General features: G+C 37.9%; 1 protein-coding gene and 1 long non-coding RNA gene across 11 annotated transcripts in view; one reads left to right on the top strand and one right to left on the bottom strand.

Annotated features, from left to right (window-relative positions):
- Window positions 1–5,462: 5,462 nt before the first annotated feature.
- N6AMT1 (N-6 adenine-specific DNA methyltransferase 1) lies at window positions 5,463–44,152 on the bottom strand. 10 transcript variants are annotated; one of them, XR_005382232.1, is made up of 9 exons: window positions 43,993–44,152; window positions 41,540–41,626; window positions 40,282–40,372; window positions 34,659–34,742; window positions 31,179–31,320; window positions 20,451–20,611; window positions 12,859–13,007; window positions 11,973–12,138; window positions 5,463–7,414 (listed from the first exon to the last, which is right to left on the bottom strand). XR_005382232.1 is itself a non-coding variant. In XM_038581286.1 (7 exons), the coding sequence occupies exons 1-7, from the start codon at window positions 44,124–44,126 to the stop codon at window positions 7,373–7,375; spliced, it is 741 nt and encodes a 246-aa protein (XP_038437214.1). In that variant the 5' UTR covers window positions 44,127–44,152; the 3' UTR covers window positions 5,463–7,372. The 10 variants fall into 10 exon arrangements, 3 of the variants coding, with proteins under 3 accessions (XP_038437214.1, XP_038437213.1, XP_038437215.1); XR_005382231.1 differs by lacking the exon at window positions 5,463–7,414 and adding an exon at window positions 8,499–8,749; XR_005382234.1 differs by lacking the exon at window positions 5,463–7,414 and adding an exon at window positions 8,499–8,749 and having other exon boundaries at window positions 12,859–12,997.
- Window positions 44,153–59,036: 14,884 nt separating this feature from the next.
- Window positions 59,037–65,802, top strand: part of LOC111093483 — a 6,885-nt gene continuing 119 nt past the window's right edge. Inside the window, exons 1-6 of the long non-coding RNA XR_005381992.1 lie at window positions 59,037–59,168; window positions 60,582–60,612; window positions 62,415–62,445; window positions 62,567–62,654; window positions 64,841–64,931; window positions 65,788–65,802. The exon at window positions 65,788–65,802 is cut by the window's right edge and continues 119 nt beyond it. This is a non-coding gene — a long non-coding RNA (uncharacterized LOC111093483). The remainder of the gene's footprint in view (window positions 59,169–60,581; window positions 60,613–62,414; window positions 62,446–62,566; window positions 62,655–64,840; window positions 64,932–65,787) is intronic.

The raw sequence follows: 65,802 nt of genomic DNA, 5'->3' as shown, positions 1-65,802 counted from the left end.
GCACTATTGAAGAGAAATATAATGTGAGCCACATATGTTATTTTAAATTTTGCTAGTAGCCACATTAAAATATATAAGAAGAAATAACAAAGTAAGGTGAAATATAAGGGAACAATGTAATGTGAAATAATAATGTAAGGTGAAATTAATTTTAACACATTTTAACTCAGTATCCAAAATGCTATTTCAATGTGTAATCTGAGAATCAGAGATTTTACATTTTCTATTTTAAGTTTCTGAGATCCAGTGTTATTTTAAAATTATAGAAGATTTCAGTTCATGTAGGAAATTTTCATCAGAAATACTTGATCTGTATTTAGTTTTCAGAAAATTTACAATTAAGAAAGTAAATTCACATACCTAAGTTTTTCTAAACATACTTTGAAAGTTTTCCAATAGCTGGATCACATGTCCATTTTGAAATTTTAATTAAAATTAAGTAAATTTAAATTTAGTTCCTTTGTCACATTTGGTGTATTTCAAGGCTCATTAGCCACATGTGGCTAGTGACTGTTGCATGGGACAGTTGTAGTCCAGGCCTAACTTTACATGTACAGACAAAAAGAAAGGTAGAAGACTCAGTCTAGACTGTTAATTTCAGCTCGAAATACTTTATCTGTGTCTTGAGAGTCTTTTGCCTGAATTCTTCTGGGCTCATAGCTTATCATTTGGTTATTTCTGTAATCGCATACATAGTGTAGTTATATGTCCAAATCAGCCATACTTTAATCATAGATAGAAATTTCCGCAGCTTTAAAAATAATCCTGCAGTAAATGTTACCTGGCAGTTCCATTTATTAAGTAGAACCTTACCTATTAAATGGTTGTGTCATGAAGAAAGTACTATATCCTCATATTAGTCCCAGAATAACAGTTAATAGATGTAGACATTTCTACCATTTGAGTGGTTTTAGTGCTCTGAGGGATCTGGTGCTCTGTGGTAGTGGAATTATTAGTGGGTAAAGTGACCCATATCTGTATTTTGTTGTCCATCTATATTTGTAAACCTGTCTCCCTAGTTTAGAAGGTAAGGAATTTTTTAAAGTACTATTGTGTACTGGAGTGGAATTACTAAAGAGACTTTAGATAGTTGTCCGGTTTTTAGCCATTATAGGACATTAATTTTTCCTATGGACCTTTTGCTCTTATTTTTGATACCAGGTGTTTTATCTTGAGGGTCAGAAATTTTTGATTTCTAGCTTTTTGAAATGTTAAGTGATAATTTCTAAATTGGCATTTTTGAGTCCCATTTTCATTAAAAAAAAAAAAAAAATGACAAGCCCATCTGCCATTACAAAATAGTTCTTGAGGGCTTGAGGATACCCCAGAACATTGTTTGAAATTTTTCCTGGGTCAGTTTTTAGAGTCTTCCACCTACCTATCTTATTTGTTTATAATTTTGAGTTTTTGTCCAACCTACTCATGAGAGAAAGACTTCTGGCCTTATGTAGTACATTTCCTATTTGCGTCCCCTTGTAGGGCCATACCTTGAAATAGGAAGAACTGGGTTATTTAAACCATCTCCTAGTTTTGGGATCTTTGTTGTTACTGATTTTGCTGTTTTTAACTATTTTGTTCTCATCTGAGGGGCTAACAATTAAGTGAACTGGTTTGTACAGACTCCAGGACAATAAGTATCTAACAAAATTCTGAATTCTACAGCAAATTTGTCTTCCAAAGGTTAAGAAAATCCTTGATTATAGCTCTCTGCTTGACTCCAGACAAGTTTCAAATATCAGTTTCTTTATATCTGCATCCTGCCCTAATGGTTTTGAAGGGATATGATATGATGTAATCATTCTGTCCTAAGAAAAACTTTAAGCAAAAGATCACTTTTTTTGGAAGTAAAAGAAAGTGCAGAAAGATGGAAGGAGTTTGGTAAAGATCGAGCCGCTGGGTAGAGGGAGAGGTGTGAGGAAGTGGATTTTAGAAGATTTGAACGGTAGTGAGTCACTATTTTAGTTTGACGTCTCAGCATACCAATCAAAAACTGACTGTTGAGTACTTCAGACTTTTTTCCCCTGATTTTTCTAGAGCTCCTTTGTTTATATTTGGCATATCAGAAGTTCCTTATGATGGCTATAAGTAATTCTAAGTCATTCTTTAGCAAAATTTTGCCACTCACCAAGTTAAGCACAAAAGATAGGATTATAATGAAAACTTCGGGACACCTAGGTGGCTCAGTGGTTGAGTGTCTGCCTTCAGCTCAGGGTGTGATCCCAGGGTCTTGGGATGAGTCCCACATTGGGCTCCCAGCAGGGAGCCTGCTTCTCCCTCTGCCTCTCTGTGTGTGTCTCATGAATAAATAAACTCTTTAAAAAAAAAAAAAAACTGTCAGGAGAAGGTTGTGCCTTTGAGATAGACAAATCAATGACAAGATAAAGGCACTGTATTTGTTCAAAGTGTGTTCGTTTATGGTAGATGAGCATCCCCAGCCAAGCAGAGAAGAGAAAGGAGCTGGTGATCAGTGCCCCCAGTCATTGATGATCCTAAAATAAGGACTAAACAAAGTGAATTTCTTTTACAAATCTTCAAGCCTTGAGGAGTACTCATGAAGATTTAATAGAGGACCCAAAGCAAAATTTGACCAATCATTTTAGCAACCAGTTGTCATCAGTCTAATGGGCTATTAGTCTTTAGGGCCAATTTATATTGATTTGGAGGCTTAGCCTGTGCCTCTGTGTGTTCCCTATGAAGCACTTCCTTAGACATTCAGTACGTGCAAGACAATAAGGGACAAAGCAGGAGTATGTAAAACAAGATTTGTATAAATAGATGAACAAAAATGTGAAAACCAAGCAGTGGGAAAATAGGATAATGGCAAAAATATTTACCAAATGGTTCCCCTTTAAATCAGAAGGTCTGATTATCATACAGACAAGACAAAGTACAATAAATAACCTTAGATGGAGATCTATTTGTTTAGAAGTCTTAGATAAAATAAATTCAGCAATAAGAACTCAGTGAAACTGGTCAGAAGTTCAGATTGTTTTTGAGAAACTCACCTGGCAACAGATCTGAGACCTTTGGGAGTGTGGGGCTTGAGAAGCCACTGATCTTTCCTTGTTGGTCCAAGGACCCACTGGAATACTGTCAAGTGAGGTATTATAAATAATCTTGTGAGAATTGTCCAAGGAAGAGATCAAGATTACCACTTGATAACTGAAACAAGAGCTGGGAAAGAGGGAATTATGCTAATGGCCCATCATTTTGAGTAAACCCAACTGCAAATTTTATATAACTTTTTTGACTCAGGGATTGTTTTGGTGGTGTGTTGGTTGCAGAGGTGAAGTAGATTGATGTCAGCCTTACAAACATGGTTATTCTGGCAAGACGTGGGGCCAGCCGGTTCTCAGCAGACTTACTGATAAGTTTTTTGTTGATTGGTTGACCTTAGAAGTATGAGACTGTCACTGAATGATTGGCTTCAAGAGGCAAGTTGTCATTGGTCAATTAAGATTAAACTGAGGCAAGTTATGATTGATCACATAGGTTCGAAACTGGTTCAGGGATGCCTGGGTGGCTCAGGGGCTGAGCACATGCCTTTGGCCCAGGGTGTGATACTGGAGACCTGGGATCAAGTCCCACATCGGGCTCCCTGCATGGAGCCTGCTTCTCCCTCTGCCTGTGTCTCTGCCTCTCTCTCTGTGTCTCTCATGAATAAATAAGTAAAATCTTTAAAAAAATAAAAAATAAAACTGGTTCAGATTTACTTGTTACTGGCTATAGAACAGTATTTTATTAGGACTTTTACTAGGGTCTTTTATTCAGGTTTTATTATAAAACTGTTTCTGATAGCTTTCTTGGTGCTATAATTTTGGGCCAGATTTCCTTTCTGAAAAATGAAGTGAAATTCACATAACATAATCATTTTTAAATGGACAGCTTAGTGGCATTTAGTACATTTAACAGTTATACCTCCAAATCTCCCACCCTACCCCTGGTAACCACCAATCTCTATGGATTTACCTTATTCCAGATATTTCATATAAATAGAATTATACAACACATGACCTTCTGTGTCTTTTACTTGGCATTTAAAATATATATATATATGTATATTTTTTTATTGAAGTTCGATTTGCCAACACATAGCATAACACCCAGTGCTCATCTTGTCAAGTGCCCTCCTCAGTGCCTGTCACCCTGTCACCCATCCCCCCAGCCCGCCTCCCCTTTCACTACCTCTTGTTCCTTTCCCAGAGTTAGAGGTATCTTATATTTCGTCACCCTCTCTAATTTTTCCCACTCATTTTCTCTCCTTTCCCCTATATCACTTTCACTATTTTTTATATTTCCCCGTATGAGTGAAACCATATAATGATTGTCCTTCTTCGATTGACACTTCACTCAGCAGATGCAATGACTTACTTCACTCAGTTGAAGCAAATGGTGGGTATTCGTCATTTCTAATGGCTGAGCAATATTCCATTGTATACATAAACCACAGCTTCTTTATCCATTCACCTGTTGATGGATACCAAGACTCCCTCCACAGTTTGGCTATTGTGGACATTGCTGCTAGAAACATCGGGGTGCAGGTGTCCTGGCGTTTCTCTCCATCTGTATCTTTGGGGTAAACACCCAGTAGTGCAATTGTTGGGTTGTAGGGAAGATCTATTTTTAACTCTTTGGGGAACCTCCACACAGTTTTCCAGAGTGGCTGCACCAGTTCACATTCCCACCAACAGTGCAGGAGGGTTCCCCGTTCTCCGCATCCTCTCCAACATTTGTGGTTTCCTGCCTTGTCAATTTTCCCCATTCTCACTGGTGTGAGGTGGGATCTCATTGTGGTTTTGATTTGTATTTCCCTGATGGCCAGTGATGCGGAGCATTTTCTCATGTGCTTGTTGGCCATGTCTGTGTCTTCCTCTGTGAGATTTCTCTTCATGTCTTGCTCATTTCATGATTGGATTGTTTGTTTCTTCGGTGTTGAGTTTGATAAGTTCTTTATGGATCTTGGATACTAGCCCTTTATCTGATATGTCATTTGCAAATACCTTCTCCCATTCTGTAGGTTGTCTTTTAGTTTTGTTGACTGTTCCTTTTTGCTGTGCAGAAGCTTTTTATCTTAAGCCCTAATAATTCATTTTTGCTTTTGTTTCCCTTGCTTTCATAGATGTATCTTGCAAGAAGTTGCCGTGGCCAAGTTCAAAAAGGGTGTTGCCTGTGTTCTTCTCTAGGATTTTGATGGATTCTTGTCTCACATTTAGATCTTTAATCCATTTTTAGTTTATCTTTGTGTATGGTGTAGGAGAATGGTCTAGTTTCATTCTTCTGCACATGGCTGTCGAATTTTCCCCGCACCGTTAATTGAAGGGACTGTCCTTTTTCCGGTGGATAGTCTTTCTTCCTTTGTCGAATATTAGTTGACCATAGAGTTGAGGGTCCACTTCTGGATTCTCTATTCTGTTCCATTGATCTATGTGTCTGTTTTTGTGCCAGTACCACACTTTTTTTTTTTTTTTTTTAGTACCACACTGTCTTGATGATCACAGCTTTGTAGTACAACCTGAAATCTGGCATTGTGATGCCCCTGGCTTTGGTTTTCTTTTTTGGTATTCCCCTGGCTATTTGGGGTACGTGGCATGTTTTAAAGGCTCATCCACATTGTAGCAGGTATCAGTACATCATTCCCTTTTATAGCTGGATAATATTCTATAGCACGTGTATACCACAGTTTGTTTATCCATTCATCCTTTGATGGACATTTGAATTGTTTCTTTTTGCTTCTGTGAATAATGTGTCTGTGAACATTCATGTACAAGTATTTTTATGAGTACATGTTTTCATTTCTTCAGGGTATAGACATAGGAAAAGAATTGCTGGTAGTTCTTTTTTTAGCTTTTTGGGGAAACACCAAACTGTTATCCGTAGCAGCTGCCACATTTTATATTCCCAGAGTGTACAGGGGTTCCAAGATCCTCAGATCCTCACCAACGCTTATAATTTTGTTTTTTTTTTTCCCCCAATTGTACCCATTCCAATGATGTGAAGCGGTATCTCATTCTGGTTTTGATTTGAATTTCTAATGACTAAGGATGTTGAGCATCTTTTCATGTGTCCATTGACCATTTGTGTCTTCTTTGGAAAAATAGCTGCATAAATTCTTTGTTTTTAAATTGTTGTTGTTTAGTTGTAAGGCTTAAAAAATATATATATTCTGGATACTAGACCAAGATCTACTTTTTAGAGGGATGTTAATGCTCTTTAATTTAGGAGGCAGTTCTTAAGAATTCAGTATTAATTAGGTTCCTCTAAATGACAAAAAATCCAAAGCAAATATGGTTTAAACCAGAAATTTCTCTCCTTCGGAAATGAAGTCCAGATGTAAGCACATCAGGTCTGGTATAAAAGCTCCATAATCATAACAGACTGAGGTGTCTTATGTATATACATGGACCTGGGTTTCTTAGTTGTCTCACTATTCTCAGATTGTGATTCCATCTCATGGTCCACGTTGACAGCTCAAGTTACAGTTATTTTATGCACTTTACAGTCAGCACAAAGGAAAAAAGATGAACTTGCTTGCCGCTATAAGGATACTTTTCACAAATCACACACGACGTGCACTTATATCCTCATTTCAATATATTTATTCTCATTTCAATCCTAGCTTTCAAGAGAAGAAAAGCTAGAAAATATAGTCTTATTCCTACTAGCTATAAGACCAGCTAAAAATGAAGAGTTCTATGGCTGAGGAAAGTAAGGAGAACAGATAAAGAAGGACAACTAACAGTGTCTCTTAGAACTGTTCTGATATTTGTGTAAGTGCTGTGGTCTTTCCCAATAGTAGTCATTATTTGCAAACGTGGATGACCATCATTCTCTAGAGTTGCGTATGCCTATAAAATGTCAATTGTTTTCTATTCAGTCTAACAATCTTTGTTTTTTAAGGGTAATATTAAGTTCATTTACGTAATAATAGGTAAGTGTTATAGCTTTCTAACTGTCTCATTGCTTTTGTGTTCTTTTTGTCTTCTTTTAGACTTGGGAGGCGCCCATAGTTTGTTTTCCAGGCACCCATAGTTTTCATGAGTATTTTTATTCTCATACTCTTCTGTTATCTTTACATCATAAAAATATGTATGGTTTATTATTCAAGGTTATCCTAGAGTTTATAACAATTTGTACTTAATGTCTTGTGTAAATTAAAACTTTAACCACTTCCTGGAGGACAATTCAAGGACCTTAGAATAACTTCAATACTATTTTTTTTGTACTGTTGCTTTCAAGTGTTTCTTTATATTTTAAAACCCACAAGACATTATTGCTTTATTAGTCTGTGTATTAGTTTGTATTTGTCATATGTACTCTCTATTGTGTATTGATCTTCACTCTTCCCTGTGTCTTTGGCAGTTCTGGTCGTTAGTCACCTGGGCAGTGTCATGTGTCTTTTGGAATTCCACTGTTCCTGTTGGAAAGAATTAGAGTTTTATTATTCCTTGTAAGAAATGTATTCCTCACCCAACCCTCCCCCAGCTGTTTTGATTTTCTCTTTGTTTTTGGTTTTAAACAGTTTTACTGTGGTGTCTCCAGGTGTGGATTTTGTTTGTTTGGGATTGTAAAATTACTTGAATCTGTGATTTGCTGTCCTTAGTCATTTTTGGAAAATTCTGAGGCATGAACTCTTCAAATAGCACTTTTGCTTCATTCTTTCTCTCCTGTTCTATTCATTTTTCACTATAAACCATGTGTCTTAGGTTCTTTTCCGTGTTGCTATTATATTTTTTCTCTTCATGTTTTTATCATTTGTGTTCTAGTAGTTATTTAATAATTTAGAAAATGTATTTTTAATACCTATAATCTCGTCACAGGAAATTTTTTAAAATTTCAACTTATATTCATATTTCGTTACTGAACAGTATTATAGGGGGCAAATAAAAATAAGCACTAAAATATGCTATAATTCTGTGACGAAAGTGGAATAAAAGTATTGACCCAGTGAATGATGTTAAATGTCTGACGAAGAGTTTGTTCTTGTATTATTATATTGATGATGGTGGGAATCAGATGAGATGGTGCACGTTGAGGGTGGTATGACCATAGACAATACAATGATGGTGGGAATCAAATTGCTATTGTATTTAGATTCTATTAGATACATTTAAAATAATGATACAACAGTTCTTAAAAATGCAAGTATGTTATGCCACTGGAAATTATCTTATTTAAACTTATTTAAATTTATGGTGGTAAATGTCAGTTATCAATTTAAAAATAATGTGAAGTGGCATATGTTTTCCCAAAATGTGTTCAGAGGTATGCAAGCAATAAAGTTTGAAGATACTGCCCTGGCAGATGTGAAGTGGAAGGTGGGCTGTCAGGTTCTGATACCAGACCCACACAGAGAGATCTTTATTGATAGTTTTATAGAGATTTTTTTAAAGATTGATTTATTTATTCATGAGAGACTGAGGCAGAGACATAGGCAGAGGGAGAAGCAGGCTCCCCACAGGGAGCCCGATCCAGGACTCGATCCCAGGACCCCGGGATCACACCCTGAACCTGAAGGCAGATGCTCAACCACTGAACCACCCACAGTTTTATAGTTTTAAAAATATTTCTTAACTTGAGTTTTAAAAATATTTCTTAACTTGAAATTTGGTGCTAGAGAATCTGACATGAATAGCATGTCACACTGTTTCTTCTCGGTGAGCCAAATTATGGTGCTAGAAATGTTGAAGAAACTGCTTTACTACTTGGGTCAGATCTTCTGAAAGCTCTGTTGCTGGGATTCTGGCCATTGCTGGAAAAGAGAGAGAAATCAAACAGAACTCTACGTTGTCAGAATTTAATTCTTACCTAATAACAAAAACTGACAGCCTTTAGAAAGTGAAAAGGTCACATTTTCTATCAACAAAAAGCATGCATTTTGACATGTCTTACTAGAAATGGTTTTATAGTTAATTTTCACAAGATGAAAATTAATTATATTTTTGGGAAAGCACTTTCCTTAATTTAACACCTCCTCAATCCTCTATATAACTTGGAGCTTTGTCGTCAACTTGCCAGTAGTTCTGAGGACTGTGCGTATAGAATGTCACATCTTTTTTTCTCATCTTACTGTGCTGTACCTCTTAGTAAACAGTCTTCCTTGTTTCTTGATCAACTTTAAGGTGGAATATTTTAAGTACTAAATGTGATACACATACCGGTTTGGGGCACATATTCTGTATTAGGAAGTTTCTTTCTGTTCTTTCCTTATATTTTAAAGTCCTGAATGGTTGATGAGTTCTATCAAATGCTTTTTCCACATCTATTTAAATGACAAGTTTTTTTTTTCCTTCCTCTATCCTTGAGGTGGATTACATAAATAGATTTTCTAATGTTGAACCATTTTTACAGTCTTGGGATAAACCCTACTTGGTCATGATCAATGCTATTATTACCAGTAATATATTTGTGAGTTTAAAAAATAGTTTTTTCAAATTTTGCATCTTTGTTCACAAATAAAGTCAATCTATGATCTTTCTTGTACTGTATATTTATAAGTGAGATTAACCTATGGTTTTTTGTGTTGTTTCCATTTGGTTTTGCTATCAATGATATACTAGTATCATAAAATGAGTTCGGGTTCTTGAGTGTTTGGTAAAACTCACCTAAAAATCACCTGGTGCTTTTATTTTATGGGGTGAGGGTGGAATGGGCAGATACTCAACTAATTCAGTGGCTTTAAATGTCAGAGACTTTTAAAGTGTTCTGTTTTTCACAAGTTAGTAAGTTTTATTTTTTATGGAAATTATCCATTTCATCTATTTTCAAATCTATTGCTATAAAGTTATTCATGGTATTTTCTTATAATTTTTAACACTTATACTCTATTTGTAAATATGATACTTTCATCCCTAATATTTATTTGTACCTCACTTCTCTTTTTCTTGGTCTACTTTATTAGATACATTTATCTAGTTAATCTTTCCAGAGAAACGTGTTTTTTTTTTTTTAAACACCCCCCCCCCCAGATTCTCTTATGTTTTATTAACTTATTTTATTTATTTTCCTGTCTTTTGGGATAAATTCCTCTCTCTTGGCTTATTACTTCTAATATTTCTTTATACTTTCTGATAGTTTATTCTTAGCATTTTTGTAATTTGTTGAGTTGAATGTTTACTTATTTTGCCTATTTTTTGTTTTCTGATAGGTGCATTTGAGGGGTGTATTTCTCTATACTTCTTGAACTCTATTTCACAAAAGTTGGCATGTGCTTTTTCATCTCATAATTTTCAATATGATTGTTAATTTGACCCAGTTATCTAAAAGTCAGCGTTTTTAAATTGTTTGTTAATACAGGAAGCATATTGGATATCCCCTTTACTTTCACTTTTTGAAATAAATTTCTACATGTACTTCATTGTGGCTATGATCTCTACTTCATTGTGGTTACTGATTTCCCTCTGGCATGCATGTGGTCATCTCTAGATGGGAATCACTAAGCACAGCTCACACTCGGGGCTACAGAAGTGGGCTCCACCTTTTGAAGGGACAAGTGTCAAAGAATTTGGGGACATAACTTTAAAATCCCCATGATCGGGGCAGCCCAGGTGGCTCAGTGGTTTAGCGCCGCCTTCGGCCCAGGGCCTGATCCTGGAGACCTGGGATTGAGTCCCACGTCGGGCTCCCTGCGTGGAGCCTGCTTCTCCCACTGCCTGTGTCTCTGCCTCTCTCTCTCTCTCTCTCTTTCTCTCTCTCTCTCTCTCTCTCTCTGTGTGTTTCTCATGAATAATTAAATAATTTTTAAAAATAAATAAATAAAAATAAAATCCCCATGATGGAGATAATGCACATTCAGATTTCAATGGAGCACTATTACAGCAAAAACAATGTTCTTTTTAATTTAAGAAAGCTATGAAGGAGAAATAAATTTCAAATTGGTTGAGGTAACTATATAATTTAGGATTACATCCAAACTGTGATACACTATCAAATACCCTGTGGTTAATTTGGACACATGCACTCTTTTTACTAACTGAACACTATAGATAAACATGCAAGCTAATATTAATATATTTCAGCAGAGCAATGCATTACTTTTCTCTTTGCTGCCTATTGTAAATTGGGTTTTAGATACATTGGAGATTCGAGCCCATGCTGTAATTCATATAAGTGTGCTACAACGGCATCAAGGCTATTCTAACAAGCCCTCTAAATTTTGATTACATTTGCATAAAGTCAGAAAACTAATGAAAGAAAATGACATTTAATATATACCATAGGAGCCAGGGAGACACCGGCACCTACCAAATCCATTAATAAGTGGATAATCCACTAATCCGCATCTACTTCAAGAATTCCTCACTATTTTAAGATGACTATGTTAAGACAAAGGTTTTAGCACATGCTATTGCAGAAAGCACATTGAAGCATGACTTCATTTAAGTAATTCAAGGGATTATTCTAAAATAATTTCATTTTCTGTTCTAGTTTTTCTTATTTCACATGAAAAGCAAGGCTATAATCATTGATGTGTTTCATTAGCAGAAATTAGATGCCAGTTTTATACTAATGTCATGGGGTGCATCAAAAGAAATCAGTGTAAGTCAGTGCCAAAGTTGGTTCAAAATTTTAAGAATTCAGTTAAGGAACTGAATGAACTTTTTGGAAATTCATTCTGTTGAAGATTCAACATCATGTACATTTGTTCATGTTGCAAATTAAGTTGAAAAACCTCAACACTGAATAAAAACCTGTTTATTTTGGTGGTTTTATTAGTTATCAATTGGCATGGAACAAATCACCCCTAACAGCAGTTTAAAACAGCAAACATGTATTGCCTAACATGGTTTCTGTAGGTCAAGAGTTTAAGGATGGCTTATCTGGGTGGTTCTGTCATGAGATTGAGGGCAGGATGTTGGCTGTATCTGCAGTCATGAGAAGGCTTGGTTGGGGTTGGGGTTCCCAATGATTCACTCACATGACTGTGGCAGGAGACTCCTCCCTCACCACCTGGATGTCTCCATGGGGCCACTTACTTGAGCGTCCTCACAAACATGGTGTCCGATTCCTCCAGAGTGAGTGATCCAAGATGGAAGCTGTAATGCTTTTTATGACCAACTCTCAAAGTCTATCTACATCATCACTTTTGAGTTATTAACAGCACTTGTCTCTGTGGCATGCTTCACTAATGATTACTTGCACCTGAAATCGAAGAGAATTTCTCATAGGTCTCTTGTGTTTCCTCATGTCTTGCAAGCAAGGCACAAACTGCCCTTTGCTCTTGGTTATATTTTCAAGAATATGTGTCTAGTGAACATCCTTGGGAAACAGGGAGAGTATTTCCAAAGCAAAGAGAAGACACTGGTGAAGCAAAGAGCAGGCACCCTTACTCCTCAGTCTCACAAACGTAGGGTCTCTCCACAGCAAAGGGAAGGCAAGCTTAATACCCATAATAAAAAATTACGGTTCCCTAAATTCAGGGTTTCTCTCCTCTAAGGCAACCCACTGTGTGTGCAGGTTTTTGCTGGGGCCCATCCATGTTGATGTCCTGGGGACTCGGGCCAGGAGAAATGGATGAACATATGCTGATGCTCATAGGAATTGCTATGCTGAGTAGCCAAGTTCTTTGTCTCTGACCCAGAATCTTTCTTCTGCCACCAGTGAAACTGTCAGACTAACCGGTTAGCTTCAGGTAGGGTAAAAGCTTAGATCCTTTACAGTTCCCGACAGTGCAGTGTCCTACAGTTTTCCCTCCTTAGTGCTGGAGCCAGTGGGCCTTCATGTGAAAGCCCACTCCCAGAAGGTTGGTCTGGCACAGTTGCACAACCCACCCCCCACCACCACCACCATAGCTCCCACAGCAGCCCAGTGCTATGGGTTAGAAACCAGCAAGCCTGCCTGGTGACCACAGAGGGCTCTCACCTGTATCTCACTCCTCCTCCATTCTTCAGACACGAGGTTTTCTTGCCAATTCCACTGCCTCTGCCAGTGAACTAGCCAATGTGCTTGGAGTTTAAAGATTTCTGAGGATGATGGTGAAGCTCATCCTAAGTCGTTTTCACTGTTGCCATCTCAAAGAAAAATCAAATTCAGGGCATGCTCAGGAAACCATGGCTTAAAGATGAAGCTAAAGGTATGGCTATGAAATCCTTTCCCATGACCTCAGAAGCCAAGGTGATGTCTCAGAGCACATTAAGTCAGAATAAAGGCTCTCTAAAGAGTTTGTGGATGCACCTCATGGCCTCAAAAATAGGGCCTCCAGGAAGCTTAAGGGCATTACCCCGAGACACCTCAGCACCAGCCAAGGTAATGAAGTGATCTGAAGAGATTTATGTGTATGTCATATACTAATGGAGTTAACCCCATGGATGGTCAAGAGACCCTAACATTTTAAAGAGGCCTATATCAGTGTTAATAGTTTGGACTGAAACGTACAGAACATATAAAATGAGAGATTTTGGACCTCTGGACATCTAGAAAGCAGGACCCAGCCTGAGAAAACCACTCAGAGGCAATCACATGCTACTTTAATGATGAGAGAAATTAGAGGACAAGCCAAGAGCTTAGATGAGACCAAGCGCCATGGTGAGTCAGTTCTGGGCTGCAGGAGGACCAAATCCAACATTTGCCTGGCTGATTTTCAGAATTGCTATGGACCAGTGACCCTTTTGCATCTCCCATTTTCTCTCCTTTTGGAGCAGTAATACCCACAGCATTTATTGTATGCTTGGTCCCACATTGTACACTGGGTGTGGGGGAGGCGGACAATGTATCTTTAGTGCACAGATCTACAGATGAAGAGTTACTGCACTTGCTATAGGTAAGGAATAGCACCTATGGGGTCACATCTACTCCTAGACCTGAGTTTTTAGCCCCAGTCTACACTGGGGCCTTATTAATGTGCCAGTCACTACATCTTGAGTTCTCCCCTTGGGCATATTTATGATGACTTGCACATCAGCTGTCTGCTATTTTACATAGAACAGAGCTATTAGGTAAGGCACCTGGTTGGCTCATTTCATGGAGCATGCAACTCTTGATCTTGGGGCCATGGGTTCAAGCTTCATGTTGGGTGTGGAGATTGCTTAAGAATAAAATCTTTAGGGGCACCTGGGTGGCTCAGGGATTGAGCATCTCCCTTTGGCTCAGGTCATGATTCTGGAGTCCCAGGATTGAGTCCTGCATCAGGCTCCCCTGCAGGGAGCCTGCTTCTCCCTCTGCCTATGTCTCTGGCTCTCTGTATGTGTGTCTCATGAATAAATAAGATCTTTTAAAAAAAAAAAAAAAAGAATAAAATCTTAAAAAGAAATAGAGCAGAGCCATTAGGTACTGTAGGTTAGAAACAAGATGATGAGTTCCAGATGCTGAGCTGATGTCATGGGGTGAGACTTTGCAGGGCTTCACATGGCCAACAGAATGCAACAGAGGTGATGTTATGTTACTTCTGAGATCAAATTATAGGAAAGTGCAGCTTTCATCTTTGTCTCTGGCTCTGAGATCCCTTGTTTTGGGAGAATCCATACCATGAGCAACCTTACGAAGAGTCCCATATGTCAAGGAACTAAATTCTGCTCGTGGCCATATGAATGATCTTAGAAGTGGATCATTAATCCTCATTTGAGTCCTGACATAACTATGGCCTTAGCTGACCACTTTATTGTAACCTCAGAGACCCTGAGCCTGAACCACCCAGCTAAATTCCCAAATTTCTTTCTTTTTTTTTTTAAGATTTTATTTATTTATTCATAGACACAGAGAGAGGCAGAGACACAGGCAGAGGGAGAAGCAGGCTCCATGCAGGGAGCCTGACGCGGGACTTGATCCGGGGTCTCCAGGATCACATCCCGGGATGCAGGCGGCGCCAAACCGCTGCGCCACCGGGACTGCCCCTAAATTCCCAAATTTCTAGCCCTCCAAAATAAAGGTTTTTGTTTTATGCTGCCATTTGGGGGGGGGGGTAGTACTTTGTTATGAAGGAATAGATAACTATAATAAAAACATGCACACTAATGTAGCCTCCAGTCAGCTCAAACAAAAAAACAATGGTTGAAACCTCATACCCCATGCACACATCTCTCTAATACAATCTGCTGGAGAAAGTTCTCTGCTTTCAAGGGCTCATGCAATTCATTTGAGTCCACCCAGATAACCAAAGATTGTCTCCCTAAGTTAAGGCCCATCTTTAATTACAGCCATAATGTCCCCATGTAATGTAACATATTCCACGGGTTCCAGGAGTAGGACATGGTCATCATTCTGCCCACAATATGAATGTATATATCTCTAAGCAATATATAAATGAATTTTTTACATTAAATATAGTTCCAACTTGAGTTTTCCATTCAATATTTTGTGTAATTTATTTATGTTGATGAATAATTAACTCATTTTCACTGATATATACTACTATTAATTTGTACATTCTTTGGTCAATGAATTTTAAGTTGCTTCCAGCTTTTCCTATTATGGGTAACGTTGCTGTAAAGCATTTTTGTATATACCTGTGGGTGTTCTAATATCAGTATCTATAAGTAGAGTTTCTAGATGATACAGTATAATTATCTTTCACTTTACTTGATAATGCCAGATTACTTTGCAGAGACATTGGGCCAGTTTGCCCTCTATCAGCAGGAAGAGTTGCCTTATGACATGTCTTCACTGATACTTAGAATTGTCAGACTTCCTAGTTTTTTAAAGTGGTATCTCATTTAAGTTGTGATTTGTATTTTCCCAATAATATGGAAATAATATGGTAACATATTTTTCCTCTTTGTCATTTAAGTATTTTTATATTGGATTTTGATCGTTTGCTTCTCTACTTGCTGATTTGCTAAGAATTCTTTGTTCTGGCAATGAATGTCTATCCATGTTACAAACTTCTTCATTTTCTTTATATGGTGCCTTTTGAGGAAGAAAATTATTTAATTTTAATGTAGCTGAATTGATCAATCTTTTTCTTTAATACATGTATTTTTTCATAGTTTTCTAAAGATACTTTTCTGCCCTGCTATCATTAAAGGTATTCACCTATGTATTTTCTAAAACGTAAAAAATGTCAGTGTTTCATATTTACTACTTAATCCACTTAAGTGATGAGAGAGAGAGATTGTTGGAGAAGGTCATCAAGAGAGTGTGACTGCTGCCAGGGCACCTGAGTGGCTCAGTCCTTTAAGCATCTGACTTTTTATTTCAGCTCAGGTCATGATCTCAGGTCATAATATTGAGCCCTGCATCAGGCTCTGAGTTCAGTGGAGAGTCTACTTGAGATTCTCTCTGTCTCTCTCCCTTTGCCCTTTCCCCCAGCATGTATGCACTCAATCTCTCTAAATAAATAAATAAATCTGAAGAAAGAAGAAGAAGAAGAGAAGAAAGAAGAAGAAGAAGAAGAAGAAGAAGAAGAAGAAGAAGAAGAAGAAGAAGAAGAAGAAGAAGAAGAAGAAGAAGAAAAGAGGAGGAGGAGGAGGAAGAAGAAGAAGAGGAAGAAGAAAGGAGGAGAGGAGGAGGAGAAGAGAAGGGGAAGGAGAAAAAGAAGGGGAAGAGGAAGGGGGAGGAGGAGAAGAAGAAGGAGGAGGAAGAGGAAGAGAAGGAGGAGGAGGAGAAGAAGAAGAGAAGGAGAAGAGAAGAAGGAGGAGAAAAGAAGGGAAGGAGAAAGAGAAGAGGGGGAAAGGGAAGGGAAAGAGGAAGGGGAAGGAGAAGAAGGAGAAGGGGAAGGAGGAGGAGGAGAAGGAGGAGGAGGAGGAAAAGGAGAAGAAGAAGAAGAAGAAGAAGAAGAAGAAGAAGAAGAAGAAGAAGAAGAAGAAGAAGAAGAAGAAGAAGAAGAAGAAGAAGAGGAAGGAGGAGAAGAAAGAGAAGAAGAGGAGGAGGAGAAGGAGACGAAGAGAAGGGGAAGGGGAAGGAGAAGAAGGAGGAGGAGGAAGGGGAAGGGGAAGGGGAAGGGGAAGAAGAAGAAAGAGACTGCCGGTTGACCCACTAGTTGGCCTGGGCAATGGAGGGCTCCTTCCCTGTCTCCTTTCCTTAGAATGTCTGTTCTGCCCACGGTTCCCACAGCTGGAGCCCTTCTCAGACAGCTTTGAGAGAGCACTGGGGGGCGGGGGAGAGCATCTGGATGGTGTATGTGACTGAACTTACCATCGAGGTAAGGCCTCGATGCAGACTTTTCAGATTCTGGTGGGTGGGTGGGTGCTGATATCTGTTCATCTTGCTGCTGCTCGAGACAAGCCTTGTCTGGAAATTCCCTTGCTTATTTAACCGGCCACCCACCAGTCTGGAGCAGATGGCCTCTTCCACCGCTTTCTGCCCTCCCTGTGCAGGGACCAGTTTCACGTTTTCCCCGGGGAGCTCCTGAGGTTGTGAATGGACAGTCATTTGTACCGGGACTAGTTACCCTTTCATCTGCAGTGTCCTCTCCATCCATACATAAATTTCTCTATGTGTGCACATTTCTTTATGGGTTTTCTATTCTGTTTCAACCTCTCTCTTTGGGCCAATGAAAAACCATCTTATTACTGTTGATTAATCTTTGACATCTGGGTAGTTCAAGCTCCTCCATGCTCTTATTTTAGAGTGTATTAGTAGTTCTTGGCCATTTGTTCCAGTTCCATGAAAAACCCTCTTGGGTTTTTTTGAGATTTTATTTATTTGAGAGAGAGAGAGAGAGAGAGAGTGCAGGGGAGACTTCTTGGGATTTTGACTGGAATAGCACTGTATCTACAGGAAGAATTGGTATCTTTATGTTCTTGAACATTCTTGAGTAACTCGCCATTTGTTTAGGTCTTTAAAATGTCTTTTAATCAAAGTTTTTAAATGTATGCATGCTGGTCTTCTGCATATGTGAGATTCACTTCACAGTGACTAATTGTGTTTTCATTGTAAATGGTTTTATTAAAGCACATTTTTCTTCTTTGAGGGGCCTAGTGTATAGAAATACAAATGATTCTTGGGGCACCTGGGTGGCTCAGCCATTGAGCATCTGCCTTCTGCTCAGGGCATGATCCCGGGGTTCCGGGGTCGAGTCCCACATCAGGCTCCCTGCATGGAGCCTGCTTCTCCCTCTGCCTGTGTCTTTGCTTCTCCCTTTGTCTCTGTGTCTCTCATGAATAAATAAATAAAATCTTAAAGAAAAGAAATACAAGTGATTCTTGAATATTGATCTTATAGGCAACCACTTTGCTAAGCTCTTTATTATTGCTAATATTTTCTCTGTAGCTTCTTTGGGGTTTTCTTGGTAAATGATCATATCTGTTAACCTCAATTTTATTCAAACTTTCCTCTTTTTTCATTTATTTCTCTCATTTTGCTGGCTAGAACTTCCAGTGGAAATACTGAATAGGAGTGGTGATAAGGTGGCTTCTTTATCTTGTTTATTTCTAAAGGAAATGCTGGATGTTTCCAGTTTTTCCTTAAGAATATTTGCCATAGTTTTTGGTATACAGATCATATCAGATTAAGGAACTTCTTATTCATCTTAGTTTTCTAAGTGTATTAAACCTTATTAAAACTGCTTTTCCAGGGCAGCAGTTTAGCGCAGCCTTCAGTCCACGGCCTGATCCTGGAGACCCATGATCAAGTCCCATATAGGGCTCCCTGCATGGAGCCTGCCTCTCCCTCTGCCTGTGTCTCTGCCTCTCTCTCACTCTCTCTGTCTCAAATAAATAAATAAATAAATAAATAAATCTTAAAAAAATGATTTTCCATATCTGTTGAGGTGATAATGTGGGTTCCCCTCCCCTTTAATCTATTAGACTGATAAATAGAATTTATAGATTTTTCTGTTAAACCATGCTCACACTCTTGGGATGAACTCAACTTGGCCATGGTGTATCATCTGTTTTATAGGTACTGCTAGATTTAGTTTGTTAGTTTGTTGAAGTTTTTTTTTTTTTTTTTAAGATTTTATTTATTTATTCATGAGAGACACACAGGGAGGCAGAGACACAGGCAGAGGGAGAGGCAGGCTCCCCGCAGGGAGCTCAATGTGGGACTTGATCCCAGGACCCCGGGATCATGATCTGAGCCGAAGGCAGACACCCAGCCACTAAGCCACCCAGGTGCCCTGAGTTTGTTGAAGTTTTGTTGTTTTTTTTTCCTCCTCATTGATGTGACTGGTGGTAGTTTTCCTTTTCTACACAATCCTCATCTGGTTTTGTGATTAGGCTATACTTGCCTCATACAATTAGCTGGGGAAAGAATTGTCTCTTCTCCTTACAGTTCAACTATATTGGTGACATCTGCCTGAAAACTGGCCAATGGAATGTGAAGGGACTTAGGCTATTTCCAGGACTGGTTCATAAAAATCTCCCATGCATAATCCACCATTCTTTTTTTCCCTATCCATGTAGACTTAAAAAGCTGAACATGACAGTGGTACAAAATAGAAGCACCCCGAGTCTCTGAATGATTGAAAGGAACAGAGCGCCCTCCACCCCCTAGACAAACACATTGCACTATGAAATGAACAAGCACCCCAAAACGTCTATTGTTTGTCACTTAATAAAGAACTTGGTGCACTGAAGTGGACTGAAATTTTGATAAAATCCCAAGATATGTCACATTGATTTAGTCATTTGGGGAAAGGTGAAGAAATTGCTAACAGAAACTGATTAGTTGTTTGCCAGTGTTGGTAAATTGGTAAAACTGTGATTGACAATACACAAATATGAGCTGAGCTTCAGGAGGAGAGGTTGGAAAACTGTGACCATGGTTTATGTTGATTGTTACTGACTTCATCTGGTGAAGTGTGACAGGGACAAACTGACCTGCTTCTTAGGAAATAATGGAAAGTCACAGGGACTCCAAAAACGCAAGGTATCAAATGAATGAAAACCTCACGGCCTCTAGATCCCAAAATTCTGGGTAAGAATGACTCAGTCTTATTAAGATGAATCAAGAGTACTATCTTCCCACCCAGTTCTGCCATTTAATTGAGAGAAAGGTACAGGTGTAAAGCTGTAAAGCAGGTTTAAGAACTATGTGTAGGAGCAAGTTGGACGTAAGTGACTGGCAAATGGGACTGTCTGCAAATGTACTAGAAACTTACTAAGTTTTTGAGGAAATCTGTCAAAGAAACCCAGTGCCTACCCCCCTCCCCAAAACCCCTCTATAACTCTTAAATATGCCTTAGAACAGCCCCTGGTTGGGCAGGAAGCCAATGGCAAAAGTTTCTCCCCCCCAAGACGTTAACTATTGGAATGTGAACAGAAGTCGTGTATGCTGCTTCCAGAACTGGCCCATAAAAACATGCCATGGGTGATCCTCCATTCATGGTGACTTAGAGGTTATGTGCTGTATGTGGCAGTGGCACCAGATAACAACTATGTCAAACGTGGCCACGGGGAAGAAGAGAGGACAGGAACTGACAGTTCTCCCCAGAGAGCAACAGCTGCTAGGGCTCTGCATTATCCTTTCGGCTCCTCTCCTTCCTGATGGCTGAAGTCAGGACCTTGGCAGTTGGATTGGGGTCATACATCAGCGTTCTGGCCAATGTAACTAAGGACCATGTGAGGGAAGTCACTTACAAAACCAGCCCATGAAAACCTCCTGTGGGTCATCCTCCATCCTTGGAAGCTCGTGGTGGACATGGAGGCGGCACAGGATGGGAGATTCTGGGTTCCCGCATAACTGGCTGGAATAGGGCTCCACGGTCCTTCGCCTCCCCACAACCACTGTGGACTGTGACCTGAGCAAGTAATCAAGTAATCACTTTATTTATTTAGTTAAGTCATATACATTTGGAGATTGCGACAGCAGTTATCTTACCCTCACCTCTACAGGAAGTAGGCTCTCTTTCTCGATTCTCTGGAAGAAGTTGTATAAAAGTGAAATAATCTGTTCTTTGAAAATGTTGTAAAACCCTCTGTGCCTGAACTTTCCAACTTTTCTGGGGGGTGGGGAAGTTCATAATAAGCAAATAATTATTCAGGCTTATTATTTCTCATTAGTTTTGATAAGCTTTTTTTCCTCTAAGACCAGTAAGCATCAGCATCATTCGGTATGTTAGTGTCTTGTGGCTGCTGTGACAGAGCACGCACCACGACGTTGGTGGCTTCCAACAACTGAAGTCTGTTCTCTCACAGTTCCGGAGCCTATGAGTCTGACATCGGTTTCACTGGGCCAAAACCAAGGTGACAACATGGCCAACTCTCCTCCAGAGGCTTTAGGGGAGAATCTGTTTTACCTCTTCCAGAGAAGGTGGCTGCTGGTGTTCCCTGGCTACTCCTACCTCGGCCTCCACGGTCACAGCACCTTCTCCTCCTCTATGGTGCCATCTTCCCCTTCCTCTTACATAGATACTTGCGACCCTATTTAGAGCCCACACAGATCATCCAGGATAGTCTCCCCATCTCAAGGTCTTTAACCACATCTTTTGTCTTAAAAGTAATATTCAGGGATCCCTGGGTGGCGCAGCAGTTTGGCGCCTGCCTTTGGCCCAGGGCCTGATCCTGGAGACCTGGGATCGAATCCCACGTCGGACTCCCGGTGCATGGAGCCTGCTTCTCCCTCTGCCTTGTGTCTCTGCCTCTCTCTCTCTCTCTCTGTGTGACTATCATAAATAAATAAAAATTTTTTTAAAAAAGTAATATTCACCCTTTGCCATATAGGTAATACTTACATATTCTAGGGGTTAGAACTTGCTATCTTTGGGGACAATTATTTAAACTTGTCACACCTGGGAACTTGTTAGAATGCAAATTCTCAAATCATGCTGAATAAGGAACTCCAGGGGGGTTTTAATCGCAATGTTGTGGTTTAACAAGTCCCCCCAGAGGTTTGCTGGTGAACGTTGAAGCTTGAGAACCACTGATCTGGGATGTTGTCCAGTTCATCTCCATTTAAAAATTACGGGCATCAAAGTGTTCATAGTATCATCTTTACATTTGTGCCTTTTCTATTTATCAACATAAAACAGTTTTTTTTTTCTTCAAATTTCACCTTTTGATATTTATGGTCTCACTAAAATGGACTTTTGCTCTTATGTTTATTATAGTCCTTATTTTCTACTTGAACATATTCAACTTTTCAAAGTGGACACTTAGTGTATTAATTCTGAGCCTTTCTTTTTTTTTTTTAAATAAACACATGAGGTTGTAAATTTCATTCTCAGTTTAACTTTCACTGCATTCCCCCATTCAGATAGTGAAATTTTCTTATCATTCGGTAATTTTTTTAAAATGCCAATTTTTATCCTTTGATGTATGAATTATTCAGAAGCATGTTTTGAATTTTGCAAATGTATGAGGTTTTTAATTTTACATTTTTCTTAGTGATTTGTAACTTAATTGCTTTAAAGTCAGAGAATATAGGGATGCATGGGTGGCTTAGTGGTTGAGCACCTGCCTTCGGCCCAGGGCATGATCTTGGAGTCCTAGGATCAAGTCCCACATCGGGCTCCCTGCATGGAGCCTGCTTCTCCCTCTGCCTGTGTCTCTGCCTCTCTCATGAATAAATAAATTCTTAAAAAAAAAAAAAAGAAAAAGAAGTCAGAGAATACAGACTATATGATACTGATTCTTTTAATTTTATAGGGACTTGCTCTTGGTCTAATATGTAATTAGATTTGTAAACATCCCGTGTATACTTATGTATTCTCTGTTGGTTCCAGAGTTCTATGTTGTAAATCAACCTTCATCATTTAAATTTTCCTGTATGATAGATTTGTCAATTTTTACTTGTATTTCTATTTTATAGAGTTTGAGGCTAGTTTACTAGTTGCACTCAAGGTTAGCACTGTGAATATCTGCGTGGTGAAGTGTAAATCTTTTATCATTCCTTAGTGGCCCATTTCTAACAATGCTTTTCGACCAGCTGTCAGTGTATGAGCTTCCCAGAGCTACTGTAACAAAGTACCACTGAGCAGATGGCCTAAAGCAACAGAAATGTATTCTCTCAGAGTCCTGGAGGCCAGAAGTCTTATGTCATGGTGTCAGCAGGGTCATGCTCTCAGTGAAAGTTCTAGGAAAGAGTCCTTTCTTGCCTCTTCCAGCTTCTGGTAGCTGCTGGCAATCCTTCGCATTGTTTGGTTTGTAGACTCATCATTCCAATCTCTGCCTCATCTTCACATGACATTTTCCGTATGTGTCTCTACATCCAAATCTCCCTCCTTTCACAAGGACACCAGTCATATTGGACGTAGCGCCCACTCTAATCCAGTGTGATGTCGTCTTAACTTGATTACATCTGCAGGATCCCTCTTTCCAAATAAGGTCACATTGACAGGTTCTGGTTGGACATGAATGGGGTAGGGGGAGGCACTATTCAACCCATTACAATGAGCTATTAAGGGAGTTATCTCACCTTGTTGATTTGTCTATCTTCCTTCATCCCTTTATTTCCAGTTTTTTTCTTTTTTAAAAAAATATTTTATTTATTTGAGAGAAAGAGATCATGAGCAGGGGGGAGGGGCAGAGGGAAAAGCAGACTCTCCGCTGAGTAGGGAGCCTGTCTTGGGACTTGACCCCAGAATCCTGGGATCATGACCTGAGCCTAAGGCAGATGTTTAACCCACTGAGCCACCCAGGTGCCCTCCAGTGTCCAATCACTATAACTGAAATTAAAGACAATCATAACATGTCTTCTATTTAGTTTAATTCCATTATTTGGATAACTAAGATATTCTAAATTATATCACTTTTTTTTTTTTTTTTTTTTTTTTTTAGATTTTATTTTCAAGTAATCTATATACCTACTCAAGGTGGGGCTTGAAATCACAACCCCAAGATCAGGAGTCACATGGTCTACCAACTGAGACAACCAAGTGCCCCTATCACTTTACTTTTTGATTTGCTTCCCCCTTTACTATTTGTTTTCATTGAGGCTTTTTTTTTTTTTTTTTTTTTTTTAAGATTTGAGAGACAGAGTGAGCACCAGCAGGTGTGGCAAAGAGAGGGAAAGAGAATCTCAAGCAGAGTCTGTGCTGAGCACAGAGCCCAATATGGGGCTAGATCCCATGACCCCAAGATCACAACCTGAGCTGAAAGCAGGAGTTGGAGGCTTAACCGACTGCACCACTCAGGCACCCCCAAGGCCTTCTGTTTTCTAATTTGCTGTTTACCTCTCTTGTTTCTATTTTCTAGTTACCCTTGAACTCTGGCCATACTGTATTAGTTTCGTGGGGCTGCTGGAAGAAATTACTTTTGTGGTTTAGAACAACAGAAATTTATCCTCTCACATTCTGGAGGCCACAAGTTTGAAATGGGTTTCTCCTGCCCAAGACCAAGGTGTCAGCCGTACCTGAGTCCCTCAGAAGGCTCCAGGGAAGAATAATTTCCTTGACTTTCTTAGCTTCCCAGGTGCATTCTTTGCATTCCTTGGCTCATTGTCCCTTGCTCCATCTCTAAAATCACAATACCTTCTCTTCTTTTGATTTACAATCTCCCTCTTCTTCTCTTACAAGACACTGTGATTGTACTCAGGGCCCACCTGGATAATCTAGGATAATCGCCCATGCCCAAACCCTTAATTGGGGATTAAGGATGAAGTTCCCATGAACTTACCGTATAAGGTAACATTTACAGGGCTCTTGGGATAGGACATGGGGGGGGGGACTACTATTTTGCCCACCACACATACATATTAAAATTAAGCCATTCCTTTGCCTTCTGAATACAAAGAATTTAGAACACTTTTACCCTATTGATCAAAATGCCCTACTTAATTTCCATGCAACTGTTCAGTATTTTAGTTATTTTCAAACTATATAAACCACGCTATGCTATTAGTATTTTATGTTTATTTGCATTTATGTACATGTCCATTTTATTTGCCATCAGTAATTCATTTGAGACTTGGGATGTTTTTCCTTTTCCTGCAAATACAACTTTTAGAAAAAAAGTTCCTTTACTGTAGATCTCTTGTTGGTAATTTCCCTCATTTTTATCTCAAAATGTTACTTTTAAAAACCTGGTCTGAGTTTTGTTGGAACAGGAAAGAAGGACCATCACTCCCAACACTTTGAGGACTGTTACTCCCCTGGTTTCTGGCTTTCCTTGTTGCTGTTTAAATCATTTCTTTAATTATACTTCCTTTGTAGCAGCCCTGGCAAACATATTCAAGGGTAAATGGTATTTTGTGGTTTGTGGGCCATGTGGTTCCTATGGTCTAAGTTGCAACCACTTAGCTCTGCCAGTGAAGGCCAAAGCAGCTACACACAATACATAAATGAATCATGGCTGTGTTCCAAGATTTTAGTTACAAAAATGTTTGCCAACCTCTGCCTAATGGTGAATGGTTCCTTCTCTCTGATTACCTTTTAAGATCTCTTTGCCTTTGATGTTTTGCAATGTCACCACTATATGTCTAGGTGTGGATTTCCTTTTGTGCTTCTAGAATCTATCTTCTCTATAAAAAGTCAATTCTGGAAAAACATTAGCCATTACCCTTCCAAATATTGCCTTTTTTTACATTCTTTTTGGGACTCTTGTTTTGCTAGGCCTTTTCATTCTATCCTTCATAATCATTATGGTTCCTTCATATTTTCCTTTTATTCGTTTGGGCAGCACTCTATGAATTTTTTTCATTAATTCTCTTTCCGGCTGTTCACCCTGTCCATGTGGGTTTTGATTTTAGGAACTGTTTCTTGTTCTTTTAAAGTAACTTTTGAGAAAACTTTTTAATAAACCTGAAGATAACTTGTAGGTATGTATTTATCAGAAATGTGTACATGTTGGCTGAAAGATACAAATGTGGTCATGATACAAAACTAGAAGCAACCCAAATATTCAACAGTAGAATGGAGATAATGAGAATGAATATACAAAAATGAATATTCAAAAATGAAAGTGGATAGGTCACTGCTGTATACAAGGGCATGGAAGAGTCTCATTAAAACATTACTGACCAGAATGTGTGTGTGTGTGTGTGTGTGTGTGTGTACAAGATTCATTAATACAGGTTCAAAGTAGGAAGACTTGATCTGTCATATAAGGAATATAACAAAATTTAAGATGGCCTGCAAGGTTCACTCCCACTGGTGTACATGCACTTTGTCATCCATCCTTTGATTGTGGGTTGGACTTGTGAATAACTTGGTTTCTCTCTGTGACTAGGCTACATTAAATGGCAATGGTAAAGAAATTTTGCAGTTGTAGTTAAGGTCCCTAATCAGTTGCTTTTGGATTAATTAATTAAAATGAAGATTATACTGGGTGAACTTGACCTAATCAGATGAGCTCTTTCAAAGAGATTCTAGGCCATCACTATAGATTTGAAGGTAGAGAAATTCTCCTGCTGGCCATAATGAAGCAAGTGACCATTTTGTGAACTGCCTGTAGAGGGGATCATGGTACAAAGATCCAAGAGAGGCCTCTAGGTGAGACTTATGTCTAGCCGACAGCCAGAAAACAGTGACTTTAGTCCTATGACCACATGAAAAAGGGCCTTGAGCCTCCAGATGAGATCACAGCCAAGACCAACACCTATCCTACAGCCTGGTTGTAGGAAGGAGTGAATCCAACTCACTATATCCACAGTCCTGACACAGATACTGTGAGACCATAAATTTGTGCCTAATGTCAGTCAAGTTAGAGCCGTTAGCGATGTAGAAATAAAAAACTAAGACAAAAATCCAGGTACTGGTTTCCTTTGGTGAGTGGGAGGTGATGACTGGGAAGAGAATCTGGTGGAGCTTCCGGAATGCTGGTAATGTTCTGTTTCTTGATTTGGGTGTAATATAAATGGACATTGACTTTATAAAAATCCATCAAACTAGACACTTATGACATACACAATCTATAAGGTATGTTCCACCTAAATACAAAGTTTACATAGAAAGAAAAATGAAAACAGAATGGATATAGGCATTGGTATATATTTTATATGCAAAGTAATTTTAGTGCATGTATATGAAACAAACTACACATACAATGATTTACATTTAGTCATAAGAGTTCCTCCCATGGCTATATTTCTCTTAATTTTTTCCTGAGTCTTTTCAGTCCTGTCTGAATTTTTCTTTTTTCAGTTCTATCTTAATTTGTATTCCTTTTTCTTCTCAGTATGAGGGAAAAAGAAAAAATAATAAGTAAAAGAACTACAACTAAATTTTGGAATGGAATAGTATCACTCCTGTATTTTAAAATACACTGTATTTTTTGGTAAGCACAAATTAACACATACATTTCTGTGTCTCTATTTCTCATTTTTTAGTCAACTTCAATTTGTTCTTTCTAAATAGTACCTTCCCGTGAGCCCTTTTTTTTTTTTTTTAAGATTTTATTTATTTATTATTAATGAGAGACACACAGAGAGAGGCAGAGAGATAGACAGAGGAAGGAGCAGGCTCCTTGCAGGGAGCCTGATACGGGACTCAATCCCAGGACCAGGATCACACCCTGAGCCAAGGGCAGACGCTCAACCGCTGAGCCACTCAGCCATCCCTTATTGTGAGCTTTTATGTAAATTATTTAAACACCTCAAACATTCCACAACCTGAATATGACAGCTCCACTGTTTCTATCCCTTAGGTGTCCAATTTTGTTTTCTTTCTTTCCTTCCTTCCTCTCTCTTTCTTTTCTGCTTTCATGGATCATAGCTTCTCCATGATCAATGGCTTAGGTATTTTAATGTTATTTTTTTTTTCATGTTAATGTTGCTACCTCACTTAGTATGAATTAAATTCCACAAAAGGTAGCACAATCTTATAAGAGTATTAATTGATCATTACTGTTTTCTGTTTCATTCAAGGGACAAAGTTTTTTTTTGCTGCTTCCCTTGGGCCAAATGATGTAGTTTTACAGGTCCTCTTTTTTCCTATATTTAACAACTCTTTTTGAACACGGAGAGCTGGATCTGGAACTCTCCTCCTGAAGGCTCCAGGCCACAGTTCTTACCAACCACCAGGACACAGCACCCACTTTTCACGCCAATACTTGCTTTCTCTTGTTTACAGACTGTAGGTATTTTCCTGTCTTTGATCATTGTATTAGTCTGCTAGGGGCCCTGTGACAAATACCATGGGCTGGGTGTCTTCAACAATAGGAATTTATTATAGTTCTGGAGGCTGGAAGTCCAAGAGCAAGATGTCAGCAGGTTGGGTTTCTTCTGCAGTCTCTCTCCTTGGCTTGTGGACCGCTGCCTTCTCACTGTATCTTGTGGTTTTCTTCTGTGTATGAGCATCCCCAGTGTGTCTGTGTGTCCTATCCTCTTGTAAGGAAGCCAGTCAGATTGGATCAGGGCCTACCATGATGGCCTCATTTAACTTTAATTACCTCTTTGAGGCCCATGTCCATATATGCTCACCTTCTGAGGTTCTGGGGGTTAGCACCCCAACATCTGAGTTTTCAGTGGGAAACAATCCATTACCAGCTCTGCATGTGAAGTTTTGGGGGTCGTTTATGTAAGCATTTCTATGTTTTTCATCTCCTATCTTGATAGAAGCACCTCCTCTATGCTAATTTTAAAGTGTTTCAAACATTAACTGAAAATATTCAAGACCCCATTCCCCAAAATTATAATTAAAAGCACACAATAAAGTTAGTTTTTTTAACCTTTTTTTTTTAAATTGTAAAATCTCAGATGGTTATTTCTGGGAATGGGAATATATTTATAGATACTAGATTCAAGTAAATACTAATTTTGGCATCTTTACTGCTAAAAGCAGTGTAAGCAAATAGAACAAAAGCTTTTGGGAGTCAGATCTGTCATCAGCGGGGCCATAAGGCTTTACCCTTTAACTACTGTGCTCCTTTGAACAAGCTGACCTTTCTGAACATCAAAGGAGGGTAATTCCACTCTTTCTGCATAAGAATGCAATTTAAAACAATAGTTCTAAAATTTAGTGTACTATCTTGAGGAACACTGGGAAGCACATTTTAAAAGATGCAGTTTTTAGGTCTGTTTATCAGAGGATTCCATGGGTCTAAGGTGGGGTTTGGGAATTTATAATATTAAAAAACTTCTCCAGTTGATTCTGAATGTAGCCAAATTAAAAATAAATTCTAGATTCCACTCACTCTGATCCTATACAGTCCTGCTCATTGATTTTGAAAAATATTTTTTAGGGCAGCCCTAGTGGCGCAGCGGTGTAGCGCCGCCTGCAGCCCAGGGCTTGATCCTGGAGACTCTGGATCGAGTCCCACGTCAGGCTCTCTGTATGATGCCTGCTTCTCCCTCTGCCTGTGTCTCTGCCTCTCTCTCTCTCTGTCTCTATGAATAAATAAATAAAATCTTAAAAAAAAAAAAAAGAAAAATATTTTTTAAATGGTATAGAAATTATGGAAGAAGAGGTTTTTAAACTTAGTGAAAGGTAATCTGATATTTCCTGAAAGACACACGTCAGTGTTAAAAATGTGATTAACCTAAGGGTGGTTGAGTTTATTTATAGACAACTCACCTTGATTTAAGAAAAAATGTATAGCAGTTTGCAATATATAGGCAAGAAAAAAACAGTTTGCAATATATAACAAAGGATAAAAGGTAGGAAAAATCTGACCAGTGAGAAACATGGAAGCAGAAGGCATTGTGAATAACTAAGATAGAATGTAGACAATAAGTAAGTGAAAGTAAATTAAAAAGATTTTTAAATGAAAACCTTCTTAAAATTATACAAGTAGTATGTTATTATTGTTCAAATACTACCATAAAAAGAGAAAAAGTCCCTCCCCTCCATTCCCTCCTGTCATTTATCTTCTGAAATGTCCCTATGTTCACATACACACATACCCTTTCTGCTAGGTTTCAAAATTATACATACAGGGTAATACTGTTTTGTAATTTGCTTTTTTTCACTCAGTGGTACATTACGAATACCTTCAGATCTGACTCATATTTAGTGGCTGAATGTATCACTCATGTTCAGATTTTATATGTAAAGTGCAAATAACATATATTATATATGCATTTATTAGCATTTATGCAACTATTTCCATAGGCTTGATTACCTGGGTAAAAAGGAATGTTGTACATTTCCTACCTTTTTCTATATAACCTGACAATTTTACTTGTTAACCAAGAAATGACTGCAGTTTCAAAATATGCCAAATACACTTAGCTTCTTTCTCTATATATTCATCATATGTACATATATTCAATATAATACCTATTATCAATACATATTCAGCCTAATACACAGCACAGAGCACACACTGTAAATCAGGACTTGGTGAATCTCAGGACTGACAGAATTTCTTGGCCTGCTTGCCTAGAAAGTGCAATAGTCCCTTGCAGACCTCTTGTCGTCATGGTTTTCAAAATTTCTTCTAAAATAAAAATTAAAACAAAAGGTAACATCCAATTAAAGTCATCAGGTGAAGAGTGAAGATCACTAAACAGTTTAATAAGATGATAAACACAGGCTATTTACAAATTCTACTTATCAGAGAAAACAATGTATACCAAGTCAATTTCTATTAAAATTGACTTCAGAGGAAAAAAAAAAGGACTTTGGTCAAATTGGAGCAACTTCGTATTTTTAAAGTGTTACAGAGAATTCTAATCAGACTGAATGGACTTGTTTTGCAGTGGTGGCTTACTCTGGACTCAACAGAAACATTAATTACACTTGTCATTATAGCAAGTAATTGGTTTAATTGCTTGACTCCAATCTTGGCCTTCCACACTTCCTTTGGGATGAAAAAAGTCAATGAAAGTAGGACAGACTGAACAGTGATATTAAACAGTGGAAGTCAATGAGGTAGCTTATTTCTTTCAGGCATGTTGGAAAAAGCAACACCTTCCCTTTTGCAAATAAATAATACTAAAAAGACTGAGTTAAGAAAATGGGAGTTAAAAACAAAACAAAACTTAGTAATCACGATGTGATTTGAGGGGCTGAAGATATAAGGTATAAGATAAAAATCAAACATGTATTAAAAGGGAAGAAAGATTATGGTCGATTTAGTTATGGAGTCATCTGAAAACCAAGTTCTAAAAATCCGTACCATGAACTAGTTTTCACATGAACTAAAGAGTGCACAGCAGAATTGTCAAGGGCATGAAGACAACGATGTGAAGAGAAAATTCATAATATTCAGGGTGAGGTGTTAAAAGAAGAAATTACAGAGTTTGTGTTGGAATATTAGTTTATCAATTAGGGGAAAAACTGTCCTTCCCTCTTAAATAGTACTTTCTAAAACCACAAAAAAACTACATCTTAAACATCTCTCTCTTCTTTCAATATGAATGTTACATCTGTGTGAACTATTGTCAGTGATTGTAATATTTCAGGTTACTTCATAAATTACAGACTTTAACATTATTAATTTTTGATTTCAGCAAAGTAAGTGGTTAAAAAATAAACTGGTCTGGATTACCTGGATTGTTTTCTTTAATGGTAACTAAATAGAATAATCCTCTTGGTGAAAGAAGATCTGGAGCCAGTGGGAAAAATCTGTCCATGACTTCCCGACCATTTCTGCCACCAGCCCAAGCTGCTTCTACTCCATGACTTCCTACCTGTGACCATTTAAAAGAAAGACTGTTTTGATTCAAGTTACATTTAGAATCATAAAAAGAATCTTTTGACAAGTAACATTCACCAGACAAGTATATACTTTGTATATTACTGCCTTCTAGGAGGCAGAAAATTTGAATCTGAGCCCCACCATCTTCAAGCCCTGTGACAATATGGAAGTTTGTCATTTTTGTGAATTAGTTTCCTCCCTTATCTGTAAAATCAGAAAAACAACAGCTTCAACTGTGAAAGTAGAAAAGTGATAACAAATTAATTTTTTCCATTGTTAGGAATAACTGAGGAAATATATATGAAGTTTGAAAATAATTACCTGCATATATCAAGTGCTTAGTAATAGTTGTTACTATTTTTTAACAATTTTATTTGTTTGAGAGAGAGAGCAAGCACAAGAGGGGGAGGGTCAGAGGGAGAAGCAGGCCCCCCCACTGAGTAGGCGCCCGATATGGGAGTCAATCCGGGGGGTCTGGGATCATCACCTGAGAGGAAGGCAGAGGCCTAACCCACTGAGCCACTCAGGCTCTCCTGGTTGTTACTATTTATGTGATGTTTATATTGATAGACACAGGTGATTCCTATACTTAATACTGAACAATCAAGAAGAAACTACAAGGAAGATCTTGCATTTTAAGAAATCTATCTGCAGAAAGTTCGTTTCAGCATGTCCCATTGCATTTGGGTCTCTTCTAGATTAAAGAATGAATTATAAAGAACCCATTTAATATATAAAGGCTCACTAAAGCATTAACAACTAATTCTTTTGTAGAAGCAAAAACCCATGAGAGTTCATATGGTATTAAAAATCTTTAGATTCTTATCATTGTACATTGTTTTCAGAACTAAAGAATATTTTGAAGAAATCACTCAAAAATTATTTTAATACAGGACACCTGGGTGGCTCAGTGGTTGAGCATCTGCCTTCAGCTCAAGGTGTGATCCCAGGGTCCTGGGATCAAGTCCTGTGTCGGGCTCCCTGCGCGTAGCCTGCTTCTCCCTCTGCCTGTGTCTCTGCCTCTCTCTCTCTGTCTTTCATGAATAAACAAATAAAATATTTAAAAAACAAAACTATTTTAACCCTAATAATTATTTTCTTTCTATATCCTCCAATGGTTTTATCCATATTTTAGTTTAAACTATTTGGATACAATCATGCCTACTGCTTTATTCATCTGAATACTATATATTTCTCCATTAAAGTGAATTTCTTTATACCGATAACTATATACAAATATAATTTGTAATTGTACTTTCCCCTTTTACTGTTTTCCTTGTCTGCTCCTCCTCCATCGTACACACACACACACACACACACACACACATATCCCTCACACATTTTTTTCTTTTTCATCCATGTTTTACAAAGACAAGATTATATTCTACATTCTTACCCTATATCTTGCTTATCTCACTCAACAATACCTTATGATGAGGTCTTCACATGATCAGGTATGGTTCTGATTTACTCTTTTAATGGCTTGCCTAAGATTTTATAATGGAAAGTATCATATCTTATGAAGCTATTGATGAGCATCCAATGCATTCATTTGCTTAATTTTTTTTGTATCTAATTCAAATTATTCCCATATCTATCATAAACTTCTTAATATAATTTTCCACAAAGTAAATTATATAAGGAAATTTATCAGCTCCTGTTTTTTTGTTTGTTTGTTTGTTTGTTTTTGTCAAGACTTTCCACTAGAGACTTCCCTTTCCTGGGATTCCTAGAATTAACTTCTTTTTCTGGGGCTCATGTCTTCGTCTTCCTTGCTTTACACCATTATTTTGGCTGAGCCCATTCTATGGATGTTTCATCAGGTACAATGGTCTGTGGACAGAGTGCCTGGTGAGAAAAGGCTGTGCCAAGTCTGTCTCTTGTCATTCTCTTCCAGAATGGCCTAGGACTCCTCTGTGGTAGACCCTGTTTACATGCCTCCCCAGGGATGTTCGGCCAGGTTTATCTGCTTGCATTAGAAATGCCCCTAAAGGAAGATCTGGCACCAAGCACATTCATATAGATCACAGGGAGGGTTTCCATCTTCACAGGAAGGTGTGTTTGGTGGTTTGTTGCCTGCTTGCTACCTGAGCCTTGCTGTGCCTTCTCTTGGTCCTTCATAGATCATAGGCACAAGCCACAGTATCTAACCTCAGGTTTCTAAATATACTAGTAAGTACAGTCACAATTTTTTATATGCACAAACTCTCATTATTTTTTTTAAATATTGTATCTCCAGGATCTAACTCTAAGTCTCTTATCTTTATGCCTTCATGATTTCCTTCTTTTATCTTCATGCTCTGTGCACTGAAATCTTTCATCTGGTTACCAGAACACCAATTCAGGTCTTGACATAGACCAGATTCTCTTTAAATTCATTTTCTAATGTTTTATTTTGTATAAAACATGATTTACTGATCTGCATCTCCTGTTACATATATAGGTTTGTATTATTTGTCATCATAAACCAACATGCAATAAACATAATTTTGTGAATGTCAACTTTTAATTCTATTGTTGAATGTTTTCTTAAATTATATTTAAAGGACTGAGATTATTGGACTGAAACATTTTTATCACTCTTGATATTTACTCACATAGTCCTTTCTCAAAGAGTTGCATGAAGTTGCATTGCCCTCAGCCTCTGTTCACCTTGTAACACTGACTCTCCTTCTCATATGAGTTCCTGTGTCAGAGGAACAACAGGTTCTTTCTTAGTTGCTTAGCCGCCCTTAGTAGTAATAGTAGAGGGAAAATATAATGTGTATTCACCTTGCCAGAAAATGATTCATCAATGAATAAAACAGGATCATGAATAACTCAAGGAAAGCAAATCTTACTTTGTTTGCCTTGACCATTCTCTCTTTAGACTGGGAAGTGGTTGATATGATTTATCTCCTCATTATTGAGATTTTCCAAATCATATATTTCAAGATGATTTCTTTTCCCTACCTGAAATATGAATCACCCCCCACCTGTGAAAGGAGGAAATCTGAGACTTTCAGAAAGAATTCCTATAATGAATTTAAGGATGATTAAAATATTGTTTTGCAAATTTGCCATTCATGATAAAGGACACACACACATATATTTAAACACACAGCTTGATTTTGATGGGAATTTTAAGGATGAATATGGGTCACTGTATTTCCATTAGTTTCAGATTTTTTTCCTAGGTCTACCAACATACTTAATTACTGACAATTATGAGTAAAATCAGAGCAGTCTGTGTTAATCAGCAGCTCACTAATGTCAAATAATCAAGCTCATGTGATTTTTTAAAGAAAATAACTGAAAATATTAATAATTAAATTCTGTTACATGTCTTACCTCTTCTGGTGGAGTCACTACATAGGGGGGATTAAACACTAGAAGATCAACTTTTTCCTTCAATCTTGGTAGCAAGCCATTGACCTAAATGTTCAAAAGTCAGAATTTTAAGCTGGACTCAGAATTGAAATAGATAAATAAATAAATATTTAAAAATATTCTCCACTCATGTTTTTAGGGAAAAATGTGTTAGAGGGCTAAAATTGTAGACAGAGAGATAAATATTTTTACATTTTCATTCAGATAAAGATTATATGCATTCACCTAAAAACAGGAAATTAAACTATTTATCAGAATGAACATACAATGTTCAAGAAAGCCTCTGTGTTTCAAAAGCTCATATGTATACACTCTCGGTTCACTTACAGAAGATTAAGTAAGGAAGCAAGTTCTATGTTCTACACAGATATACACATGCTTTAAAGCTATTGCTCTGACTTAAACTTTCCATAACTTAAACTTTACTTTCCATAACCAAGAGAAATGTTTTATGAGATGACAAAGAACATCAGAAGATACATATGTAAAAAAAATATACACATATGCATGCATATATATATTTGCTTTCACTTTAATCACTCATAAATGTATTGGCTGGAACAATTAGATATCAAAGAAAGGACTGAAAAAAGTGGAAGAGAGAGTGAAAAATCTCAGTTGTTTGGCATTTTGTAAATCTTTAAACAATTGAGTGCAATTTTCTGTGGAACCACAACAAAAATGTCATTTTAAACAAAGTGCATTTAGGGCAAAATGCCATTTCAAGTACTCCTTTGATTCCTCTGATGATTGAACTAAATAAGTATGCAAAACATCACGTCTGGTCATGTCACCCTGCACCTCCACAGTAAAAACACCGTATCTGGATGGGTTCTCACGCTGACATTTCCTTCAATTACCACTTTATATAGACTCTTATCCATGAATTCTGAGGCTCTTTTTTTCTTTCTTTTCTTTTCTTTCTTTTTTCTTTCTTTTCTTTTTTCTTTCTTTTCTTTTCCCTTTTTTCTTTTCTTTTCTTTTTTTTCTTTCTTCCCTTCCTTCCTTCCTTCCTTCCTTCCTTCCTTCCTTCCTTCCTTCCTTCCTTCCTTCCTTCCTTCCTTCTCTCTCTCTCTTTTTTAAAGATATATTTATTTGAGAGAATGCATGTGCACACATGCAGGACCAGGGAGGGCAGAGGGAGAGGAAAGAGACTCCCCGCTGAGTGTGGTGCCTGACATGGGGCTCCATCCAGAAGCCTTGAGGTCATGACCTGAGTCGAAATAAAAAGTCCACGCTTAACCTACTGAGCCACTCAGGTGCCCTCTTGAGGCTGTTTCTTGAGATGAAATAGCTGAAGTACTTCAAGGCAGTGTCCAAAGTGTTAGCTATTTTATTAACATTCTTATAATTCTCCCATATATGCACAGGTACATATCATTATTTACTAAATATTTTTTCTTTAAATGGATTTTTTTTGTTAAATAAATTTGCTCTAAAGGGAAATCAGTATTACTTTCTGGAAGTAGAAATGACAAGGATAAATGGGATATAAATAAAAAACGTTATGGTTATAGTTATTGTTGCCAGTCTGAGAGTGACCCCAGGCCATCTGTCTCTTTGTTAAAGAGACATTTGCAAGTGTTGGAGAGGTGTTAAAACTAGAAGACCTTCTCCTAGATGTGATCACAATGGCTGAAGGAGAATTAGAGAGTTAACAGCTTTTACACTAAGTGATTCATAGTTGTTTAATACTCAGTCATACCATCTCAGTACTGGGCACATCACTGGACTGTTTACATACAGCATGAAACACTACCTTACAAACTTCCATTTTATCCAGATTTCTAAAAGCAACTCTGTTTGTCATCTTATTAAAAAGCCTGTTAACTATGTAATTCAAAGAGAGCACATGAATAGTACCTCTGAGGAAATGTTATATCAGTAACTTTTCTTTCTCTATTCATTTGAAAAGAGAAAAGTAACATTTTTGAGGGAAGTGTGATTCAGGTGTACATTTGTCTGCAAGTGGGAAGATGGCTAGTTAATCTGCCATTCCTTTCAGTAGTGACACTGGAGAGTGAGGAGATACATTTGAAAAAACCAAAAGCTTTATTTTCAAGTCCTTAAAGAAATTAAGTTTCTCACACTGTAAGAAGTCCAGAAGGTAATTTCTCAGGAATGTTGAGTAAGGAAACTAGAAAAGAATTTGCTTTGTAATTGTTTATAATGGCCCTAGGTTCTACATGTTAAAATGTTTGGAGTACTGGATTTTAAATGTAGGGGAAAAAATGATACTAAATGACAATCATCATATGGTTTCACTCATATGTGAAATATAAGAAATAGTGATGGAGACTATAAGGGAAAGGAGAGAAACTGAATGGGGAAAAATCAGAGAGGAAGACAAACCAGGGGAGACTCCTAACTCTGGGAAACAAAGGGTTGCAGAACGGGTGGGGGGTATGGGGTGAATGGGTGATGGGCACTAAGGAGGGCACATGATGAGATGAACACTGGGTGTTATACGTTGGCAAATTGAATTCAAATTAAAAAAATAAAAATGAGTGATAAAAAAACATGGAAAATGACGTAGTTTAAAAAGAAAATGGATTTAAATAAGAAAGTCACTGTAGGGCAGCCCCTGTGGCCCAGCGGTTTAGTGCCGCCTTCAGCCCGGGGCATGATCCTGGAGACCTGGGATCGAGTCCCACGTCAGGTTCCCTGCATGGAGCCTGCTTCTCCCTCTGCCTGTGTCTCTGCCTCTTTCTCTCTCTCTCTCTCTGCACCTCTAATGAATAAATAAAATAAAATCTTAAAAAAAAAAAAGTCACTGTAGACTGAATATAAAATCTAATCACAGGCACCCTCACCCATCCATATTCAACTTGTGGGTGGTTTCAGAGCATTAGAACAGATCCAAGAATTGAGAAGTAAGCAAAAAAGGCCTCTGACAAGAAGTTTTAAATCCATACAGCAAAATGTACTTTATTCATATGAGAGGCACTTATTCAGAGCCCCTGAGCTCTTAGTTTAAATAGAAGTCTAACTAAGGGACACCTGGGTGGCTTAGCAGTTGAGAGTCTGCCTTGGGCTCAGGGCATGATCCTGGAGACCCAGGATCGAGTCCACATCGGGCTCCCTGCATGGAGTGTGCTTCTCAGTCTGCCTGTGTCTCTGTCTCTGTCTCTCTCTCTGTGTCTCATGAATAAATAAATAGAATCTTAAAAAAAAAAAAAAAATAGAAGTCTGACTGAATCACTTGTTTGGTATTCTAGCACAGAGTATGTGACAAGAGAGAGAGGAAATGCCATGAACAGGTGACAATAAAATAAGACAACAGAAAGCAAGCAAACAGGTAGACAAAGAGAGGAAATAAAAACTCAAAATTACTGCAGGCTCTAGCTACTCAGTGTAAAGGCAAAAATCCCTGACTCAGCCTCATTATCACAGCTAGCACAGAATAGTAACTAATGTTCATATTAATGACCCTTCATCAATCAAAGGTAGTTATATTTAGTTCGTTTTAGGAATGTAAGGAAAGGCATATAACATATTTGAAAAAGCCCTTTTTTTCTAAAACTAAGAAACAAAATACAGAGTACTACTTTGTATGCAGGTAAGCTTAGCTATCCAAAACACTGATTTTGTATCATTGCTGTGATCATCTATACCCAGTGTTCTGGATATAAAGAAACGTAGAGTTTTGCAAGTAGATCATAATGCCTACGCCAATGCCTACTTCTTCTTGCTTTCTCTGTCATGTGTCAGCACTCAGGGTCACGAATCACTGACAGAGTATCTGGCATGGACTGCCACCAGCCATGCCCTGAAACAGCTGTGAGACCTCTAGATTTAAATTCCCAAGATCTGGGCTTAAATTCTGTATCATTCTATTAGTTATATGACTTTAAAAAGTGAACCTCCACTCAGTTTCTACCTCTGTTAAAAAAAAAATTCTGAATTTTCTGTATCTCTAAAGTATTATTATATCGAAAATATAAATGTAAAACTAATCATGGACACATTAAAGAAACAAGTTAAAATTTTAAAGGGCAAAACCACCACAGTGATCCCATGTAAATCACTTGAGTAGCTTTCTTGATAATCTAGTTTTTCATACCAGTAGGTAAGTTCTTAATAGGTAAGAATTTCTTACCTATTTGGCTTAATTCCTTCTAAGCTGAAAAGTCACTTGTGAGTTTAAAAAAGCAGAAAACTGGGGCACCTGGGTGTCTTAGTTGGTTAGGCATCTACCTTCGGCTCAGGGTCCTGGGATTGAGCCCTGCACTGGGCTCCTGATTAGCAGGGAGCCTGCTTCTCCCTCTGCCTCTTCCCCAGCTATGCATTCTCTCTCTAATAAATATAAATCTTTTTTAAAAATTATAAAAAAGCAGAAAATCTAAATACTCTTACCATTGTAACAATAATACAGGTCAAGAAGCACGGAAAGCATTTTTATTTCTTATCCCGATCTGGTACATGCTGTTAGGATTTTTTGCTTACAAAAAAGCACTTATAACAACAACAAAAATCCAAAAATATCCAAGTCTCACTAATTAAAACATTAAAGGAGAACTGTGATTGGAAAATATATAATGTGTAACTTAAAATAAAATGATGGTTCTGTATTTGTCATGTGTTGTTTTTACCTGCCCAGGCCTCATTCCCCTCTTTCTTCTGATTTTATTCTCCTTGATCTCTATTGGGTTAAGCTCTAGTTCCTCTCATTCTCCGTCCATGTGGCTTGGATAGGGCTTATCCCAATGCAGCTGCCAGGGTGGGACTATGACTTAGGCCTAAATCAGTCATCTCCATATTTTAAACCCTTTGGCCACAATAAGAGGTAGAGAGATGGCGTATGACCCAAGATGATCCAAGCAATGCTCATTTTGGGGCGTGTCAGACTAACTGAATATAAAGAGTTTCTTTCCCTGGAGGGATAAGAGAGGCTGTTTGCTGAGAAATAAGATATAGATAGAGATGCAAGTACCTTCTCACCATGAAGGGAAAGATTTCTATCCAGAAATAGAGCCAATAAAGAGAGAAGTTCAAAACTAAGAAAAAGATGCCTATCATATCATTTGAATTCCTGGAACCAGCTGTGCCTGAAGCCACACACTGGCTTTATTTAAGCCAGTTTTAACTAGATTGTCTATCACTACTACTACTACTACTACTACTACTACTACTACTACTACTTCTTTTTAAGATTTTATTTATTTATTCATGAGAGACATAAAGAAAGAGAGAGAGAGAGAGAGAGAGAGGCAGAGAGACACAGGCAGAGGGAAAAGCAGGCTCCATGCAGGAAGCCTGATGTGGGACCCGATCCTCGGACCCCAGGATCACGACCTGACCCAAAGGCAGTCATTCAACCACTCAGCCACCCAGGTACTCCAGATTCTTTGTCACTTCTGACCAAAAGATGACTGATCCTTCTAAGACAGTACAAATTTCCTTTGAATTTTGGACAAGATGAACTACATCAGTCAAGAATTCACTTTGTAAATTATGGGGTATACTATTTAGTGGATTAAAAGTTAATTAATTAATCACTCAAGCTTCTTTGACCTAAATCATCTTAACCTTAATATATTTTAAAAGGAAATTAACTATTATTGGACAAGGATCAACAGCTCACCAAGTCTGTAATAACTGGCTGAATGCTGACATTGTTACAGTGTGCTGTCTCCAGAGTACAAGCTGCTGCCTCAGGGTTGATATCAGTGCACCTATAAACAGAAAATAAAGAAAACTGTATCTTCTGACCACGAGGCAAATAAATCTATTACTGAAAATTAAAGACTGTTCCACTGCTTTTACATAAAGCAGATCTAAAAATAATCAAAATGCTTTAATAATGAAGGAAAAAAATAAAGATTTGTTATATTAAAGAAAAAGTTTGTTATATTGATATAATGTGCAAGCGTAGAAAAATACACATACATGCATACACATCTGAAGGAATTTATTAAATTGGGAATCCAATGAATACTACGCCACTACAAAAATGAAATTTAAAAGGAATTTCTGAAAATTACTCTTGATACAATATTAAATGAAAAACAGGAAATGGGACAAAAAGAAGGAAACACACCTGGACCACGTGTGATAAAATTTAGGAGTGGGGATCCCTGGGTGGCGCAGCGGTTTAGCACCTGCCTTTGGCCCAGGGCGCGATCCTGGAGACCCAGGATTGAATCCCACGTCGGGCTCCCGGTGCATGGAGCCTGCTTCTCCCTCTGCCTGTGTCTCTGCCTCTCTCTCTCTCTGTGTGCCTATCATAAATAAATAATAAAAAAAAAAATTAAAAAAAAAATTTAGGAGTGATTCTTGTTTTCTCCTTTATACTTTTTAAAAAGGATTTTATTTATTTGACAGAGAGAGAGAGAGAGAGAGAGAAAGAGCAAGCACAATCAGGGGGAAGGGTAGAGGGAGAGGGAGAAGCAGGCTCCCTACAGAGAAGGAAGCGGGAGTGGCTCAGTGGCTCAATCCCAGGACCTCGAGATCATGACCTGAGCTGAAGGCAGATGCTTAACTGACTGAGCCACCCAGGCGCCCCTTCTTTATACGTCCCATATTCTCAAATTCTCTTTAAAAATGTAAGTAGTTTTCGATTTTTCCTGGTAATCAGACTATTTACATAAAATATTTCAAATTTAGAGATGACCTAAAATTACTGTGTTGCTTCTATAATTATGTAGTACAATGGAACAGTTGCGAACATGCAGTTTTAATTTTTAGGGAAGAATAATTTACAATCTGAGCCCTTACTACACTTAAGTAGACCCATTCAGATATACACTATTTATTTACAAAAATAATTTCATTCAAGTGGTCATACCCCTAGTGAATTTCTTAGTGGAAAATGTAGATGAATTTGATATACTTACACTTACATGTACAGAGCTCGAGGACCTATCATAGAGGCTAGGAATGCAGATACCACTCCAGACCCTGACCCTACTTCAAGGCATATTTCCACTCTAAAAAAAGCAAAATAAAATAAATATGAGTATAGTAGGATAAAAATATACATCACATAAAATGACTCCCATCCTACTTTTAACATATATTTCTCCAGCATTATCACTCACCCACAAATATATGGAAATATAAAAGAAATTTATAAACACACTAGTTTCTGAAAACCACTTCGTGCTCATTTAATACTGTTTAGCTCAAAATTGTTTGGGGTGTGTAATTTAAGTCCATAAAATAGATGGCTTTCAATTAATTTCTACAAAACATTACATAAAAACTATGGAATATATTAAAAAAAAAACTATGCAATAACATTCAGATTGAAAATACTAATATGAAAGACTTCAACCCTTCCCACAAGAAGCTCCTAGTTCAGTATTTCCCAAAATGATACGGTTAGTATCATTACAATATTTACTTATGAGAGATGTTTTCTCTCATTTAAAACTATAAAAAAATGTATATATATATATATATATATAAAATAAATAAAACTATAAAACATTCCAAACCATTAGCATATCTTAGCCGGGGGGGGGTGGCCAATGGTCCCCTCTCTACTAACAGATTAAGAGCAGCAAAGAAATTCCCTATTTGTACAGCTGTACACTGAACTGGGAAGAATATCTGATCTTAGAATATTAGTAATAACTTTAAAATGCTTCTAAATAAATTCATTATTCTGCATTTTATCCTTCAATTACATGTATTTCCCTGCCTATAATCTTACATATACACCAAAAGCACCAATGATCTCCATCACAGAAATTGGGTCTGATGGGATTGAGGAGGTCTCCCTGGCAACGAACTCCTTGAACAACTATCCAACAAGAAACTCTTAAGCTTCTAACTTTTGGAGGCAGTCCACATCATCCAACGAAACTTTATTATTCTGTGGGAAGGTCTGTTGAATCTTACTAGGCGGCTTTTATTTGAAAACAACCATCATGCTTTCATAAACAGTGAGAATTCCAAGACCAGAAATAATCCGACTTTATAACAAAATCAGTTCCTTTTACAGCCTACTTTGCAATGCAATTTGCGCTTGTAAATCTTTCTGGGGTATCTCGAGTCTATGAGACGAGTTCTACAAATCAGCACCGTACCGTTCCACATTCCAGTAAATCCCAAAGTGCCATCGTTTACAATGAAGAGCTACTTTAGTAAGAGTTGGAACATTTTATACATGGAAAAATCTGACCAGGTTGAAGACAGATAAACACAATATAGATCTATGAAGCCGGACAGCTGTTTCCTCTTGAGATCACCAATTTCAAGTCTTGATCTTTAAATGATCATTTAAAAAATTACCATGTAGGTATTCATTCCTCTAATGTAGTAACATTCACATTTAAACATGTAAAATTTATGGGGCCCTTCAACAAGTCAAGTTTAATATTTATAGAGCGCTAGGGAAAATTCCATAGGCTGCTAGCTATGTAGCTATTTAAATTTTTTTACAGTTCGATGAAAAATTAAGTTCTGCAGTCGTACTAACCACACGTCAAGGGATCTGCAGCCCACGTGGCTAACCGGCCGTTGCAAAAGGGCAGTGTCAGCCATTCAGTGGGTTTAAAAATACTTATTTTTCAAGGGTATTTCTCTAGTTGGAAAAAAAAAAAAAAAAGAGTCTTTTTTAATTTTTTTTTTCCACCTGGGGCAGCCCGGGGAGGCTCAATGATTTAGCGCCTCCTGCAGCCCAGGGCGTGACCCTGGAGACCCAGGATCGAGTCCCGCATCCGGCTCCCTGCATGGAGCCTGCGTCTCCCTCTGCCTGTGTCTCTTATGAATAAATAAATAAAATCTTAAAAAAAAAGTCTTTGAAAAATATTAAGGTATTTATAGCCAATTATGGAGATTAAAAAAAAAAAATACGTCTCCAGCCGGGTTCCCCCACCTCATGTCATTGGTGTGCCCTTCGGCTACTAGAGGGTGCTTCTGTGTACAGTCAATGCCACGCAGCTTTTAATATTTACTAAAAAAATAAAAAGTTAATACTAATAACCAATGTTTCCGGAAAATCTGGTTTGTGAGCGTGTTATGATATCGCTGCTCTCGGGGGCTGGTGCTCTTCAGACTAAGGGCTGACAGGAGAAGACCCCTGCCGGCGTGGTCGGGAGCTCTGCAGCTCCTGGGACCAAAACAACACCTTTGCAAGAGCAGATGGACCCCGGGCCCGCTCAGTACAGGGATCTACAAGGAAACCGGCCGTCCGGGCGCTCCGGGGTCAACGTTCGCCGAGTACGCGGGCTCCGCCTCCTCTCGGGGCAGCGGCGGGCAGCGTCCGTCCTGCCTGGGCCCTCCTTCGCCGCCGCCTCTCCAGAACGCCGGAGCCCTCTCCCGGGGGGGACCCTCGCCCTGCTCGCACCCCGTAAGCTCGGCCGCCGCTGCCTCAAGCGCGTCCAGCAGCAGGAACGTATCCTCCGCGGGCTCGTACACATCGCTGAAGGGGCCTCGGCCCACGTGCCCGTGCAGCGGCGTGGGGAAGCTCGGGGCCGCCATCTTCCCTTCGTCCTGCGCGCCTGCGCCCTAGTTGCGCGTGCGCAGGTGCGGCAGGGGGCGGGGCCGCGGGGCCGCGGGGGCGGGGCCTCGGGGGGCGGGGCCAGAGGCCGAGAGGCGAACCCGGGCTTGTTATTTCTAACAGTTTATCAGTCAATGCTCTTGGAATTTCTAAGTAAACAGTTATGTAATCTGCAACTGCTGACATTTGCTTTCTTATTCGAATACTTAGATTTATTTCATTTTCTAGGTTGGTCCTTGATGCAGGGCATCCTCGATTGTTTTTGACTAAAGGGAGTGTTTTCTTCTATTCCTTGTTTGCAAAGAATTGGAAAAATACGTAATGGTTGCTAAATTCTACTTTTTTTTTTTTTTTTTTTTTTTTTTTACATCAACTGAACTTTGAAAAGCTTTGAGATTTAAATTTAAGATTTTTTTTTTTACTCAATTTAATTTTTTTCCTGTGGTATATTATAAAAATGAACCTTCCTGGTGTTAAATCATGAATGCACCCTTTTTATAAGCCTCACTCAAGCAAGATGATTTTTTCTTTTAATACCCTGCTGAATTTGGAATGCTGATAATCTAGCTCTGTTTTGATTATGCTGTCCTCACAGGATGAGTTAGGACATTGTTTCTGGAACATTTGTTAGAACTCACCCATAAAATTGGCTGGATATAGTGCTTTTTCTTTTTCATGGATGGCTGTCTGCTGTTTTGGGTCACCTTCTATAGGTTATTCGACTGTTCAGGCATTTGCATTCTTTTTTTTTTTTTTTTTTGCATTTGCATTCTTTTTTTTGAAATTTCCCAATGACACATTTTTTAAAATTTGAGTAATAAAAGTACTGGAAAGTACTGAAGATTCCTTTTTTTTTAAACCCTGAGTACCTACCACCCAGAACTGACAATTAATAGTACTTTCTCATATTTCCTTAAGAGTTTCTATTTTATTTTTTAAATACATATTGTATATTACTACTTAATATGTATATTAAATATAATTTTTATAGGGAATTAACTCACATGATTATGGAGACTGGCAAAACCAAAATCTGCAGAGCCAACTTCCCAACCTCAAAACAGTTTTTATTATTTTTTAATTTTTAAAATGTATTTATTTGAGACAGAGGAGTAGGAGAGAGTGAGAGTAGGGGAAGAGGCAGAGAGGGAGAAGGAGAAGCAGGATCTCCACTAAGCAGGACCCTTAGATCATGACCTGAGCCACCCTGCCACCTCTTAAAAAAGATTTTTAAATATAAGAACTAACATATTACAGATGAAGTGGATGTATTTTCTATATTCACCTGCCGTTCCATTTTGTAAACCTCTCTCCAACCTGACTTCCCTCATGAATTTAGTGTGTATCCCTTTAATCAGTGTTTTTATGCTTTTACATTCAGATATCCATGAGCAGCATATGGCTTGTCTGTTTTCAAATTTGTTTCACTGGTAATAGATTGGACAAACTGCTCTTTTCATTTATTTTTCACTCAAAATTATCACTTTGTGTTTTCATACAGTTAGTTTATTCCTTTTCATTGCCAGATAGTATTATATGAAAATATAAAATGTCCTATCTGGAATGGATAAATATCTATTGGTAAACATTTAATCTTCTCCAGATTTTCACTATTATAAACAACACTGTAGTTTACTGTCTCAAACATGTTTTTTTCTGATCCTGCCCAAAAGTTTCCTGGGATTCAAGCCAGAATGGATCAGCAGTGTTATATACACATTTTCAGTTTCACTAAACATTTTCAAATTTCCAAATTTCTTTCCAAACTAACTGTGCTTAGTTGGTGACAGATTTAATATTTGATTTAATATTATTAGACATTTTAAAAATTTATTTTAAATTGAATTGGCCTAATTGTGATTGAGTTTAGGCATGTGTTCATATGTTCTTCATTTGAGTTTCTTCCTTTGTGAACAGTCTGTTCATTTTTGCTTATTTTTCCTTTTTAATTTTGTTTTTAATTTCACCAAAGTTGATACATGCATAATTTAATAGGCCAAATAGTGCTACGTGATTTATTTGAAAAACAGTCCAGTCTAGTACACCAACATCCAATTCTCATGTCTCATTCTCCAGAGATGACCATTTTCAACTTTTAGCTGTTTCTTTGGCCATTTATCCATATCTCTATGTACCAAGTTATAATGATGTTGCTTCATTTATCAATTTTTGCATTATCTTTTGAGTTCCCATGATAGACGATAAAGTTCACAGGATAGAAGACAAGAATTTGATTCTCCTGTTGCCAGTAAACAAATGGAATTACCAGGCCTCCTCTTCCTATCTTACCAATATGGTTATATTGTGATTTATTTATTTTACATTATTTTGTGTATAGAAATGCTACCTGGAACTGTTCTCTGTATCATACCTGTTACTTTTAATTCTTGCATAACTTTTTGCGTTTTCTTGAAGGTAATAATCATCTGGTGTATTACTTTCCTAGGTTTGTCATAACAAATGCCTACTACATCTCACAAATTAGATGGCTTAAAACAACAGAAATTTATTCTCTCAGTTCTGGAGGACAGAAGTCTGAAATCAAGATGGGGGAAGGGCCATGCTTCCTATGAAGGCTCTGCGGAAGAATCCTTCTTTGCCTTAGCTTTTTTTTTTTTTTGTCTTAGCTTCTGATGGTTGGCAGCAATCCTTGGCCTTCCTTGGCTTGCAGTGCATAACTGCCATTTCTGCCCTGGTCTTTATTGGACCTGCTTCCCGTGTCTTTTCTTCTTCGAAATCTCTTTCCTTCTAAGAACACCAGTCATTGGATGGATATAGGGCCCATCCTAATCCAGTATGACTTCATTTTAACTTGATTATATTTGCAAAGACACTATTTGCAAATAAGACATGTAGATGTGTGTGTGTGTGTGTGTGTGTGTGTGTGTGTGTGTATAATGGTGGGGTGGGGGAGAGTTTAGGATTTCAGCATATCTTTTTGGAGAATGTAATTTAATCCACAACACCTACTAATAACTACTCTTTCATTTGCATAGTTTTCTATAGATCACAGATCAGCCTTCAAATCTTTTCTATTTACCCCCTATCTGCCCTCTATCCCATCCCAATACATTTAAAGACATTGACCATTCTGGCTATTTCTATTTAGGTACCAATATGTCTCTGGGAATCATCCCTTGGTTCTGCTTCAGTTTTATCTTCAGGCTAGCTCTTGCTCTGGTACCAGGATGGCTGTACCTTCACAGCCTCACACCACCAAACTCAGTGGCAGTCTTTTTCAGTTGCTTGCACTAAAATCCTATCATTCACTCCTTCTTATTGGCCCGAAATGGTCCTATGCTTATTCTCCAACTGACCCTGTAGCCAGGTAGATGAAGTGATTTCCTCACATCTGTCTTGGGGCGTGGGACGAGGCCTCATCATCACCACCAGATAGCCAGAATGGTACCCCAAGAGCAAAATCCTGGTGCTGATATGGGTGCTGGGCAGAAACACAAAATGCCTACTACGTTGAAGTGTCTCACAGATGGTTGGTGAGCACTTTCTTCCAGTTTGCTATTGCTTTTTTGTTTTGTTCACAATATTTTTTACTATGCAGATATTTAAAAACTAATCTATTTTTTGTTTGTTTCTGATTTTTGTACTGTGCTTAGAATATGCTCCTGAAAAAAAGCTTATTTTCTGGTTTCAAAGTATAGATACTTCATTATTTTAATTGGATCTACCTTATTACTGGGCCATTAGCTCTTTTAGAATCTTATTTTTTATTTACTTGATCTTTTATGGCCTGAGAATGAGGTGATTTAATTGTTTATTATAAATGTAATAAAATAATAAGCAAATTTATTTTGCTTCTGTCCACTTATTTTATGTGTTGATAGCTTTTGATTTTTGAATTTTGATGATATGCCAATAGCAATCAATATTTGTGATTGATGTATCCTTTTTTTTTCTAATTTTTTTAAAGATTTTATTTTTAAGTAATCTCTACACCCAATGTGGGGCTTAAACTTAGAGCCCTTGAGATCAAGAGTTGCACGCTCTACTGACTGAGTCAGCCAGGCACTCCAATTAAAGCATCTTGATTAGGATTATGTCTGCTAAGAAGTGTCTGTCTTTGTCTTGCTTACTGCTTTTTATCGTCAGTTTAACCTTGCCTGAAATTAAGAATACAACTCTGACTTTTTGTTTCTGTTTACTTAATATGCATTTTTCTTTCACTGTTATTCTTTTACCCTTAAACTTTGAAACACACACACACATACACACACACACACACACACACACTTTCTCACAGTGTTCCTATTGATCGACATCATACCCTCTCTTAAGAAAAATTAAAATTCTGGCATGCCTTTATTTCTATTTTTCCAATGTCTCCAAACACCCATGTTGAGATCACCTGAGAATTTGGATGATACTTACTGTTTTGTCTTTTTAAAGATTTTATTTATTTATTTGTGAGAGAGATCACCTGAGAATTTGGATGATACTTATTGTTTTGCCATTTTTAAGATTTTATTTATTTATTTGAAAGAGAGAGAGAGAGAGAGAGAGAGAATGAGTGAGGGGGAGGGGCAAAGGGAGAGGGAGAAGCAGACTCCCTGCTGAGCAGGGGGCGTCTATCCCAGCACCCTGAGATCATGATCTGAACGGAAGGCAGATGCTTAACCAACTGAGCCACCCAGGCACCCCTGATACTTACTGTTTTTTTAAAACAACTAACAGTGATTTTAACTGAATGGCTTTACTGGCTTTCTGATTCACATATTTATAGTATCCTACGTTTTTTCCTAGGACTCACATTTAGCTGGAATGTGTCCTCTACTAATTATTACTGACAGTAATATCCCAAATATCTTTATTTCACCCTTATAACTAAAAAGTAGTTTGTATGTGTAAAGCATTTTAGGATGAGAATCATTTTCTCTTAGAACTTTGAAAATATCTGTCCCATGTTAGAAAACATTTAGTACTGCTGATGAGGTATAATGCCAGTCTGAGTCTTATTCCTTTGTAGATAATTTAAATTTTGATCCTGGAAGTGTTTATCTTTGGTTTTTTGAAAGTCTCAAAGTAGAAGGTGCATGTGCATATGTATATCTACATGTTTAATTGTATGTGTCAAGTTGATTGGGCCGTAGTGCCTAGTTGTGCAGTCCAACATTATTCTGGATGTTTCTGTGAGGGTGTTTTTCAATGTGATTAACCTTAAAATCAGTGAACTCTAAATAAAGCAGTTGCTCTCTGTAATGTAAGTGGACTATACAATCAGTTGAAGTCCTGAATAGGAAAAAAGACTGTCCCTCTTCAGAACAAGAGGGATTTCTGTATCAGATAACCTCTGGATTTGAAGTGTAATATCAGTTCTTCCTGGATCTCTAGCCTGCTGGCCCACCCTGAAGGTCTTGGCACTTGTGAACCACCATAATCATGCAAATCAATTTCTTAACTCTCTTCCTCTATAAATCTAAATCTAAATGTGGTCTCTTTCAATATATATACATAGCCTCTTGTTTTTTTTTTTAATTTTTATTTATTTATGATAGTCACACAGAAGAGAGAGAGAGGCAGAGACATAGGCAGAGGGAGAAGCAGGCTCCATGCACTGGGAGCCGGACGTGGGATTCGATCCCAGGGTCTCCAGGATCGCGCCCTGGGCCAAAGGCAGGCACCAAACTGCTGCGCCACCCAGGGATCCCAGCCTCTTGGTTTAATTTCTCTAGAGAAAACTGACCAATAATACAGGATCTATCTATCTATCTATCTATCTATCTATCTATCTATCTATCTATCTATCTCTTTTAGTTTTCATGTTGTCGGATACTTAGTGGACCTTTTCAATATGATCCGTTTCTTTCTTTCATCAATTCTGGGAAATCTGTATATTCTTTGATTTTTCCATCCCTCCATTCTCTTTTCTTTTTTTTTAAATTTATTTTTTATTGGTGTTCAATTTACCAACATACAGATCCATTCTCTTTTCTTGTCTAATGGAATTCCAGTCATATAGATGGAAACACACTAGGTGTCTTCAGGTCTTTTTATTTTTTTTCTTTCTATCTGCCTTAGATTGGGCTGCTGGAAACAGACTCTGAGATGGAGATCAGCAGATGGAAGGTCTATTGCGAAAGGTCTCCAGGAGACAATACCTGGGAGGGAAGGATAAGGAGGGGAGGGTAGAGGGAGAAGTTGAGCTGTGTTGCAGTTGTAACAAAGGCCTCAGCTGATGGTTCAGGGAACTTTGGGGCTGAGATGACCATTCAGGTTGTCCTGAATTCAAGCAACGGGACTTGTGTGCCTTTGGGGATAGGACATAACCTTGGGCAAAGCAGCTCTTTCCCGAGGGCAATTCCTGGAGAAAGACTTGGTTGTGAGCTGCCAGCAGCCAACGGGTGGCAGAAGGAGCGCCTTATGGTCTCCGCAGGGATTGGGGTGGTGCACAACAGCACCCATTACACCATCTCTGTCATTCTGAGAGAAATTTAGGCTTCCAGCCAGCATATCCTTTCTTCAGTTGAATATACTCTGCTTTTTGGCTTATTGATTGAGATTTTTATTTGGTAAGCATTTTCTTTTTTCTAATATGGGGTTCTTAAAATACTCTGGTTTCATGGATCCAGTATCCATTCTCATCCCTCTGAGGTTTTCAGTTACACTATTTTCAAAGTTTCCATTTGCTTGCTGTGTAAATTCTTTTTTTTTTTTTTAAGATTTATTTATTTATGAGAGAGAGAGAGAGAGAGAGAGGCAGAGACACAGGCAGAGGGAGAAGCAGGCTCCATGCAGGGAGCCTGACGCGGGACTCAATCCCGGGACTCCAGGATTGTGCCCTGGGCCGAAGGCAGGTGCCAAACCGCTGAGCCATCCAGGGATCCCCACTGTGTAAATTCTAATTTTGCGATGTTTCCTTGGTCATTAGCTTGTATGTTACTCTTTCATGGTGCTTGCTTACTTTTGACATTTGCTTTCTGGTTGCATGCCTGTCTTTGTAGTTGAAGTTGGGTCAGCCTGCATATGAACATAACATGTACACCACAGTCAGCCACAGGGATTGTAGAAGAGGGGGTGTTCAGCTGCCGGACAGGGCATACCAGTAAGCTTCTCTTAAGGAAGTGGAGCTCCCTCCTCCTCCTGAGCTTGGCCTCTCATACCCAATGTTCCAGCCTATCTCTGTTCTCTGCTCCAGGTAGGAGTTGATGAAATCAGTCACCCTGGTGGTTGCTCCATCCAGGATTCTCTCCGATAACTTGTGTCCACAGCCTCTACAACTTAGAGTTCTTCTAGAATTGCTCCTGGCTTTTCTTTGTCAATCACATGCTTTCTATTCTCTTTTCAGGATGGGTGGGACACTGTATGACTTCCCTGAGTATCCTTTCCATCTTTCTTCTAGAATGCCAAAACAAACAAATGGTGGCAGAAGGGGAGGTGGGCAGGGGGATGGGATAACTGGGTGGCAGGCACTAAGGAGGGCACTTGATAGGATGAGCACTGGGTGTTATATGTTGGCAAATTGAATTTAAATAAAAAATTTAAAAAATAGAATGCCTTCCTGAAATACTGAGGCTGGAACCCCCTAAAGCTCCATTTTTTAGATTCCCTTGAAGCTGTAGTATTGGATACGATTTAGGTTCCACTGATCATTTACAACATGTGAGTTTTAGAAGGCACAAGTAGAACACTATGAAGCAGAGGCTGACTTTGTCGTTTCTGTTATTGTGGCTGGCAAGCTGAGTTGGAGGGGAACTTGTAGCAGGAGTCTCAGCATTAGGGCTCTAGCTTTATAGGTGATGAGGTGTTGAGAGGCAGGGCACATCTTCTTTATTTTGCTGCTGTGGATGGTGGCATAGGTGGCCAGGCGCTGGAGCCAGCAGCCGCAGCAGCCAATTCCTTCTGGCAGGGCCAGAAGCTCAGTTCTATAGTGTGGATTTAAGAGGTATTCTCAGAAGTTCAGCCCAGAGCTGACCTTCTTCAGACCTCTCAATGACTATGATACCCATTAGATATCTTGTAATAAATTCCTTTTAGCTTAAACAAAGTAGAGTGGGTTTTGTCTACAGTAAAACTCTCACTGGTACACAGAGATTCTGGCATTTTCTGGTATATTACAGTACAGCTTTCATATTACAGAGGTATTTTAGATTTGTTATTTTAGGGATGTCACTAGTGGTTTTGATAGTAGTAGGATCAAACACTAAGGCCTATTGATTTCATCTTCCTAGTAAGAATTCATTTTTCTTGGAGATAAGAGTTTAATAGCATACTGTAATAAGAGATATGTTTACTCTTAAGGCTTTGGCCCAAGTCTCTTGCAGTATAAGAGATAATATCCTTCCTTCCTTCCTTTTTTTTTTTTTCTTTTCTTTTTTTTTGTGGCAAGAGTTATTTAACAGGTCCTTGTCCCACCTAAGCCTGGCTTGCATTTTAACAGAAACCACAAGCTGCACTGATGCTCTCCACAAATCCAAGATTGGCACCAATCTTGACTAGATTCCAAGTCTCCTGTTGATATAAGGGGATTCTCTAGGAGATTTCAGTTAATTTCACCATATTTAGTAGTTAGTGAATTAATTGATGAATCTAACATAGTTCATTTTCAGGGCATCTTTAAAAATGAGCCTAAATTTTTACAACCAAAGAATTCTATTTTTTTAAAAAAGATTTTATTTATTTATTCATGAGAGACACAGAGAGGCAGAGACACAGGCAGAGGCAGAGCAGGCTCCCTATAGGGAGCCTGATGTGGGACTTGATCCCTGGACCCTGGGCTCCCCACCTGAGCCAAAGGCAGATGCTCAACCACTGAGCCACCCAGATGTCCCCAAAGAATTCTTTCTAAATGCTTTTTTGTTCCCATAAATCATCAATCCATTATGGTTGATTCTTACACTTAAAACACTATGACACAAGCTGGAGAAAGTATTTGCACAAGACATATCTGATAAAGGATTGTTATCCAACATATACAAAGAACTCTCAAAACTCAACAATAAGAAAAAAAAACAGATTAAGAAATTTGGCAAAATATCTGAAGAAATTATACAGATTGCAAATAAGCATGTGAAATTATGCTCAACATCATATGTCACTAGGAAATCTCAAATTATAACAAGATGATACAACTGTATACCAATTAGAATGGTCAAAATACAAAACACTGATAGCTCCAAATGTTGGTGAGGATGTGGAGCAATAGGACCTCTCACAGCCTGCTTTGGAAATGCAAAATGGTATAACCACTTTGGAAGACAGTTTTGTGGTTTCTTACAAAATTAAACATACTCTTACCATACAACCCAGTAATTATGCTCCTTGATATTTACCTAAATGAGTTGAAAACTTATGTCCACACAAAAATCTGTACAAAGATTTTTTTTTAATTGGAGTTCAATTTGCCAACATATAGCATAACACCCAGTGCTCATCCCATCAAGTCCCCCCCTCAGTGCCAGTCACCCAGTCACCCCCACCCCCCGCCCACCTCCCTTTCCACCACCCCTTGTTCGTTTCCCAGAGTTAGGAGTCTCTCATGTTCTGTCTCCCTTTTCCACTCATTTTTTCTCCCAAGATGTTTGTTGTAGCTTTATTCACAATTGACCAGACTTGGAAGCAACCAAAATTATTTGGTCCTTCAGTAGGTAAATGGACAAATAAAACGGTCTGGAAAAATATTCCAGACAATAGAATATTTTTAAAAAGATTTTATTTGTTTTGAGAGAGAGAAAGAATGAGCAGGGAAGGGGCAGAGGGAGAAGCAGACTCTCCACGGAACCTGATGCAGGGCTCAATCCTAGGACTCTGGGATCATGACCTGAGTCCAAGGCAGATGCTTTAACAGACTGAGCCACACAGGCATCCCAGGCAGTAGAATATTTTTGAGCCCTAAAAAGAAATGAAATGTAAAGCCATGAAAAGATATAGAGGAAACTTACATGTGTATTACTAAGAAGCCAATCTGAAAAGGCAACATGTGTCACGATTCTAACTATATGACATTCTTGAAAAGGCAAAACTAGAGAGACAGTAAAAAGTTCAGGGGTTGGGGCTGGGGGAAAGGATGAATAGGTGAAGTTCAGGAGATTTTTAGAGCAGTCAAATGACCCTGTATGATACTATTTTGGTGGATACATGTATACATTTGACCAAACCTTTAGAATGTATGACACCAAGTGTGAACATCAGTGTGACAGATGGACCTTGGGTGATAATAATGGGTCAAGATAGTTTCACTGGTAGTAATAAATATATCCCTTTGGTGTGTGTGTGATGTTGATAGTGAGGGAAGCTTGGTGTGTGTGCGTGTAGGTGGTATATGAGAACTCTTTACTTTCCAGTCAATTTTGCTGCCAGTCTAAAACTGCTCCAAAAAAATAAAATTTATTTAAAAGAAACATTATGACACATTAAAAACATATTTTTAGGGGTACCTGGCTGACTCATTTGGTAGAGCATGCAGCTATTGATCTTGGGGTTGTGAGCTCAAGCCCTACATTGGGCATAGAAATTACTTAAAAATAAAATCTTTAAAAAGTATATATTTTTGTTATTTGGTTAGACAGTAATTTTAAATATTTTTACTAAAATTACACTTAAAGTAGAGTGAAAAAGTAAGCATGTTTTAGTTAATAAAATGCCTATTATTATCATCATCATAATTATTATTATTTGACTATAAAAATCCTCAGTAGGCTTTAGAAATTTAGTGATCAGTGATATTCATATTGAGAAAAATATATCTATACTTGACAATATTGCTTTTGTTCTTCTGATGTTGCTATTGTTAATATTCTCATGCTACAATGATCTCAGCTTAAAAATGTAGGAAAGAATCCTTCTAATACAGCATGACCAGTACAGTAAGCTGCATGCTTCCTGCCAGGACAGCTTTGTTTGCCTCAGCCAGTTGAATTGTCAAGATGGTTACTCATCCACTGGGTAACTTCCCAAGCCTCTTCTTAAATTTGGTTGCTTTGGACACATTTTATCCTGGAAACAAAATCTAAGCTCTATAATACATTCAGAAATAGTGGATTCGTGTCTTTTTTTTCCAGCTGGTACTGGTAGGGTTTACACATTTACTCCTGCACCATAGGAACAGCTGCTCGAAAAACCGAGGGTGCATTCAATTCCATTGCTTTGGCACAATAGAAGGTCAATAAAAGAGGGAGACTCTCTCAGCCTGTCGATAGTTGGAAAATTAATTCTTTTAAGTGCTTTTAAAAAAATCTTTACAGGTGGTCAGATCTTATGAACTTAGGACCAGCAATGACCTCATCACCTTCAGCTGGTCGAAAAGTTATCTTTGGCTGCTGAGTACTTTATGAAATCTTGTTAATTATGATGTTTTTTCCTAGTTATAAGTCCTTCTGGATAAATTTTTATAAAACATTTATTTTTATGGCTTACATAACTACATAAAATATTTTCATTGGTGTCAAAATGTCATGTTATTGCCAAACAGATTCCATTTCAATTTCTAGAAATTATTGGAAAGTTAATATTCACATTTTAATGGCACCCTTGCTGTAGTATTAAATCATGCTTTACTGAAATTTGCAACAGGAAGTCATAATTACATTGTATTTATACAAAAGAAAGGACAGAATAGGCAACCTTTCCAGTTAATCTCTATGGTTAATAATTATATTTTCCTTTCTTTTAAAGATAAATCATGAATGAAATTCAGTGTCTTTTTGAAACTGAGTTTTCACGGAAGTGATTTTCACGGATACTCATCATTCACTTCTCTTTTCAGCACAGTAGCGTTTTAGTTTAGGAATCATAAATTGAATTTTCTCCTGGTTTGTGAAACTTTACCCTATCTATTTCTATGTCAAGAAAAATAAAAATATTTTAAAAAGTAAGATTAGGTAGGAAAGTCGTAGTCCTACCTACACGTTTGGTATCTTCTTAGAGATGTCATGTCAAGAAAACTCACTCTCCATAGACATCATTTCAAGGATGTAATTGTTTTAAGTGCAAAGTCATACTTTTGGGTAAAAAATATCCTTTGGAGTCACACATTGAGGCTCATTTAGTCATCCTGAGAAATGAGCTTTTAGCAGTAATCACATTTACTCTGTGTTCCTGGCTTGGAAGAAGCCCAGGAGAGCTGGAGGGTAACCAAAGGGCTGACTTTAATCAGGTCTGCCAGGTCATATACCACCACTTGGAGGCTCTTCTTTGTCTGGATCTTGCATCTCCCCTCCTATGGACTGAATTGTGCAACCTACTCACCCTCTCCCCCTTCTTCTGGAGGTGTGGTCTTTGGAAGGTAAGTAGGTGTATCTTACATCATGAGAGGGCAGACCTTCATGATAGATTAGTGTCTAGTAAGAAGAGATATCAGAGAGCTTGCCATCTCTCTTCTGCTATATGAGCACAGAGTGAGTAGCCAGGAAGAAAGCTCTCAACAGAACTCAACCATGCTGGTACCCTGATCTTGGCCTTCCAACCTCCAGAACTGTGAGAAATAAATGTCTGTTGTTTAAACCACTCAGTCTGCGGTGTTTTGTTATGGAAGCAGCTGACTAATACATCCTCCAGGGAAAACAGATTTAGAGCCTAAGCACATGTGAAAGGTGCAGTGAGGAATTCAGATGGTGGTCTAGGGAGTTCAGGAACACAGTGTTATAAAACTTCATTTATTGGCTCAATACTCTCTTTTAGTGTATAAATAGAACCACAGAAGTAAGAAGATTAAGTTGAAGAGATGGGATTAAAAGAACAGTATTCTGGTGGGATCAATTAAAAGTTTGGAAGTCAATTACCATTTTGCCTGTACTGCTTTTCTAATTAGAGGAAATTTTTAAAGTAGGGATATTTTTAAGAAAGCTGGATACTATACAATCCTCATAATATTCTCATTAAATGTTTGTTGATTTGACTTAAATATTTGTTGACCTACTTTATAGCATAAATTTAGCAAAGAATATGATTCCTATCAAAATCTTTATATTTTTTGTTAGAAAGTATACATTTATGGCTCACTCATGCTAGATGTGATGCTAATTGCTTGGCAGTGATGGTAAACATTTGCCCTGGCAAATCTGGAAAAGCAGCTAAAAAAATACACACCTGGAGGCCCTTTCTCACCAGCCTCAACTCAGGTACCTATTCTCTGGTCTTTCTCTAAGTCATCAGAGCATATCTTTAAATTGCTTCCACCACCACCCCCATTTTATTGAAATATAATTTGTCTTATAACCTTGCAATGATCATTGCAATAAGTTTTTAGTGAACGTCCATCACCTCACAGTCACAAATATTTTTCTTGTGATAAGATCTTTTAAAATCTACTTTTCTCGTAAATTCCAAATATACACTTCAGTATTGTTAACTGTACTCATGATGTTATATGTAGTGTTCCCAGAACATATTTACCTTACAAATAGAAGTTTGTATCTTTTGACATTTTTGCACCTTTTGAATTGGGTGAAGGTGGTCAAAAGGTACAAATTTCCATCTTAAATTACTTCTAGAAACTGCCAAATCCTACTTAATAAAGACAAATGCATATATTTAATATTTATTGTGCTACATTTTTATTCTTATGAAATATTGCTTGAAATAAGCAGGGATTCATCTAGGATATAGCTAGTTTTTGTTACACGTAGATCTATGTCATAATTAAATGTTACTAAATGTGAAAGAATTCTACCTATATACCTGAGTAGGACATATTCCATTGTAATATAATAATGGTCCCCGAAGATGTTCACAACCTAATCCCCAGAATCTGTGACTGTGTTACCTTATCTGCCAAAAGGGACGTTGCATATGTGATAAAAATTAACGATTTTGATAGGGGAAGATTATCTTGGATCCTCCAGGTGTGATCAATATGATCATAAGGCTTCTTCTAAGAGAGAGGAAGTAGAGTAAGGGTCGAAGATATGATGGATACAGAAGCCAGATTGAGGGAGAGACAGAGACAGAGAGAGAAAGAAAGGGGGTGGAGAGAAAAACAGAGACAAAGGTATTGAGATTTGAAGATGCTCTGCTCTGGATTTGAAGCTGGAAAAGGAGGACAAGTCAAGAAATGCAAGTGGCCTCTAGAAGCTGGAAAAGGCAAGGAAATGATTTCTTCTCTAGAGCCTTCAAAAGGAATACAGCCCTGCTAACCCATTTTAGATGTCTGACTTCCTGAATTACAATAAATTTGTAGTTTTCTTTCTTTTTTTTTTTTTTAAAGTAAATCTGTACACACAACATGGGTCTCGAATTCACAACCCTAAGATCAAGAGTCAGATGTTCTGTTGACTAAGCCAGCCAGGCCCCCTTGTTTTGTTTCAAGTCACTAAGCTCATGGTAATTTGTTACAGCAGCAATAGGGAAATAGTACATAAGTCACCACTGATTTTATTTTCTTAACACAGTACAACAGACACCAATTAAAAGCAATTTAAGCTTTAGACACTAGTTTTCAAATCTCTAAAGAAACAAGCATGGTGCATGTAAGACTGGCTAATTACACTTCTGACATGTTTTGGAACATCAAAAGCTGGGAGAGCTGGCGGTGAGCATTCAGTGCCTGTCCATTACTACTCAGCACTCTAGATTTGCACTGTTTATTCACCTGGGCTACAGAGCTCTGGAAATGTGACCAGTGAGGAGCATACTGCAAGTGTAAAATATACCATGAGTTTTGTAAAGGAGAATGTAAAATATCTTATTAATAATGGTTTAATATTGATCACACTGTCATTGAAATGTTACTATTTTGGATAAATTGGATTAAATAAAATTCGTTATTAAATTAAATTTCAATTTCTCTTTGCTTTTTAAATGTGAAATGAAAAAATTTAGAATTACATTTGTGCATCATGCTATGTCTCTATTGGACAGTGCGGCTCTAAACAGATAATTCTATGTAATGATGTCATAGACATACTATAGATTATTTACTGTGTCGATTAATGTATTATTAAGTAATGAATATACCAGTGCAGCTAAGAGAGTTTGATGGGTTCATTTTCATACATTTTATACATCTTAAAACTAGTATCTCCATATTTTATAGTCACAGGCTCCTGAGCTCCACAATCTCAAGTTAAATTGTGGTGAGTTCAGTCAGAATTTAAATAAAATCTAGAGGGAATGCCTAAAGGATGTGGGAAATACTATGAGCACCTCAAAGGTGGCATTTTTGCAAGAGGAAAGGTGGGGTTTTCTGTGGTGGGGTTTTTGCACAGGTTTTGTTTTGTTGTTGTTTTCCAAGAAAGGAAGGTGGTCTGTAGATAGGAAGATAGTGTTACTAGGAGAGCCTTAATTTTTAGTAATGTTTCTTTGTAACATCAAAAACATGTTTTTCCTCTAGTACAGGAATACTCATAGAGAAGGTTTAGAAATAAAAAAGAAGAGGCAGCTTGCCTGGATGAAATAATCCCATTGAAACCATTAGGAATAATCTGAAACTTCTGGGCTCACGAAGACAGACATGTCTGGATGAAAACAGAACATGCTATCAAATGAATGATTGGGTTAGAGATGCCTAGACCACTGGTGCATTTCTATATGGTTTAGGAAAATGGAGAAATCCAGTATGACAGCTTCAACATTTGGGATACATATGCCTTTTACCTGCACATAGTGAGAGCATTTTTTGTCTTCTTTCAAAGACCTCATGGACATCACATCTTTCTCTTCCTGAAGAAATATAATTTCTTTTGAAATCAAGTTAATGTTTCATGACTGCATCTAGCCAGTATAATTTCCTGGATCAGATTAATGTTTGTAGGATCAAGAAATCTTAGGAAACTAAACAGAATCTGTAAGCAATTATATTTTGGGTGATGATTACCTTAGACTTCAGTGAGGAAAAAACTATATATGTGTATTAGGAATATATGGAATATATGTTTTTATACATAGAATATGTGTGTGTGTTTAGGATTAAATATACATATATATCAATACACATAGGGGTGCTTGGGTGGGCTCAGTCCATTAAGCGTCTGACCCTTGATTTTGCCTCAGGTCATGATCTCAGGGTCATGACATTGAGCCCCACGTCAGGCTCTTTGCTCAGCAGGTAATCTGTTTAGGATTCTCTCTCTCCCTCTCTCCCCCTCAGGCTCTCTCTCTCTTTAAAATTAATGAATAACAAATAAATAAAAATACATATATGTTATATATGTGTGTGTGTATATATGTGTATATATTATATATATATATATTCCTAACATATACACACAGTTATATAAATGCAAAAGCAAAGTGATTAACATTTGGTAAAAGACAAATACAGACTTTGTCTCCCGGGTCCTCCATGACATTTTGGAAATGCCAAATATCATGTAGGACCTGAGGATCATAGTTTTTCAGCATGAGAAAATCTATATATTAAGGAAATTATTCAAACTTTAAAATTTCAGTAAGTGAGTAGATGTTTTAAACCACTCTTAGTGGGAGGATTTCTCTGTAATTTCTTGGATTATCCTCCCTCATCCCCTGTTGTCCACTTTATTTTCTAGGGGCTGCCACACCCAGCATCTCCCACTTGGTGTAAGTATCAATCATCTCCAATGATCTATAATGAAATGAGAGCCTTGGAAAAGGTTTCCCTACTTCCTGATAATGTCCCTGTGTATGTGTGTCATTGTGATACATGTACAGGGAAGTTATCAGGCAATAGGAAAAGCTTTCCAAAGACTATTTGCATTGGATGGAAGTCAGCTATCAGAGGCTACTATCCAACTGGACTTCCATCGGCAAATGTCCTCGTTTTTTCCCAATGGGGAGTGGAGTGTAAATTTCTTGGCTTCCCAAGGATATGAAAACAGCCCATTCATTAAAATAACTTAGCTTAAATACTTCAAATAAATAATCTGATTTCTTAGATAAGATACCAACTAGATACAAATGCCTGTAGGCAGGACCTATTGCCAATTGTTTTGCCAAATCCAGAACTGTTTTTATGTTTGCAAAGGAGGCACTTCAAATCTAAGTACTCTTGGTTAAAATTGTCAAGGCATGAGGCTGAGTGAGGACATACCAGCTTTACCTGCCTTGGGGCACTACTGAGACTGGTTGGCTCTCTCTGAGCCACAAAACTTTTTATTATTTTTCTGCATATATTATGCCATGGAACCATGTAGCCTTCTGGGACTTCTGCTGCTTGTAAAATGGCCCAACATTTTTGTTGGCTGAAGTGCAGGGTGAGAATTGCTCATCACCCTTGCAGAGCAACTGGAGACCTCTTTCAGGGTTCATTGGTTAACCTGCACTAGAGAGCAGTTAATAAGCCAGTGAAGGAAATGTTAACCATTAAATTAAAATGTGAAGGAGGATTCCTATGAGCATCAGATAAGCTACATGCAGCAGATGCACTGAAAGTCAGAATTCAGGGAAAGAACCAAGTGCTTTGTTCTTTTCTAAGGCATGCAGAACTCATTATTGTTTATGGAAATGAAATCCACAGGGCTGAGTGCCTCAAATAAGTCAGGGGTTGGAAACCCTTTGATTCAACTTTATTGGCCAAAGAGTTTCTCTAAAGAGAAGCTTGCTTACCCTACTGTGAGAACATGCATTATAAATCAAATATAAATAATATTTCATAAGTATTATTATAATTATTTCACAAATAATCACCATACATATTTCTATATATAGTTTCATCACTTTTTTTTTTAGAATTTAGTTTCTTCATCGTACAGAAGTTATGGATAGATTAAAATCAAATGCTTATAATTCACTCCCAAAGAATATGGTATTGGTCTCAGAACAAAGTGATCTTCAGACTGATAGGTAAATCATGGTACTAGATGTCACCTCTTGGTAGGTCCTACTGAATTCTTAAGATTCTCAGTGATTATAATTGAGCCAATTGGAGTAGTCAAAAGAATGATAGAAAGTATATGTAGCAATGATAAATCAGCCTTGGAATTTTCAGACCAGGTGCAAACTACCTATTAATTTCAGTCTTATTTGACACATAGAATTTAGTAATATATAGTATAACAAAATAATTGTGTAGAGTTTTATTTAGCTCTTTGTGTTGTAAAGACTAGAGTCACCTATTCCAAACAAACAAAAAAAAACGTTTAAATGTTTAATGTAGCAGTATACATATATTGCTTGGGAAGATAATGTCTCAGAAACCCAAGAACAGGGTGCAGAGCAAACATCCCTGTGAATGGAATAAGAACTGGAAAATGCTTTGGGATCAAAGGCAAATCAGAGATCCTCCAAAGTAGGAGCCTATTAATTTCACTCTGGGTGTCCAACTTTAATATGAAGACAATATGCATTCAGGATCTTCTCTACGGCTATCCTATGGCCTGCTTTTACTGTATTTCACTATTCAGATTCCTGGAAGAGGCATTCTGATCTGTTGAGGTGAGCATTTATTGGCCAGGCCAGGCCAATCTGCTAGTTCCTGGGAATTTGTTATGGTTGGGTTTGGTCTACATGCCATCTTATTTTCTAATTGCATTTTTTCACAATCACTGAGGCACAGGTAGAAAGAAGACAAAGACTCTCTTTATTAGAGACCACATCTTTTGAATGTCTGTGAATGTCAATGAAACTCAAGATACCTTCTCTAGGTAAGACTCAACTATTAACCTGTCTACCTTACAGTTGTAAATCATAGATTTCCTACAGGTAAGTGACAGAGCAGAGCCAATCTTAGGCAAATGGTCAAGCAGGCAATGAGGCTTTGTTTTCAGGGTTATTCTTTCTTCTCAAACCCAGAGCTATTTTATATCCTAGCAAATTAAAGGCAGCTGTAGTTTGCTAGGAAAAGGATATGACTTAGTGTCAGGAGATGCCCTTAAATCATACCTTTGCCCATATCTGGTAGCCTTGGGTAAGTTAATGAGCTCCTCTGAGCCTTAGTTTCCTTATTGTAAATTGTAACTATCATACAAGGTTGTTTTAAATACTGAATGGAAGAGATGGACATATGGTAGATCATGATTTAATAAATACTTGTAAAAAAAAAAAAAGAGGTGGAAGGGGCCCCTAAGTGTTCCATTTTCCAGATGTGGAAATTGGGTCCAGATATGTGATTTCACTTGTTTAAGTCCAAGCAACTACTTAATTGCAGTCAGCACTGAAACCAAGTCTCCTGAATTCCCAGACGAATGCTTCTGCAAGTTTTCTTTCAGCTTGTACGCAATTCTCAAAATTTGCTCTTCAGAAAGAACGTGTATATGGGTGTAAAGTTATAGCTTCTAGTTTCTTTCAGTGAACAAGACATATTTTTATAATTAGACTAAGAATTTCTGAAGTACTTTTTTTTTTTTTTTAAAGAAAAGATCTGATTCTTATTCGCTGTAAACAGTGAATAAAAATTAAATTGTCTAGGAGTGCCTGGGTGGCTCAGTTGGTTAAGCATCTGGTTCTTGACTTCAGCTCAGGTCATGATTTCAAGGTCAAAGGATAGAGCCCCACATTGGGCTCTGTGCTCAACATAAAGTCTGCTTGTCCCTCATCCTCTGCTCCCCCACCCCAAATCAATCAATCCATCAATCTAAATTACTAACTGTCCTTGAGAAACATGTGTTTAATAGTAACTCCAGTCTTAAAGGTCTGAAACTCCTCAGTGAGGTGTCCCTGGGCCTCCTGCAGTCACTCTGGCCACATTTTTTCCTCCTGTGGCTCTAGGTCAAGAGCAAAGCCAAGCCTCCAACTGGCAGCCAGATGATTTAGACTGAATGGCCATGAAACCCAAGGTGATCTGGGCTCACCTGGCTGAACACCACAACCCAGAAGTATGCTCCATGCCACACATTCCTCTGCCTCATAAGCGAAACATGGCATGATGCAGTGGAAACTGTGTGTAATCCATTATGTTTTCAAATACCAAGGAGTTGACTTTTAAGAAATGTTACAGCACTAGATTCCAGATCTCCTTAGCAGAATACAGTTGGTTTGTCCAAATAATTATTTTCATTGCACAGGAGTGCAAGATTTTTGAAGCATGTCTTCCTCTTCCACTCCTTATGATTCCCTCATAAACACCTATTGTCTATTTGGTGCAAAGCCACCCTGGGAGATACAAAATGGTATCTGATGTACTCTTTCTTAGTGGAACCCATTTTCTTATTGAGATGAGAATGGAGGTTCTTTGAGGTCTGGGATCTTGTCAGTCTTATTTACTGTTAGGGTTCAGAGTCTGGAACAGTATCTGGCACAGAATAGGCATGCAGGAAATACTTACAGAATGCAGTAATGGATACACCTAAATGAGACATTAATCATAGCTAACATTTATGCTCACTAGTTTTCTCAATGCCTCCTCAATGACCTCAAAACTCTTGAGATAGGAGGTATTAATATTCCCATTTTGGAGATGGTAAAACTGAGGCTTAGGGAATTAGATAACTTCCCCATTGGTGACCCTGAGCTTCATACCAAAGTCATCTGGCTCTGAAGTCCATACTGTTAGCCACTCTGTTGCCCTGCATGTCATGCTGCTGTTTTCCTTGGGGCAAAAGGCACTCTTTCCATGGTTCTAGAACTAAAATCAAGGAATGTTTACAGTGGAATCTCATTTGTGGCATAGGCAACAAGCAAGTTAGAAAGTTTTGTAGAGTCTGAAACAAATGTGAGATCAAACTTCCGTGGCGGATAGGAAGAATTTAAAAGATGAGAAGTAGAGTTCATCTCCCTTTGACTTCTGGGAGATGACCTTGAAAATCCTCTTTATAATACGATTATATTATAAACGTATACAACATTATAATATTGTTTTTCTTTTTTAACCCCATTTCATCATCTTAAACAGTTCGTGTGGGGGAGAATCCAGTCTTGTTTATATTTCTATTCACCCTCAGTACTAGCATTGATTTGAAAGGAATTGAATTTTCACTAGAACGGTAAGCATGATGGACTGGGGAAGGCTAACTACACCAAAATATCCTAGCCAAATTTGAATTCTGGTAAGCTTATCTCTTTCATGCTTTGCTCCAATGCACTCCCCTCTTTTTTAAGAAGTCCCAAAGAAGAAAAAAAAAAAACTCCACAATTATTCATATGAAATCATTTTTGACCTCTTCACAGATTTCTCTAGGTTCTGGTCCAAGCCTGACTATTGTTCAATTCTACCTACATTCTTCCTACACTTGAGGGATTTCAAAAAATGTACTTAATGATTTGGACTTGTTTTAATTTTCTCTAACTGATTTTCTCTTGAGGTTAAGAACATTTTGTAAATTTGCAAATACCAAAAGTATTTTGCACACAATGAACAGGCTTAAAAAAATAATCAGATCAGATTCAGAACATTTCCCCATGGAAAGGAAGTACACAAAATAGTCAAATGATTAATTGAAAAACAAAGGAAAGAAACTAAAATATCTCCCTGAACTAGTTCCTAAGGTATGCTCTTTTTCCAATTATGAAACTGACTAGTCTGCAATGTTTGTTTTTTGAAGTAAAACTTTGATGGGAAAATTAATAACTGAATCCACTGTGTATTTCACACTAACATTAACATTCCTTTTCTTGCCAAACATTTTGCTATGAGCTTTGGCATTCATGCTCAATACGTTTTCCAGCCTATTTAGGTGTCCATCTTTCTTGTTCCCATAAATATTCTACTAAATTTTCAAGTGAAGCTCCTGGAAAGGTAGAAAGTCACCATATCTTTGCAAAGATTGATAATAAAAGCAAATTTTCTTTCATTGTCCATAAGAAATAACACAAACTCTTGTTTGAATTTTACTCCACTAGGTAGGATCTCCATAG

Source organism: Canis lupus, chromosome 31 (genome assembly GCF_011100685.1).
Source record: "Canis lupus familiaris isolate Mischka breed German Shepherd chromosome 31, alternate assembly UU_Cfam_GSD_1.0, whole genome shotgun sequence".
Lineage (NCBI taxonomy): Eukaryota > Metazoa > Chordata > Mammalia > Carnivora > Canidae > Canis > Canis lupus.
This window is presented reverse-complemented; position numbering and strand designations above follow the sequence as displayed.

Excerpts from the sequence above, each read along its gene's own strand:
- N6AMT1 (XM_038581286.1), bottom strand. The coding sequence starts at position 44,126 with ATGGCGGCCCCGAGCTTCCCCACGCCGCTGCACGGGCACGTGGGCCGA. Across the intron at positions 31,321-34,658 it reads TAGTGACTCCACCAGAAGAG|GTAGGAAGTCATGGAGTAGA; the intron begins GTAAGACATGTA and ends AAATGGTCACAG. Across the intron at positions 7,415-20,450 it reads GGTTTTCATGGGCTGGTTTT|GAACAGTGGAATTCCAAAAG; the intron begins GTAAGTGACTTC and ends TCTTTCCAACAG.